The 70,276-nt window shown below is 48.1% G+C and overlaps 3 protein-coding genes across 4 annotated transcripts in view; 1 reads left to right on the top strand and 2 right to left on the bottom strand.

Annotated features, from left to right (window-relative positions):
* The window catches only part of SOX12 (SRY-box transcription factor 12), a 3,195-nt gene extending 2,006 nt beyond the window's left edge, over positions 1-1,189 (bottom strand). The window contains exon 1 of the mRNA XM_047069371.1: positions 1-1,189. This exon is cut by the window's left edge and continues 2,006 nt beyond it. Within this exon, the coding sequence (XP_046925327.1) occupies positions 1-846 (846 nt within the window). The 5' untranslated portion in view covers positions 847-1,189.
* A 20,974-nt stretch (positions 1,190-22,163) lies between these two features.
* On the bottom strand, positions 22,164-25,023 carry ZCCHC3 (zinc finger CCHC-type containing 3). The gene has a single exon (XM_047069249.1). The coding sequence runs from the start codon at positions 24,892-24,894 to the stop codon at positions 23,671-23,673; it is 1,224 nt and encodes a 407-aa protein (XP_046925205.1). The 5' UTR covers positions 24,895-25,023; the 3' UTR covers positions 22,164-23,670.
* Positions 25,024-29,168: 4,145 nt separating this feature from the next.
* CUNH20orf96 (chromosome unknown C20orf96 homolog) lies at positions 29,169-52,947 on the top strand. Of its 2 annotated transcripts, XM_047069786.1 has the most exons (11): positions 29,169-30,115; positions 30,373-30,421; positions 30,999-31,116; positions 40,003-40,115; positions 45,360-45,518; positions 48,290-48,389; positions 49,089-49,246; positions 49,327-49,428; positions 49,588-49,674; positions 50,342-50,460; positions 51,812-52,947. In XM_047069786.1, the coding sequence occupies exons 1-11, from the start codon at positions 30,096-30,098 to the stop codon at positions 51,870-51,872; spliced, it is 1,086 nt and encodes a 361-aa protein (XP_046925742.1). In that variant the 5' UTR covers positions 29,169-30,095; the 3' UTR covers positions 51,873-52,947. The 2 variants fall into 2 exon arrangements, with proteins under 2 accessions (XP_046925742.1, XP_046925743.1); XM_047069787.1 differs by lacking the exons at positions 29,169-30,115; positions 30,999-31,116 and having other exon boundaries at positions 30,282-30,421.
* Positions 52,948-70,276: the final 17,329 nt, after the last annotated feature.

Raw genomic sequence — 70,276 nt, 5'->3', positions numbered from 1 at the left:
CGACGTGCCCGAGGGGGGCGGCAGGTCCGGGTCGCGGTCCAGGGCGCTGCAGTCCAGGCCGGCGGGGCCGGGGGGCAGTCTGGACAGAAAGCCCAGCGGCTCCTCCCCCGACGCCACCGTCTCCTCTTCGCCTTCCTCCACCGCCGCCGCCTCCTCCTCCTCTTCCTCTGGCTCCTCGTCCTCCGACGGAGTGGGGGAGGCGGCGGTGACAGCCGCCCCCTCGCCCGACGGCCCTTGGGCGCGCTCCGCGGGTCCCCGGGCAGCCCGCCCCGCTGGGACCATCCTCCACAGCTCCCTCCCTGGGGTCTCGACCAGGCGCACTTCCAGCAGCTCCTCGTCGTCGTCCTCGTCGTCGTCCTCGGGCGCCGCCGCGCTGCCCCCCAAAGGCCCGCCCGCTGCTCGGCGGCCCCCGCGGCCAGGCAGCTGCGGCCCGGGCTTGAGCCGGCTGCCGCCACCACCGCCGCCGGGGGGGCGGGGCCGCGCCTTGGCGGGCGCCCCCTTGCTCTTTTTGCGCGGCCGGTACTTGTAGTCCGGGTAATCCGCCATGTGCTTGAGGCGCAGCCGCTCCGCCTCCCGCACAAACGGGATCTTCTCCGAGTCCTGCAGCAGCTGCCAGCGGCGGCCCAGGCGCTTGGAGATCTCGGCGTTGTGCATGTCGGGCCACTGGTCCATGATCTTCCGCCGCTCGTGCTGCGACCACACCATGAACGCGTTCATCGGTCTCTTAATGTGGCCGCTCGGCGTCTTGCACCAGCCGGGCTCACGCGCCCCCTCCTCGGCCGGCCCGGGCCCCGGGGGCGGCGGCCCGCCGTCCCGCTTGGCCCTCGCGCCCCGCTGCTGCACCATCGCGCCTGGGCCCGGGGCCGCTAGACGCCGCCGGGGGCCGTCCGCATCCTCCGCGGCTGGGGGTGGGGGAGGAGGCAGCAGCGACGGAGGGGCGGCCCCGCCCCGCAGCTCGGCCCGGCCCCCGCGAGCTGGGGAGCGAGGAGCTGGGCGCTCGGGCCCAACGGACGGCGGGGGGAGAAGGTCAGCGGCGCGGTCTCAGGCGGGCTCGGCGCGCCCCCGCCGCCTCCGGCAAGTTGAGCCCAGCCGCACGCTGCACATTGTTTTGCGGGGGCGGAGGAATCGCACCCTCCGGCCCCCGCGGGCTCTCCTCTCAGTCTCCTGCTCCGCCGCGGCCCGCGCGCGCCGCTCCCCGCCCCGCCGCCTTCCAGTGTCTTTCTCCCCGCGCGGCCCCGCCGGCGCGCGCGCCACCCCTCCCCCTCGCCGTCTGCGGGCCGCTGCGGCGCGCGCGGGGCCGCCCCGTGTAAACACCGAGGTGCCCGCTTGGGCTGCGGCCGGGCCACGCCTCGCGCTCAGGCGGCGCGTCACCCGTTGCTGGGCAGAGAAGCTGGTATTTGCATCTCCCAATCGCTGGCTGCCGGGGCGGGGCGGAGCTCGGGCTGCGGGGCTGGGCGGTCTCGCTGGGTTGGAGGGTGTCGGATGAGGTTGGTTTCTTTTCTTAGGCTGGGGACTGGGAGGAGGGTGGGGGAACGCGGAGCGTGCTTCCCATCTGCCTCCGAAAGCTCCCGCCCCACGTTGCCTTTGAAATTTTAGCTTATTCTGTGACACCTGCCGCCAGGTGGGACATCCGCCCCCTCCTCTTTCAGGAGCGTCTTTCTGCACAGTCCCAGGACAGAATGTGGGGGCACTCAGGCTCGGGAAAGCTCAAGAGTACAGTCTCATCGTTTCAGAGATGCAGCCCCTGCCTACTACACGTAGGGTCCAGCCACACAGAGCCTCGACAAATGCTTTGAACTCAATGAACGAAGCGCTTTCATATTATATTAAACCTCGTTTGAAGCCCCACAAGAGTCCTGAGAAAGAAAGGAATAGGACGCCTATTTTCCGGATGCAGAACAAGAAAGACACGCAGACTAGTAAGGCTCGAATCCTAGGCTCGAAGTCCCTCCCTCTCTTCCCAGCTCAGCGCATCTCGCTGGGGCGAGTCGCTGGATCATCTCGCCTACCAGCCAAGGGTCCTGAGCAGGGCTGACTAACTGATTTTTCACAGTCCTCAGGCGAGGTTCGAGGATGCGTGAGTGTCCCATCCCCAGGTCCCAACCTACACAGTCACCCGCCGGGTGCGGACAAGGGCGCGACGCCCCTCCTGGGTCTGGAGAAGCGTGCGCGGGCACGGGGGCGGAGCCAGCGCGAGGGGCGTGTCCGCGACGCATGCTCTAGGCGCGTGGCGGGGAGGGGCTGCGCGCTCCCAGTTCACCACGTGTGAGCCGGCTCGGGAACCGCGGGCCCTGTGCTGCCCCCGGGGGAGGTCACCTTCACGGCGCCATGGGCCTGGGCGATGGGAGGGGGCGCGTAGGCCTCGCCCCTCAGGACTAGGAGCTGGGAGGGGTCGGGACGAGGTCCTCTAAAGTGTCTTTCTGCTGGGGCGTAGTGGGCACTGTCCGGGGCGGAGAGTGGAGAGCCTGGCGACAGACCTCACCCACCACTGGGCGGGTTGGGGCAGAGAGCCCAGTTGGAGGGTGTAGAGCAGGGAGGAAGGGCTGAGGTGCGGCTCCGCAGACGCGGGGGGCGGGGTGATGCTCTGGGTGCCCGGGAGGGAAATGGGAGCGTGTGGCCGGGCGGGAGGGGGCGATTCTTAAAGGCACAGGGCGCTCGGAAGGAGAAGGCCGCGCTCCCGACCAAATGGTCCTTCCTCGGATTTACTGGACGCTGAGATTCGGAGCTTCCCTGAGTTTGAACCTTCAGAACTGGAGCCTGGCCTGTTCCATCCTCCATGGAGTCAGAATTACAGTATTCGTATCCCGATTCCTCCTCCTTGTCCTTGAAATGGGGGAAAAAACCATTTCTCCCTCATATGGTTGTCTTACAAGTTAAATGGGGATACTGGCTGTGAACAAATCTGACACCTAGTAAATGCTCAATAAATATTAGTTATCTGGGACTCTAGGCACCAACAACGTAGAGACACCAACATAATTTTTTAAAATTGGCGAGGTGGGGATGGGTTTATTTCAAAAAGGGCATCCGGGCACTTGGTGGGGGGGCACAGTTAGTTAAGCTACTGACTTGATTTTGGCTCAGGTCCTGACCTCCGGGTTCCTGAGGTCCAGCCCTGGGTAGGACGCTGCACTGACAGCACGGAGTCCGCTTCTCTCTCTCTCTCTCTGCCCACCCCGTGCTCATGCTGTCTCTCAAAGAAACATTAAAAAAAAAAAAAAGTGTGTGAGTGCATTGCAATCAATTTTAGAATATTTTCATCAACACCCAAGGAAATTCTGTGCTTGTTTTCCATATCTCCACCTCTGTCTCAATGGATTTGCTGCACCATTTTATATTCCTACCAGCATGTGTGAGGGATGCAATGTCTCCTTGCTCTTACTTTTGAAAATACGGCTCTTGGGGCGCCTGGGTGGCTCAGTCGGTTAAGCGTCCGACTTCGGCTCAGGTCACGATCTCTCGGTCTGTGGGTTCGAGCCCCGCGTCAGGCTCTGGGCTGATGGCTCAGAGCCTGGAGCCTGCTTCGGATTCTGTGTCTCCCTCTCTCTCTGTCCCTCCCCCATTCATGCTCTGTCTCTGTCTCAAAAATAAATAAACGTTAAAAAAATTAAAAAAAAAAAAAGAAAATACGGCTCTTAAAAATGTATTCTCTTGCCTCTAGCTTTGTCAAAAAGGTATCATGCTGTTATATATCCTGGTATTTACTTTCTCATTCAGTATTATAGTGCTAAGGTTCACCTAAAGTATTGCACCCATATGGGGTTGGTTCATTTTCCACTGTGGGGATATGCTACAATTTTCCTATCTGTTGTCCTGTCCATGGACAGTTGGATTATTGCCAGGTTTTTGCTCTTATAAAGGAGTGTTACTGTTAACAATCCTAGATGTGTCCCTGGAGTTCAAGTGCAGGGTCTCCAGAGTATATATCATGGAAAGTGTGATGGCTACATCTGAGGACGTGTGAATGCTAACTTTTACAAGGTAATGTCGTAAAACTGCCAACTTGCACCAATTTACTTTTTCACTAGGAGCAGAGAAGAGATTCTTTTCATCCACATCTTGTCCAGAGTTTGGTATTATCAAGCATCTTAATGTTTGCTTGCATTATTCTCTCTCATCATGATTTCCGTTTGCTCTATGGCACTTACCACCTTCTGGAATTATTTTATTTGTTCACTCGGTTTTTGCCCATCTTCCCTCCACTAAAATGTAAGATCCACGAGGGCAGAGATTTTTGTCTGTTTTGTTTTATGGCTCTATCCCTAGGAGGGTGCCTAGCACATCATAAGTACTGATTAAATATTTATTGAGTGAATCAAAGTCAGTGTTCTATCAAGAGTACACTCAAATTCCTACGGGAGCCCAGAGAAGAAAGTAAAATTTTGAAAAAGAAAACCTAAAACTCAGATCCGCTGCTGAGATGCAGCGGTTATCAGTGCATACAGACTACCTTGAGTCCTTTCTAATGGGTGCCCCAGAGTCTAAATCTTGTAGGCCACGGGTGTTCAAGGCTGGGCTCACCACTGAGCTGTTCAGTGTAGACTGCAGTAGGAAGACAGTGAGTTTCTTGGAGAGATGCTGACCACCACTACCCAATGGTCCAGGCCACCATCACCTCTCATCGGGCACCTGTCCAGCCTCCTTTCTGGTCCCTGAACCCACCAGGTCTCCTTCCATTTCATTCTCTTTCCTGAAGCCAGAGCAATGGTATGTTTTACTCACAAATCTGATTGTGTATCTTCCCTTTTTAAAAACCTTCATTGGTTTCTTCATTACTCTCAAGATGAACACCAGGCTTTTATTGACCCAGCAGGCTTGGTCTGACCCCTCCTCACCAATTTGACCTCCTCTCTTACTTTCTTTGTCCTGAGCCAATTTCCAGCCACACTGGCCCTCCTCCCTTTGTGGAACAAGCTGGGCTGCCTCCCCACACAGGGTGTTGAGAAGTCCGTTCCCTCACCCTTCCAGCACTCCTACCTCTGTCTCCCTCCTTGTAGCCCTCCTAGCCCCATGTCCCTTGCCTTCAGTGCACCAGTGGCCTACCTGGCCCATGTGGCACTTGGGATAGAGAACTTTTTAACACCTATATCCTCTAAATGGCAGTATTTTCAACAACAGTTATAATATATAATAAATAATATTAATGATAATGGCCAGAAAAGAAATGTAGATGGTGAAAATATTCTTTGAACTTTTTATATGTAAGCATGTCAGCAAAAATAAACATGACAATACAAAAAAGGGAAGAGTATTGAATCAATAGTTTTCAGTTACATTAATATATTTCTTTGAAAAATAAAAGAAAATAAAGAACACACCTACATAGTCGTCTATTGCAATAATGATTACGTTACGTTACAGTTTAAAAACACGAAAATGCTTTAAAAATAACACTCAGGGGCACCTGGGTGGCTCAGTCAGTTAGGCATCCGACTCTTGATCTCAGCTCTGGTCTTGATCTCAGGGTCGTGAGTTCAAGCCCTGTGTTGGGCTCCATATTGGGCATGGAGCCTACTTAAAAAAAAAAATTTTTTTTTAAAGATTCAATTTTTTTTTTATTATTTTTTTTTTCAACGTTTATTTATTTTTTGGGACAGAGAGAGACAGAGCATGAACGGGGGAGGGGCAGAGAGAGAGGGAGACACAGAATCGGAAACATGCTCCAGGCTCTGAGCCATCAGCCCAGAGCCTGACGCGGGGCTCGAACTCACAGACCGCGAGATCGTGACCTGGCTGAAGTCGGACGCTTAACCGACTGCGCCACCCAGGCGCCCCTAAAGATTCAATTTTAAGATTAAATATATTATTCAAGTTTGGTAAAACATAATTTTACCAGGGGCACCTGGCTGGCTCAGTCAGCAGAGCGTGAGACTCTTGATCTCACGGTTGTGAGTTTAAGCCCCACGTTGGGCAAGGAGCCTACTCAAAAAACGCCACCAAAAAAACCCCACATAATTTTACCAAATGAAAATTATAATGTAATGTAATATAATATAGCATAATAATATAATTTTACTAAATAATAAAATCTGCAGTTACCACACAGCGATTCACTCTCTGTTTCCCTGTTTCAGCTTAAATACAAAAGCTTCAAGTGGTCACATAGGATGACAGAATTGAAGCAACTCAAGCTTCATAATCACTATGCTATCATTGTTTATTTTGAATCTATTGTTTAAACAGAGACATATGTTGTACCAAAGGGGCTGCAGACACAAGTGCTCAGGAAGCTAGCTGGAATAATTCTGTACTGTTACGAGCTTATTTTCAAAACTAACATGTGTAGCTGCATCTGACTCGGCATGTGTTAGGGGCTGACTGAACGGATAGTGCTCTGAATTAACTTCCTTGTAGAATATAATGTTTATTAGTGCACAAGTAATTAAAGTAGGCTGATTTGAAGCTTACAAATATATTATTAAGACTCAAGTTAGACCAACAAATTGATCTTCGGGGAGGAGTATTTTACCACTGACAAGGTTTAGAAGGGTGGGCCCATGGAGGAGATAATAAAAGGCAGGCTGACTTTCAATCCGTTTTATTATTGTTTTTAAATTCTCTGCAGACGACACACCCTCTCGTTGCCTTCACAGCCCCACTTGGAACACTACGGCAGAGCAGAAGCTCCATGAGATCAGAAGACCCGCCGAATTTCCACTCGCACCATTGTGTCCCCAGCACCTAGCAGATCTTGACAGAACAGAGACTCTGAATATCTGTTCAAATAAGGGAGGAAGGAGCCAACCCAGACACCATCATGCAACTCCACGCACCCCAACTCTATCTTGCTCCAAAACATCAGTGTGTGAACTGGCATGATCATCAAGGATGTTCCTAACGAAGAGAGAGGACAGTAAGAACAAGGTAATTCGCTTTTTGATTTACCTGACTGTCTTCTTTAAAAATTCAGAGATTAAAGGCATGCCTGGGTGGCTCCGTCGGTTAAGCGTCCGACTTCGACTCAGGTCATGATCTCACGGCTTGTGGGTTTGTAAGTTCAAGCCCCACATCGGGCTCTGTGCTGACAGCTGAGAGCCTGGAGCCTGCTTCGGATTCTGTGTCTCCTTCTCTCTCTCTCTGCCCCTCCCCCACTCGTGCTCTGTCTCTCAAAAATAAATAAATGTAAAACAAAATTTTTTTTTTAATTCAGAGATTATGATGGTGAGTGTGAGCGTGTGTGTGTGTTTGTGTGTGTGCCATGTCTCTTTCTTTTACCAAATAATAGTATAGAACTGCACATGGGGCTCTTGATCACTTAAAAATGGCTGGTACAGGGGCACCTGGGTGGCTCAGTCAGTTAAGTGTCCGGCTTCGGCTCAGGTCATGATCTCACGGTTTGTGAGTTTGAGCCCCGTGTCGGGCTCTTTGCTGACAGCTCAGAGCCTGGAGCCTGCTTCGCATTCTGTGTCTCCTTCTCTCTCTGCTCCTTCCCTGCTCATGCTCTGTCTCTCTCTGTCTCAAGAATAAGTAAAACATTAAAAAAAAACGGCTAGTGCAAATCAAAATGTGCTATAGTGCAAAATTTTCACTGGTTTTCAAAGACCGCATAAAAAATGTAAAATATTGCATTAACATTTTGCTCTTGATTTTGTGTTGAGATTATAATATTTTGTATGTATTAGTTAAATAAAATACGTTAAGATTAATTTCACCTTTTTTTACCATTTTATTTATTTATGTATTCATTTATTTTTAATTAATTAAGTTTTTAATTTTTTTTTTTTGAGAGAATGCAAGTAGGGGAGAGGGGAAAAGGAATAGGAAGAGAGAGAATCTTAAGCAGGTTCCACACCCAGTATCACGACTGTGAGATCATAACCAGAGTCAAAATCAAGAGTCTGACGCTCAACCCACTGAGCCACCCAGGCACCCGCTTTTTTTAACCTTTTTAAATGTGGCTTCTGGAAAATTAAAAAAATAATAATGTTTATTTATTTTTGAGAGAGATAGACAGAGCACAAGCAGGGGAGGGGCAGAGAGAGACAGAGACACAGAATCTAAGGCAGGCTCCAGGCTGTGAGCTGTCAGCACAAAGTCTGATGTGGGGCTCGAACCCACAAACTGTGAGATCATGACCTGAGCTAAAGTTGGTTGCTTAGCCAACTGAGCCACCCAGGCGCCCTTGGAAAATTTTAAATTACACTTAAGGCTTGCATTATATTTCCAATAGATAAGACTAATATAGAAGGTGGAGGTTTTTCTCATTTTATTTTATTTATTTTATTATTTATTTTAAATGTTTATTTTTGAGCGAGAGCGTGAGCGGGGGAGGGGCTGAGAGAGAGGGAGACCGAGGGTCCAAAGCCAGCTCCGCGCTGACAGCGGAGAGCCCGATGCGGGGTTTGATCTCAGGAACGGTGACCTCATGACTTGAGCTGAAATCAAGAGTTGGACACTTAACCAACTGAGCCACCCAGGGGACCCAGTTTTTCCCATTTTAGCAAAATTAAAAGTGGGCCATCTTTTGCCTATCCCCCAATTTTAAAATGTGTGTTTTGAGTTTTGTTTTGTTTTGTTTAGGTTTTGTTTTGTTTTTGTTTTTTTTAAACTTCTCTGTGAAATTCCCAAGTTTTAAAAATCCTGCTGGAATACTGGATGGTCAATCCATGAGATGTAGTGTGAGATTCAGAAAAACACAAGGCAGAAAGGAGAGACCAGAATTGGGGACAGGTTTACGGAGAGAAGAGGACAGCGGGAGAGTCATTTTAACAGCACCAGCATGACTGATGGAATGGGGAATAATCATATTGGAGAAGGAAGGGAAGGTGACTGAATGGGGAGGGGATTTTATCTGGGTAGTGGGTCCCACCTGGTGACTCTGAAATCACACACCACTGGTAAATCCCCACATCTCCTGGAGTATAATCTTTACCCCCACAACCTGACTCTGAAATTCATCAGACTTTTTCTTTTGGGGATGACCATATTATTTATGATGAAAGGGACACTGTTAATAATTATGCTGGAACAAGAGAAATAAACTGGGTAAACTGGGAAGCAGGTTATCCTCATCTCATTGGCTAAATGTCGGGGACTCCCCTTCGATGAGTTAGAAGTCAAGCAGGCAGATACTGGGGTTTTAAACAATCAAAGTGTCCAGGGTTTGAAATGAAAATTTGTTCAATATTATTAATCTTTGGGATGTTATTTCAACTCCTTTGTTTCGATTTTCTCATCTGCAAAATGGGAGAGTATAATAGGTTAGGACATGGGATGTGATAAAAGGCTCAGTAAATGGTAGCTATAACAAAAGCAACAAAAAGATACAAAAGGCAAAACTATAAAGATAGTAAAAAGATCTATGGTTGTCGGGGTTTGAGGGAGAGAAGGTTGACTAGGTGAAGCACAGAAGACTTAAATCCTAATGCATGAGAATATTAAAAAATCATTTTAAACATCTGGAGAATCTCAAGATGGAATGAAGAATTCGACAAAATAGTTGAATTGTATTAGAAATGTATGAAGCGGGCGCCTGGGTGGCTCAGTCGGTTAAGCGTCCGACTTCAGCTCAGGTCACGATCTCGCGGTCCGTGAGTTCGAGCCCCACGTCGGGCTCTGGGCTGATGGCTCAGAGCCTGGAGCCTGCTTCCGATTCTGTGTCTCCCTCTCCCTCTGCCCCTGCCCTGTTCGTGCTCTGTCTCTCTCTGTCTCAAAAATAAATAAACGTTAAAAAAAATTAAACAAACAAAAAAAAGAAATGTATGAAGCAACCCCACTGAAGAGGGTGGGGAAAGGGTGCTGACGTAAGTAACTTTAGAAATGAGTGGCTCCTGTAAAACTAAACAGTAACGAAGTACTGTCCTCTAGTTGTTTCCCACAGGGCCATGGGTTAACAATGCTGATACTGCTGTATATGAATACTGGAAATGAACAATTAGGTAAATGGATGGTGGAGAGTGGGAGCCAGGTCTCTCATTGTTGGAGTGGGAATGTACAGGTAGACAAGGAGAGAAGGCTATAATGACTAGTGGTAACGGATTAGAATTGGAAATAGAAATAGGAACTCATGTTTAGCTTACTACAGATACAGATGGTTACATGCAGAAATATTTATACATGTGTGTATACACACAAGTTAGCATATACACATATACTTCTTTGTTCTGTTAGTTGAAAAGGCTTCAAAGAAATGACACTTCAGTAGCAATGAGCACCCTTAGCGTCCCAGTCTTGGTTTCTAATATCATTCTCCAATGGGAGGAATCGGGCCTTTTGAGAAACAGCTGATCCTAGGACTGGGGCAGGAAATATGCAAGATAAGCCTGGGGCGAAGATAAGTGCCCCAAAACAACAACAGTATGAAGGAAAGACACATGAAGACGCGGGATATGTCAAAGGGACGCAGGAGTTAACTAAAAGAGCCCCCAAAGGCCAAAGCTGGAACAATTTGAGCAACAAAATTAAGTAGTATTGGATCATAACCTAATGTATGAAATAAATATCTATGAGTCCATACTGGTATAAATAAATAACTGAATAAATCAATAGAAAGGATAAATCTTGAGTGCAGAAAAACTCCAAATAACTATGTATATACCCTACTCTTTTTTTTTTGTTTGTTTGTTTATGTTTGACAGAGAGAGCCCCAGCAGGGGAGATGCAGAGGGAGGGACAGAAGAAGCAAGCTATGCACCCACAGCAGAGAGCTCAATGGGTGACTCAAACTCATGAATGGTGAGATCATGACCTGAGCCCAAGTCAGTCACTTAAACCACTGAGCCACCCAGGCGCCACTAAATACTCCACTCTTAAAGGGGTGGAACAAAAATCCCACCCTTACGTGTGGCCTGAGCATAGTCACTTCATTCCAAAGAGGACAGTATGAAAAAGGGTGAAAGTAACTTTCCAGTGGAGAAATCTGACAAATTCCTCTTCATCCAGGTGTTCGAGGTCAACACCAACAATGATAAGTCATGTTGATGTCTGAGAAACTGCCACAGCCCAGAGGAACCTAAGGGGTCGTGAGATAAATGCTAAGTGGCATCCTGGATGGGATCCTGGCATAGAAAAAAGACATCAGGTAAAAACTAAGGAAATTTGAATAAACTATGAACTTTAGCTACTAACAGTGTATCATTATTTAACAAATCTATCATGTTAATATAATATGTTAATAGTAGAGGAGAGAGGGTGGGTGGGGGATAAAGAATTTTGTATTATCTTCACAATTTGTCTATAAATGTAAAAGTGTTCTAAAACATAAGGTTTATTTTTAAAAACACGGCACAGGGCTTTATTTAGTTTATTTACACTTTAGAGTGTCAAAGCCATTACACTGCCTACCTTGGAAATGGAATTTCCTCAATGGATTAAAATAAATATTCATTTATCCTACAGTTTTAATATGTTTTGAATCCAGGAGTTAAATTGATCAATAAAAGTTGGCTACCAATTACTTAGGTCAATGTCTTATGAAGTCAGCATCAAAAACGCAGCGTCGTTAATTTGTATGTAGTTGTAATACAAACAAGGAAAGACGACTGGTTCCTTGATCATTTTAACTTCGATGAAAATACCTGTAATGAAAGAAATCCACATAGAGCAGATATCAACCCCAATGCTTGCATTTTGCTTGCCTAAAATTGTTTAGTACAGAACGACTTATATTGTTGTGTAATTGGAACAATTTTGTTCTCCTTAAATAAAATACCAGCCAAAGATCATTCAGGCTGCAACTGACAAAAGGCGTTACTACTAGTTTCTTCTAATTTAGAGAATTCCCTTTTTTTTTTTTTTTTTTTTTTAAATCGAGAGTCTTGTTGCTACATTGAAGCTAAAAGGAGAGCGGGGTCGAAGCCCATTGGTGGTGTCCCTGGGCCGAGGGCAGGACTCTAAGCCAAGGGGCCTGCCCATTGGTGGGCTGCCCGGCAGCTGTGGGGCAGGGGCGCCTGGGATGGAGCTCGGAACCCATTGGCTGCGTCGCTGGAGGATGGTGTAATGGACCGCCAAGGCCTGTGCAGCCGGTTTCTACAGCAACGGAGGCTTGAAAGAGCCACTCAGATTTCGGCATTCACCCCCAACTCCCCCTTCCGGAGGGGGCAGGGCGGCCTGGATTCGAGGGCCGGAGAGGAAGGCGTGGGGGATGGGAGTTAAGGGGACAGAGCCTTCCTCCGACCAAAGCTACCTTGCAAAGCAACATTTGAACTGGGTTCGAGGAACCTGGCCTGCGTGTTCACTGGGGGGGGGGGGGGGGGGGGGGGGGGAGAAATCTGCCAAACAGCCATAAAGAAGAAAGCGAATGATATATAATACCGTCCCTCCCTGATTTTTCCATTGGTAATATCTTGCATGTGAACGAGCACAAAGCCCGGCACAGAGTAGGGCCTCAATACTTACTGGGAGGGAGAAAGAAAAGGAAGGGAGGAAGGAAGAGAAAGGGGAGACGGAGGGAGGAGGATCCATGATGTGGGCAACGTGGCGTGAGACAAAGTGCCCGCCCTCCTGGGCTGAAATTCCACAGTCAGACCCCGAGAACTGAGGGGGAATGATGGCTTAGGAATGGGGGCTTGAAGGAGAGTGGGGTCGCCGGGGCGCTGGCGGAGGGAGGGGGCGGCTTACAGGCTCCTGGCTCTGGATATTTGGAAGACCTGACTGTGCAGTAAGACGCCCTGGGTTCCCATTCCCGCGAGCTCTGTCACTTGCCAGCTGCCAGTGCTTCAAACTCTCCGGATCCCGGTGTCTTTGTGTTTGGGGAGTAATAATACTTCATTGAGTTGGTGTCAGAACTGAGTTAAGATAATGCCTGTCAAGTTCTTAAAACAATGCCTGAAACATAATAAACGTGCAATCACCAGTAGCTGTTTTCCCAATTGAAGAGGGGTGGGATCTAAGTGGAGAGAATAGGGCGGTCGTCATTGTTGGGTAAGGAGGGAGGCGGGAGGAGCAGTGTGGACATCCTACAAAAGAGACCAGTTTGGATGTCATATAGAAAAATCACCGGAGATGATAGCCAGCGGGCAAAAAAGGAAGAAAAATGAAAACAAACAAACAACAACAACAACAACAAAAAAACAAGGTTGGTAGCTACTGTTTGCTGAGGGTCTGGCATTCTGCCAGATCCTTTGCATGAATTGTTTCATTTCATTTTCCCACCAGCCCTGATGAGACAGTTATCATTAAACCCATTTTTCTGGTAGGGAAACAGGCCCAGAGAGGTTATGTGGCTTGTCTGAGCTAAGAAATGACAAAACCAAACAGGGGCAGTTGTGAGGCCCGGGACAAGAGTGCAATTGGAGGTCTATATGTCTCTAGTTAGAAGTTACACATCAGTATAATGTGCTGAATGAAATATGTTTAACTCTGCTTCTTGATGAATATACTTTCAGAAAAACCTGGAAGGCCAGGTTCGAATTAGAATTACAGGACTGAAGGGGCGCCTGGGTGGCGCAGTCGGTTAAGCGTCCGACTTCAGCCAGGTCACGATCTTGCGATCTGTGAGTTCGAGCCCCGCGTCGGGCTCTGGGCTGATGGCTCAGAGCCTGGAGCCTGTTTCCGATTCTGTGTCTCCCTCTCTCTCTGCCCCTCCCCCGTTCATGCTCTGTCTCTCTCTGTCCCAAAAAAATAAATAAACGTTGAAAAAAAAAAAAAAGAATTACAGGACTGAAGGCACCTGGGTGGCTCAGTCGGCTAAGCACCAGACTCTCGGTTTCTGCTAAGGTCATGATCTCAGGGTTTTGTGAGTTCGAGCCCCGAGTTGGGCTCTGACCTGATGGTGCGGAGCCTGCTTGAGATTCTCTCTCTGTCTCTCTCTCTCTCTCTGTCTCTCTCTCTTTCCCTCTATCCCTCCCTCTCTCTCTCTCCCTCTCTCTCTGCCCCTCCCCTGCTCATGCTGTCTCTGTCTCTCTCAAATATATAAACTTAAAAAAAAAAAAACAACAGGGGTGCCTAGGTGGCTCAGTCCGTTAAGCATCTGACTTTAGCTCAGGTCATGATCTCATGGCTCGTGGGTTCAAGCCCCACGTCGGGCTGTGCGCTGACAGCTCAGAGCCTAGAGCCCGCTTTGGATTCTGTGTCTCCCTCTCCCTCTCTGCCCCTCCCCCACTCACAGTCTGTCTCTCTCTCCTCCAAAACTAAACATTAAAAAATGTTTTTTAACCTTAAAAAAAAAAAAAAAGAATTCCAGGACCTTTGGAATTCTGTGCCAGGATGTGTTGGCCCAAGGAGCAACTGAATCCTGCCCTTGTCCAGCTACCTCCCCTCCCACCCATCCCACCAGGGAGGGACCCAGCATGCATGAGTGGACAACCCAGCCCCCACGTCCGAGCTGCCTCTTACAAACAGCTACTTTAAGAACTAAGCCTCCGGTCTATAAGGTGTGCATTAGGCAGTGTAGTTTGCCCTCAGCTGAGCAGGACCCAGGGATGAGACCCCCACGGGTGAGACCCGTGAAGGCTCTGTAAATGAGCTCAGGGATATTTTGGAAGGGAATTCTGGGGTCTTGGGAAATGTTCTAGAAAGGGAGGGCACAGACTCTGGTGGGCAGGTCCTCTTGTGCCTAGGAATCCTCACCCCCACCTCCTGGGGAGGAGCAATCAGGCCTCAGGGCAATGGCTATTCTTGCCGGTGGTAAGGGAGTGTTGAAGCCGGGCACTTGGAATCCAGGAACTAACTGCGTGCTCTCCCGGGTCCTCACTGTGCCAGGGGACTGGCAGGCGGTGTCAGTGATATGCCCTCAGAGAAATAAGGGAGGAGGGGCCAGACCTCTCAGGCTGAAGGAAACCCTTATCCAAGGTGAAGACTGAAGGAGTGAATTAGCTTTTTAAAGATGAAAGAATAAGCCCTGGGGTCCCTGGGTAGCTCAGTCGTGTGGCGCAACCAGCTCTTGATTTCAACTCTGGTCGTGATCTCAGGATTTGATTTGTGAGTTCGAGTCCCGCCTCGGGCTCTATGCTGATCGTACAGAGCCTGCTTGGGATTCTCTCTCTCTATACCTCTCCCCCTCTCCCGTTTGCTCGCTCTCTCTCTCTCAAAAATAAATAAATAAACATTAAAAAATAGATAAGTGTACTCTTAATCCCCTTCACTTATTTCACCCATTCCCCCAACCACCTCCGTAATTCTAAAAAAAAAAAAAAAAGAAAGAAAGAAAAGAAAAGAAAAAGATGAAAGAATAATCCCTTTTTCAGGAGACAGTCCGTGCAGGTGTGCTAAGGGATACTTCGAGTACCATTAAAGGACAAGTAGACACAATGTCTTGATCTGTAACCTTAGCCAAGTAATTTCTAGATCATTCATGCAATAAATATTTATTGAGCTTTTCCAGTGTGCCAGACCCAGTGTTAAATGCTGGGCTACAACCAAGAGCAAAAAAGTCATGATTCCTGCCCTCTGGGAGCTCAAAATTGAGAGATAGAGGCAGATAGTAATCAAACCATGGCATAAATAAACATATCATTGTACTTGCGGGAGCTGCTGGGAGGAGGAAGTGTTAGAGGGTCTGGTCTAGAAGGTTAGGGAAGGCTGCGGTTAGAAAGTGGCATTAGAGCTGAACACTAGGAAAGGTAAGGGTTAACCATGGGTCGAGTCTGGGAGGGTGAATTCCTGGAATGACTAGCAGGAGCCTAGCCGGGGTGGGGGGTGGGGGGTGAGGCCCAGAAGAGGCAGGACTCTAGCAGGGCCTGGTGGGCCCCAGGGAGAGGACACAAAGTCTTTGAAGGTCTTTAAACTGGGGAGTAATGTGATCAGATTTCATTCTGGGGACTGTTGTCCAGGATCGAAGGAGAGCGTGCTAGGAAGCAGAGAGACTAGTGAGTTGGCTGCTTGAGAGTCTTAAACTTTCCCATCAAAATTTCTTATTTTTAAAGATAAAGGAGGTGAACTTCAGGCTCTGTAGAATCTACAGGAATTTCTTTGAAGTCTTGTGTTGTATTTTGCATTTATTTTTGCTGTTGTTGTTGTTTTTGCCGCAGACAACACGTGAAATCATTAAAACAAACAAAACAGGGGCGCCTGGGTGGCGCAGTCGGTGAAGCGTCCGACTTCAGCCAGGTCACGATCTCGTGGTCCGTGAGTTCGAGCCCCGCGTCAGGCTCTGGGCTGATGGCTCAGAGCCTGGAGCCTGTTTCCGATTCTGTGTCTCCCTCTCTCTCTGCCCCTCCCCCGTTCATGCTCTGTCTGTCTCTGTCCCAAAAATAAATAAACGTTGAAAAAAAAATTAAAAAACAAAAACAAAACAAAACAAAGCCTCCAGGGACATACTGCATAAAATTAGTTTTCCTTTCACCTCACACTCCCAATATCCCGTTCTTCTCAGAAAGCACAACAGTTACCAATTTCGCTAATATCCTTCCAGAGTTGTTCTACACATAAATAAGCATTTGATAGGTCTATCAGATCATTACCATCCTGCACTTAAATCTTACAGTTTGATGGTCAGCTATAACTCAATAAAGCTGACAAAAATCAGAAATGTGAAATAGTAGCATACTGTATCTTGCTTTGTTCACTTTAAAATATGTCTCAGAGAGCATATTCTGTATTAATGCACAAAGAACTATTCTGTTAAACAGCTGCATAGTGGTCCACTATTTAAATGTGCCATAGTTGGGGCGCCTGGGTGGCGCAGTCGGTTAAGCGTCCGACTTCAGCCAGGTCACGATCTCGCGGTCCGTGAGTTCGAGCCCCGCGTCGGGCTCTGGGCTGATGGCTCAGAGCCTGGAGCCTGTTTCCGATTCTGTGTCTCCCTCTCTCTCTGCCCCTCCCCCGTTCATGCTCTGTCTCTCTCTGTCCCCAAAATAAATAAAAAATGTTGAAAAAAAAATAATAAATGTGCCATAGTCTATCTGACTAGTTCCCTATTGATAGGCAATCAGTTTCGTTCCAGTCTTTAGTACCCCAAGTAATTCTTCAGTGAACATCCTGGTACACGGGTATTGTTTACATACGTCCATGTTTAGCTATAGATTCATTTCCTATAAATGAATGCTGTGTTACAGATTATGTAAATTAAAATTTTTTTCCCCAATGTTTGTTTATTTCTGAGAGAGAGAGAGACAGAGCATGAGCAGGGGAGGGGCAGAGAGAGAGGGAGACGCAGAATCCGAAGCAGGCTCTGAGCTGTCAGCACAGAGTCCGAAGCACAGACCGAGAATCATGACCTGAGCCAAGATTGGACGCTTAACCGACTGAGCCACCCCCCCCCATCCTCCTCCATATTGTATCTGTGTTTACTTTCATGAAACATGTCCTCCCCCAAATATTCCCGGTCATGTTGATAAGCCAGTAAGGGGCACTGTATGGATACACTGGCATTGCACATGTCTGGTACACTCTCATGAAACTCCACCTTAAACTCGGGATGATCTGAGCCGTGCTCACCCGTAGCTTCCTCTTGTATCCCCCCCCCCCCCCCACCATACTGAACTCCTTCTGCTTACTCTTTCTTGGCCATACCTGGAGCTGACATGAACAGATATGATGGGCACCCTGGCTGTGAATGAGGTCCCAACAGAGCCCAGGAGCCTCTTGCAAAAGGAGGTAGATGGTAGGCTGAGTTCCTGGAGCAATAGGGAGCCGCAGAGGGCGTGCCAGAGCACTGGATTGGCATTTAGGAAGATGATTTGTTCCTTGGTCTGCTCCTCCCATCACTCTGCCTCTATAAGGCCCTTATCAATGACCTTGACATTACTCAGGCCAGTGGGCACTCTTCAGACCTGACTTTGCTTGACATTTCTCAAAGCCAATTTTACTTGATCTCTTGCGGCACTCAATTCGGGTGTTAACCCCTCTCACTGTAACTTTCCTCCTTTGGTTTTTATGTCTCTACACCCTGGTTTCTCTTCTCCTTTTCTGGCTGTCCTTCATTAGCGTGTCACGATTTCCTTTCCCATCAGGTAAAACTCGCATGTCAGAGCTGCTTAAGGTATGCTCCAAGTTGCTGTAATCTTTCTTCCTTATGCTTTTTCTCATGACCCGTTAGGAGACTGTAAAATCAGTTTAACGGGTCATGTAAGCATTTATAAAAGAATGAAGAAAATGTCAGGGCACCCCATCCACAGGGTTAATATTATTTCCTTATATACATATAAACTGGTTTCTTTATAGGTAAGTACATATATGCATATGTCTTGTGGCCACGATATAAAATGCATATCTTATTATGGGATGTGGTTAAAGAGTTTGAAGACCATTGCTATGGGACTCCCGTTTATTTCTCCAGCCCAGAACTCTCCTTAGAATTTAAGACCTTGTATATTGAGCCACCTGTTCCACACCTTCTCTCAGACATCCTCTATGTCCCACAGCTGGAAACCTGGGAGTCCTCTTTGGTACTGACACCTCCCCCAGCCCATGTCTAAGTCTTGCTGCTTTAAACTCCTAAATATGTTTACCCTGCCTACTTCTCTTAAAAAAAATTTTTTTTTCATGTTTATTTATTTTTGAGAGAGAGAGAGGCAGAGAACGAGCTGGGGAGGGGCAGAGCCAGAGAGGGAGACACAGAATCCAAAACAGGCTCCAGGCTCTGACCTGTCAGCACAGAGGCCAACGCGGGGCTTGAACTCACGGACCACGAGATCATGACCTGAGCGGAAGTCGGACACTTAACCAACTGAGCCGCCCAGGCGCCCCTCCCTGCCTACTTTTCTTATTCTGTCTTCATCATCCAGGTCCAAGGTACCCTCATCGCTCACCTGAGGAAACTGGCCTTTTTTCTACTTGCGCTCCCCACTGACTCATTCTCTACAAAGTATCCACAATGATCTTTTATTTAAAATTTTTTTTCCTTTTATTTATTTTAGAGAGAGAACTAGTGAAAGCATGAGTGGAGTTGGGGCACACACAGAGAGAGAGAGAGACAGACAGAGAGAGAGAGAGAGAGAGAGAGAGAGAGAGAGAGAATCTCAAGCAAGCTCCATGCTCAGCACGGAGGCTGACGAAGGGTTCTATCCCACGACCCTGGGACCATGACCTGAGCCGAAATCAAGAGTTGGACACTCAGCCGACTGAGCCACCCAGGCGACCCATGAATGATCTTTTAAAAATACAACCATGAGGCACCTGGGTGGCTCAGTCGGTTAAGCATCCAACTTAGGCTCAGGTCATGATCTCACAGTTTGTGGGTTCGAGCCCTGCGTCGGGCTCTGTGCTGACAGCTGGGAGCCTGGAGCCTGCTTTGGATTCTGTGTCTCCCTCTCTCTCTCTGCCTTTCTCCCTCTCCCACTCTGTCTCTAAGATAAATAATAAACATTAAAAAAAATAAAAAAGATACAACCCTGATCATGTCACTTCCTTGCTCAAAGATCTTTCAGTGGCTCCTCATTATATTCTTACACTCAAATTCTAAACATGGCTGACCAGACCCCAGGGTCTGTAGCCTTATTTTGTACCATCATCTCCCTCCTACCTCTGCACTGGCCACACTGGCTGTTCTGGATAGGGTTAGATATCAGACAGTATCTGTTCCCACTGTTTGTTTTTGTTTTTTATTAAGTAAACTCTATCCCCCACGTGGGGCTTGAACTCACGACCCTAAGATCAAGAAGAGTCCTATGCCCTACCGACTGAGCCAGTTAAGTGCCCTCATTCCCACTGTTTATGTGCCTTACTGTGCTATGCATGCTGTAAAGCTAAAACTTTCTGACTCCCTTGCAGCTAGAGCTGCAGCAATTAGATATACTTGCATGAGGTTTGAAGGTGGAAGGAAGTAAGGCAGAAGTCAAATAGTTTTGGCTGTTTCTGCTGATAAGTAAGGTTGTGGAGACACTGGTGTCATGTCTCTGACTTCAAAACCTCATTTCACTGTCCTGGCAGTAGAATTGGCAGTAGTTTTCCGATCCCAGCAGCCTGTCCTTGGACGGTAGCTTCAGTAGTATGTCCTCAAACTCAGCCCTTCCAGTGATGGCTCCTGGCTCTTTTCTGTGAGAGGTAGCGGCTCCCCTGGTAAGTCAGTTCAGTAGTGTTCTAGGAGTCATTCCTAATACCCACTCTAGGTCCCATTACCTTCTTCGATACCTAGAGTGGTTTCTGTTTCTTTCTCTCTTTCTTTTTTTAATATTTATTTTTGAGAGGCAGGGGAGGGGCAGAGAAGAGGGAGAGAGAGGATCTGAAGCAGGCTCTGCCTTAACAATGGGAGCAGGCGCAGTTCATGCAGGGCTTCAACTCACAAACCGTGAGATCATGACCTGAGCCAAAGTTGGAGGCTTAACAGACTGAGCCACCCAGGTGCCCCAAAGTGGTTTTCTAAACCTGGACTGATACACTGGGCTTCATTTGGTTTTAGTCATGCCTCCTCTCACCATAGGGTTATTAAACTTGTTATCTCTGCTGCCTAGGCTGCCCTTGTCACTGGTTAACCCCCACGCCATCTCTCAACTCCTTATGTATTTTTTTGATCTCAATTAAACGTTTTTTGGGGGACGTTATCCCTGACCCTGACCCCTAAGATCAGATCCATCTCTGTATGTTTCTTGCAGTGTTTATCACACTTTGTAATTATGTCTTATGTTCTAGAATTTGAGCCCCAGGGAACTTGACTATGTTGCTGTATTCCATTTCCTAGAAAGAGTTGGTGCTTAATATATATGCTAAATAAGTGAATGGAATGGAGGCGGCCAGACTGGAGGGGGTCAGGACAAAATAAAGCCTCTTAAGTAACACTGACAAACCGTGGGTCACCTCCTCTTGGCCTTTTCCCAACCACATCTTTCCGTGACTCTGTAGCCAGCCTGAACAGCCTGTGTACTCTGGCCTCCGGGCCTTTGCACAGGCTGTTCCTGTTGCTTGGATCTCTCTTCCCTCTCCACCTGACTTATTCATCTTGTGGGTGTCAGTCATGACATCATCATCTCTTCCAGGAGACCTGTACTGCAGACAATTTTATATGCTTTGTATATACTTTTTTCAGAGTATTAAAAAAATTATTTAAAAAACTGCTCATCACTTATCTGCATCTCCTTCTGCAAGTAACCCTCTCATTCCCGGGTGTGTGCAAACTACCCTACAGAAGGGCTTGGCTCTAATGGCCCTCAGTATCTGTTGAAAGCGGAATGAAAGAAATGTCAGCTAATCAGCCAGCCTCAGCTTGGGGATCTCTGCACGCTCTCTACGAGCCCACGAACAGTGAGGGATTGTAATTCGGAGGTAGCTAGATCAGGAGGAAGCTGGGGGAGGTTTGTTCCGCTCCAGCCCATGGCTGAGTCCCCAGACCGCCAGGCAGGAGGCCCTGGAGTGGATCCTGTGGGGGATGGGCAGGGAAATAGTTTCTTCCTCTGCTCCCTCCAGGAGAGTTGGAGGGGGAGGGAAGGCAGAGAGAGGGAAGATTCCTTCCAAGGAGGCTCCTTGGCACGGTGCCTGCTTGGAGGGAGGGCGGATATGATGAATGCAGGCTTTCTCTCCGCCTTCAGCCCTGTGAAGGAGGGAAACCCAAGGCAGAGAAGGGAGAGCTGATGGGGGAGGGACAGGACTGGAGGGAGGGATGGAGGAGGGAAGAGTCTGTTTGCTTTGGGAGACAGGAAGGAGGGGCTATGCTGGCTTGGCAAGGCGGGGCTCTCAAGAGCCACCCAGGCCTCAACCACACCTGATCCGCTCTGGAAATATCCTGAAATCACTGAGTTAGAGAATCAGTACACTGAGAATTTTAATTCTTAGGATTGGATCATTTCAACACCTCTGAGCTGAAAATCCTTCAGTCAGTTGTGTCTGGGGTCTTCAGGGCTGGCTTGGAGGAGTGAGTCAGCTCTCTGGGAAGTTTCCCAGACTCTTTCTTACTCCCTAATACCTGGAAGAGATGGCGTTTTTTTAAAAACCTATGAATACTTTGCATCCTATTTGTGGCACTTCCCCATTGTAATCTGAGGGCAGAATCCCTCTCTCTCACTGTAACACCATTCAGAACTATAGTCTCAAGCCTGGCTGCCAATCAGAGTTGTTGGGGGCGGGGGTGCTTGCTAAAAATGTTTTCATTCACACCAGTGATTTTGATTCCTTGGAGCAAAGTTAGGACTTAGAACTTGAGTTTTTGCCATGTGCCAAGTGAGTGTAACGCATACGTACGGTTTCAGAAACAACGCCAAAGGGTCTGGCACAACATAGTAGGTGCTACGTGTTGCCTACAGGGGTTGGAAATGTATTTGCAGGGTAAACAAATGATGGGTAAGAAGCATGGATTAAACTAGAGTCTGTGTACCCTAGCATCTTCCACTCTGAAAGGAAATAGGGCAACAGTGTTAGCAATACAAAAGATAAATATTTATTCAGAACAAAACTTTTAACAATCGATTTTACATTCTAAGCCACAAGGAAATAGCAAAACATAAAGCGAAGGAAAAACAAAAACTAAAAGAAAAGCAGTGTACTGTCTTTTCTACTTTAACTTGATAACACTTAGTTGACCCAATGCCCTCTTGCAAGTGGTCTGTTTTGCAAGTACATTTTAGCGTTAACAGCTCACTTACGATTACAGGTTAAAATCACCTTTCTCTTGTGAGTGAGGAAGCTATAGATGAGCTCCAGTCAGATGCTTCTCTGGGGTTTCTAGCTATTGAGGCTAAGGTGCAAATGTAAACCTCTGGTACGTTTCCTTACTGAGGAGCACCCCCATTTCTAAGCAGTGGCAATGAGTGGCGGAGGGTGAGGTCCCAAAGGACTTGGCACTTCAATCCAGATACAGTACCCCATGGGGCAGTAAGCACACCCTGGATTATGTTCCTTTGTCCCTTCCTGATCTCCCAAGTATTCAGAAGCCCCTGCTAAATGTGTTTCTCCCCCAGATGATTTCTTAGCATTCCTCTGGGCTCACCATTCTGGAGAGATCAGACTTTCTGGGCCCTCAAGTGTTGAGGAAAATGTTGTGAAGTGTGAGAGGTAGTGGAATGAGCACTGGGCTTGGGGTCAGGGAACTCTACTCTAGGCTAGCTCTGGAACCAGACAGCTACGTGATTTTGACCCAGTCATTGACCCTCTCTGGGCCTGTTGCACCTGTTGGAAATCCAGGGGATTGGTCTAAACCAATTTTTAGGTCCTTTCCAGCAAGAAAATTCTAAATTCCATGATTCTGTGAAAAATGGCTTCTGAGCCACTGAACAGCTGTCCCAAAGTCCATGCATTTTAATGCCATAAGAGAGGCCCTTGGCCACCATTCAGAGCTTATTGACTCAGATTACGTACACTTCTAACAACACTGGTTTCACAAATTCTCAGACCACATAGATTAGAAGCAGCAAATTAAAAGGGGGAGGGGAAGAGCTGCAAAAAGTAGACACCCTGACAGAAGCCACAGTCAACAATGTTCTGGATTCAACAAACACTGACGGAGTGCCTACCACGTGGTGGGCCCTGTACCTAGGGCCGGGGCATAAAGATGAGCAAGGCAGCCCAATGGGTGAAAATCCTGGGAGAGGACAAGGCGTGGGGAGTAAAAAGTACAAAAAAACCCACACAAAAACCACAAAAAACCCCCCAAAACAACCCAGGTACAAAACCGAAAAACAAAATCTTAAAAAGAGGCGACACATCTGCACACGACGGTTCTCGGTAGTCACTGATGACAGAGTCACCAATTCAGAAAAGGCTGAAATGGAGTAAACTCGGTTTAAGAAGGCAGAGAGAGAGAGATGTCTCTTGTACGTTTAAAAAGATCTCCTTCAAAAACGATAAAAAATGGTTTAAAAAAAAGTTTTGGCACTTAAGAGGGGGTAAGCTGGCTCTGGGTTCCCCTGGCAGGCAGGCGGGTATTCAGTGCCCAGCCACCCCGGTTAGCTGAGCTGCCACGGAATTGTGAACTGCTTTGGGACACTGGGCAAAGGCGTGTCCTCGCTTGCCGCAGAGGTTGCAAACGATGCCCTTCCGGCAGTAAGGGCTCAGATGCCCCTCCTCCCCGCACCTGAAGCACCTGTCCTGCGTGCAGCTGCCGCTCATGTGGGTCCGGGAACCACATTTAAAGCACGTCTTGGGCTGCCCCTTGTACCAGCTGTAGCCCCTCTCGGCCCCCAGGAAGAAGGCCCCAGGCAGGTGCCTGACCCCGCCCTCCCCCTGGCGCAGCTCGATCTCACACTTGTACTCCCCGGTCCAGATCCCAAACCTGTCGGTCACTTTCACGGGCACGGCCAGGACATCGCAGTGGCGCTTGAGCCAGGTCACGATGTCCTCCACGTCCACCGTCTCGTTCCGGAAGAGGATGAAGAGCGTCTTCAAGCTGGACTTGCTCCGCCCCAGCACCACAAAGTTCTCCCAGCAGTCCTCCTGCTCGCGCTTCTCCTCGTAGACGCGTAGGAACAGGGCCAGCTTCTCCGCCGAGCGGAAGCTCACGTCGAACTCGCGACTGCCCGGGATCTGGATGACCGCGTAGATGTCGCTCGGGTCCATGCCGATGGAGCGCAGGATGAGCGCGCCCACCACGAAGTCCCGAGTCGGGCAGGCACCCTCGTCTCCCTGGAAACAGATGCGCACCAGGAAGCGGCCTTTGCCCGGGCCCGCCGCGGGGCCCGTCGCCACTGCCTGCTCGTCCTGAGCGGGCCGCTCGGCTGCGTCCTCGGCCGCGCCAGGCCTGGCCGGGCCCGCCATGGCCGCCGCCTCGGCCTTCTTTCTCCGGGCCGCCTCGGCCGCGCCTTTCTTCTTGCGCGGGTCCGCCGCCTCGCCGGCCGGGTCTCTCCGCCGGCCCTTCGGGTCCCCGCGGCCGGCCGGGGGGAAGTCGCCGAGGCCCGGCGCCGCCAGGCCCGCGGGGGCGCCTAGCCCGCCGCCCACGCCGCCCACGCCGCTGCCGCCTTCCTCCTCCCGCCGCGGCGGCCGCGACTCGCGGAACTCGCCCTTCTTCTCGGCCAGGTTCTTCACCACCTGGGCCCAGCCCATCTTCTCGCGGCCGCCCTCGGCCTCCTCGCCGCGGGCCGCGGGCCGCGCGGGGGGCAGGAGCTGCGGCCGCCCCCGCTTCCTCTCCTCCTCCGCGCCGCCGCCGGTGGCCATTTTACCTCCTTCCCAGCATCCTCCACTCGCTCCCGCAGCCAAAGGGCGCCCATCCGCGCGCCCGCCCGCCCGGGGCTGTGGGGGTTTGGTGTGCGTGTGTGTGTGTGTGTGTGTGTGTGTGTGTGTGTGTATGTATGTATGTGTGTGTGTGTGTTTTTGAAATTCGACGCTTCTCTCCCCCGCCCCGCCGAAGGTATTTACCCGCGGCGCGCAGCGGCCAGCGCCGGCCCCGAGCCCTCGGGTAACGGCCGAGCCGCGTCTCCGCCAGCGCGCGCTCCGGCCCCACCTCCTGGGCGCCCGGGCGGGATGCGCCGCTTGGAGCGCGTCCCTGTCCCTTGCGAAGGCTTGGCAGCCCCGGGCCACGCTCTCGAGGATTCGCTCTTTCGCAAGCGGTCCTCGATGATTTCATTCAGGCAGCATCGCGAACGGCCCACGGCCCCAAGACGAGCCTATTTTGTTTTCTTTTCTATACCTCTTCTGTTTAACCAGAAACAAACGAAACTTAGCTCTCCCTCCTTTCAGAGCCTACGACAGTGCATTGTTTTAACAACGTTGGGTTATGGACATTTTCAAACACAAAGTTGAAAGAATTTTACGGTGAACATCTTACCTTTACCTTTGGAGTATTTTAACATCATTAGAATTTTTACTGTGCCTTATCACAGTACACCTCTATTCATCAGTCCTTTTGATACATTCCTAAATGATGCTGCATTTTTTAAAAAGACCCATTATACTCATGATGACAATTATAATATATTGAGCTCTTCAGTGCCCGGTACTGTACTAAGCTCATTAGCACACTTTAAGCTCTATCACATGGAATCTTCCAAAACCACGCTGTAATGACACCCCTATCACAGGAGGCAGGGGCCTGGAGACCGGGTTAAAACACTTGGCCGAGTGTCAGAGTAATAGGCGACCGCATGTGTAGGTGGCTTATATTTCGAAACTGCTTTGCTTCTGACATTGTGGATCAAGGACTATTTGCATCAGACTCTCCGGAAAATCTGGTTGACACGAAGATTCTCAGCTGAAGTTAGCACTGGACAGAATTTGTATTCCTCCATCTGTCTCAAATGGTGCTTTGGAAGCATTAATAAAATCTGGGTGTTTGAGGGGATGGGTTAACAATACGCTTTGTCAGCTTTGTTTTCTTTATGCAAATCTGTGTGCATCTCAGGGTGTTTCAGTGACCATTGTGACTTTAGTGAAAGAAGAGGTGGATTGTGGAGTCAGGGAGACCCTAGTGTGAATCTGACTGATTTGAATCTCAGCCTTGTCACATGGGGCCAATGACCTCAGTTTTCATAGGCTCAGTTTGCTCATCCATAACAAAGGGATATTAATGTCTACTCTCAGAAGACTAATGTTGGGGTTCAAGGAGATTGTGTGTCAAAGAGCTTGGTCCACAGGGGGTTTCCAAGAAAGGCTATTCTTCATTCTGTTGGTGTTTATTCTTTCTGCTTGACGGCTCAAGTCTTTCCACTGGGAGGAGGTTTACAAAACCAAATAGAACCTATATAATTTTAATAATCTCTCCCATTCCTCTTACCCTAACTGCTCACCCCAGGCAACTATCATACAGATATTTACAAGGATCACGCAGGTAACTTAAATAAGGACAGTGTGCTGGGTGAACTGGAGAGCAGGTATTCTATCTGAAGGGGCAGCCGCTAGTCAACTTCCAGCTGATTATTGCTAGGGCTCACTGTAGCCAGGTATGCCAAATTCTAAAGAGAAAACTGAACTATTTTATTTGTAGGAAACATTCTTCCTTCTCCTTCTACAAGGCTGTCTCTGCTATATTTGGATCCTGTCTACAAAATTTAGAACCAGCTCACTAAATTCCAAGAAACCACTTTTTGGGGTTTCAATTGGAATTGCATTGCGTTTGTACAGAACTGCCATTTGATAATACTAAATCACCTCATCTATGACCTCACTGGATTTCTCGTTTATTTAAGTCTTATTTTGATAAACTTCAATAACATTTTATAGTTTTCTTCATACACGTCTTGCATAATTAAAAAATTCATTTTGGGACACCTGGGTGGCTCTGACAGTTAAGTATCTGACTCTTGATCTCGGCTCAGGTCCTGATCTCACAGTTTTGTGAGTTTGAGCCCTGCACTGGGCTCTGTGCTGACAGCTCAGAGCCTGCCTGGAATTCTGTCTCCCTCTCTCTCTGACCCTACCCCACTCATTCTCGTTCTCTCTAGAAATAAATAAATAAACTTAAAAAAATCAATTAAAAAAGGGAATACAAATTGAATTTTGTGTATTAACAACAACGCTGACATCTTTTAAAATTTCCAATGGTTTTTAAAATCACTTAAAAAAATTTTTTTTTAAGTTTATTTATTTTGAGAGAGACAGAAACAGCGTGAGTGGGGTGGGCAGAGGGAGAGGGAGGGAGAGAATCCCAGGCAGGCTCCAGTGCAGAGCCCGATGGGGGGCTCAAACTCACAAACCGTTGGATCATGACCTGAGTTGAAACCAAGAGTCACACAAGACGCTTAACCGACTGAGCCACCCAGGTGCCCCTCACCTTGCTTTTCTATGTTGATACGTTCAGCCATATTGTCTGAATAACAAAGGTTTTGGTCTTTCTGTTCAGATCTAACAGTTCTTCTTGAGGGTTCCTGGGTGGCTCAGTCGGTTGAGCTTTTGGCTCGGGTCATGATTTCGAGGTCCGTGAGTTCGAGCCCCGCGTCAGGCTCTGGGCTGATGTCTCAGAGCCTGGAGCCTGCTTCCGATTCTGTGTCTCCCTCTCTCTCTTCCCCTCCCCCGTTCATGCTCTGTCTCTCTCTGTCTCAAAAATAAGTAAATGTTAAAAGAAATTTTTTTTTTTTTTAATTTTTTTTTCAACGTTTATTTATTTTTGGGACAGAGAGAGACAGAGCATGAACGGGGGAGGGGCAGAGAGAGAGGGAGACACAGAATCGGAAACAGGCTCCAGGCTCTGAGCCATCAGCCCAGGGCCCGACGCGGGGCTCGAACTCACTGACCCCGCGAGATCGTGACCTGGCTGAAGTCGGATGCTTAACCGACTGCGCCACCCAGGCGCCCCCAAAAAATTTTTTTTTAAAACAGTTCTTGGCTTACTGCACTATCCAGGACCTCTCATCTAACCAAACATATATTAAGCATATTTGTTTTATTTCTGACTACAAAGAAATGTTTGTATTTTGAAAAGATTTGACCTGTGGATTGGGTTCTGGCTCCATCTGAAATTTTACTAACCACATCTTATATTGTAAGATTTTGTCGGTATGTGTATGGCCATTCCTTCCATCAATTCCCTTTTTCTCAGGTCAAATTTTGCAGATCCAAGATTTCTGTAGTCTCTTTTGGCCATTTTTAGCTTTCTTTCTTGTTGATTATCACTGTCAGCAATCTTCCCTAAGAGTTGGGTAAAAGACTGAAAATTTATATTTATTTCTCGGTGAATTTCTTTAGAAATTGTCAGCCATTCTCCTTAGCAGTCAGATTGGCCTATTGCAGAGATCATTGAACCAGGAGCTACAGGGGCCAGGCAGGTACTCTGAAAAACTCCGTCCAGATGGGCACTGAGGCCATCTACAGAGGGGAGACTTTACTCATTTCTGGCAAATTATTGCCATGGAAGGATATCAGAATTGGTCAGTTTGGCGCCTCAGTCTGGGTTCTTATTGACAGACTTCTGGCATTGCACTTTTTTTTTAAAGGTTAGTTAGGAGACTGTGACAGAGGCATGATTTGAGATGGACCTTGAAATAAGAAGCAGGTTTTGGAGAGGAAGACAGAGAAAAAAAAAAAAAAGTCCGTGGGCCAGGCAGGTCTCTCTGTGCTGCAAGGTTGTAGATCGGGTGTGAGAGGAAAGCAAAGTATGTGTATGTGTGGGTGGTGGTAGTAAGCGGTATAATTCCAGATATACTTTGAAGGTATTGCTGACAGACTTGGATGTGGGGTGAGAGGTAAATCAAAAGATGAGTCAAGGGGGAGGGGTGCGCATGGGTGGCTCAGCCAGTTAAACATCCAACACTTGATTTCAGCTCGGGTCATGATCTCAAGGTTCGTAAGCTCAAGCCCTGCGTTGGGCTCTGTGTGGACAGTGCAGAGCCTGCTTAGCCCCTTCCCCTGCTCGCACTCTTTCTCTCAAAATAAATATATATATATATTTAAAAGGATGGGTCAAGGATGACTCCAGGAAGAGAGTTGCCATTTTGAGTTGGGGGAAAGAGTTGCATGTCAGAGTTGCCTATTAGGCACCCAAGTGGAGATGCTGAGTAGGCAGTTGGATGTATGCGGCTGGAACTCAGCGTAGAGGCTGGAGATACGAGTCTGGGAGGCATCTAGGTAGAGATGACATCTGAGGTCACAAGACTGGAAGGGAACGTGAATGGAGTGTGAATGGATAAAGAAGAGAGGGCTGGGTTCTAGCCCTGAGACACTCTAAAGGGAAAAGAGGAAGAACCAGCAAAGGAGAAGAGAAGGGGTCAGGAAGCCACTCAACAGAGTGGTTTCCTGGGCACCAAGTTTAGAAAGTGTTTCAAGGGAGGAGTGATCCGCTGTGTCAAATGCTACAGATAGGTCAAGAAAGATGAGTAGAAGTGACTGTGGTGTTAGTACAGTGGAGGACACTGGTCCTTGACAGGGGCAGGTTCAGTGGAAAGGTGGAAGTTCCTGGGGCAGTATCTCAGAGAACAACGAGGGAGGGTAGAATTCTGTGCACAGTTGTAGGAATCGGTCTTAACAGGCAGTTCATACAGTCATAGGAGGGAGGCAATTAGGTGGGTCCATGAGATGCTACGAACCTGTGAATTTACTGATCCCCAGGATTTTTCTTAGTGAAATAGGAAGCAAAATCATTAGCCAAGAATAAGGATGAAGAAGAAAGTGATGGAGGTTTGATGAGAAGAGAAACATGACATAATTCTTTAGGATGATGGCTGGGGCCAGCTGAAGGATGGTATTTAAAACCCAGTTGAGCAGAATGTGGCGAGCTACGTTTCTCCTTGAGAGGTTAGTCCCTCAAGGCGCTCGGTAGTCCGCGTCCGTTTCCTTGGAGACGGACAGCCCGGTCTGGCTGGAAAGTTTGAGCCGCCTAGGTTACCACGTGGTCCACGCTCAGACAAAAGAGTTGCAGAAGCCGAAGAAATAGGCATCGCAAGAGATCGGAGCCCCGCGGACTCACGACTCTTCTTCCATTTTCCCCAATGGCCCATGTCTTTCCAAAGTAAGTAAAAGGAGCATCGATGGGTGGTGAAGTGCGCATGCGTCCCGCCCCCGGCTTCTTTTGGTCTGGGCCTGGTTGTCTTTTGACCCCGCCCCCTCCCCCGCCCTTATCTCCCTAGCCCCGCCTCTCCCTCGGGCTCTCCCAGCTCCCTCGCGTTCCAGTGGTAGTTAGTTAACTGGGAGACCCTGTTCGCGTTTGCTGTTACAGTCCATGGGTTGGGAGTGATGGACGTTCTTTCCCGCCCCAACTCTTTCCAGACCCAACCGCTCTGGGATTCGCTCCACAGTCCACAACTTCCAGATTCTGGTGAGTCCGGGAGCGCTAAGGAGCAGATGGGGGCTTGCTGACCCTGGGCCTGCAGTCCTCCTGCCCTGAACCCCCAGGCTGTGACTGTCCCGGGTGATAGAGTCTGGAGACCTGAATTCCAGGCCTGCCTGTGTCACACAGTTGCTGTAGGATCCGGGGGCAATTCTCGGAGCCTGTTTTTTTCTCATCACCTTATCGGAACGTGAGGGTATTTTATACTGCTCTCTTATTTATCTCTGATCGCTACTATGGTTTTCTATTGGGTCTTTTCCATGCCTTCTGTTTCTCACAGTTCTTAGCACCTCACAGCCTGGATGTGCTTAGTAAATTCTGGCTGGCTGATAAAAAAGTGATAGCTAGCATTTCTGAAGCTCTTACCACATGCTTCACAAATATCCCTTGGACTGCTCGCATCAACCTGCGGAGGTGGGTTTTATAATTAGACCTAGTTTACAGATGAGAAAAATTGAGGCTCAGAGAAGTAAAGTCACTTGCTCAGGGTCACAGGTATCTGTAAGGGGTGAAGCTGGGATTTGAACCCATCAGGCTGTGTGACTGATTGTGTTGTATCTGGTAGGATTATGTTCCATGGCAGCCGTCCAAGCAGAAAACCAAGCCATCTACTCTGCCTCCAGTCCTACAATCCAGAGGCCACAAGAAGACCAGAGTGAAGGCTTTGACTAGTGTCCCGCCAGGTGGGCAGAAACCCTTGAGGGCTGGTATGTGGATGGGAGACGGGACAGTGTGTATGCCCTCGGCCTTTGGTGACATCAACTGTATTAGAGTAGGCTAATTGCGGTAACAAACAATCCCCAAGTTTCAAGGGTTAATATTCAAGCCTATTTCTCATTTCCGTCAAAGAACAATTGTGGATCTGCAGGGGAGGAGGTAATCTTGTCCACATGGTCATTCAGCGATCCAGGCTTCTTCAGCCTTGTGGCTCTGACAGTTTGTGAGGCCTTGGAGTCCTCTGCTAGATAATTCTGCACTCAGAGAGAGAGAGAGAGAGAGAGAGAGAGCAAGGATATGGGTAATTGTGTGGACATTTTTTTTTTTTTTAGACCTGAAGTGATACATATCACTCCCACTCATGTTCCGGTGGCTGTAGCTCAGTCGTATGACTACCCATAACCACAAGAGGAGAAATGTCCTGCTGTGTGTCCAGGAGGCCAAGAAAACAGGGTTTGGTCAACTCAGGATAATCTCCACCACATTGTTGTTATGCCTTCTGAGGGAGTTCTCAGGCCCTTGGCTCAGGCAGACCTGGGTTCACTTCTTGGCTCTGCCCTTTACCATCTTGGAAAAGCCATTCATTTCTCTGAGCTTTAGTTTTCTCATTTTTTTAAAAATGTTTTTTATTTATTTTTGAAAGAGAGGGGGAGGCAGAGCATGAGCGGGGGGAGGAGCAGAGAGAGAGGGAGACACAGAATCTGAAGCAGGCTCCTGGCTCTGAGCCATCAGCACAGAGCCCGATGCGGGGCAGGAACTCATGACCCGCGAGATCATAACCTGAGCCGAAGTCGGACGCTCAACCGACTGAGCCACCCAGGCACCCCATAGTTTTCTCATTTGTAATATGAGGACCTGATAGGATGGCCTCAAGAATTAAATGAGATCTGTGTCAAGCATTGTTGCTCAACCTTCTCAGACCCAACATTCCTTTTAATAACAAATATTTTGTAATATTCCTTTAGTATCTGAGATAAACTTCATAGATAATATAATTGACCTATGTATGTAATTTTAAAAATTAATATAATGCCCTCAGTGTAAAGTAAAGGAAAAGGAAAAGGAAAGCTGGTTATAGTTAAATAACTTCTATTTTAGTATGTAAATACTCAGGGTGAACTCTATTAGAAGATATGTATGACAAAGTAGTCAGAAGCTTATTCACAGATGTGGAGTCACAGTGAATGTAAGAGTTGCAAATGCAGACTGACACGTGGTGGGATGTTAGGGACTCAAATGTCCAGAGGGATTTTTCATTGCAGTCACGATTTCCAAAGTGATGCCCCTCTCTTGGTAAAGTGCTTAACAAAACAGAGCACAATCTTCCCTTGATTGTAGCTGCTTTCTTGGAAAATTCAGCATTACCATAAACCCCTACAAAATACTCTTTGTGTTTAAATTTTTTTCTTTAACGTTTATTTATTTTTTGGGAGACAGAGAGAGAGACAGAACATGAGCAGGGGAGGGACGGAGAGAGGGAGTCACAGAATCCGAAGCAGGCTCCAGGCTCTGAGCTGTCAGCACAGAGCCCGATGCGGGGCTTGAACCCACGATCTGTGAGATCAGACCTGAGCTGAAGTCAGACGCTTAACCAACTGAGCCACCCAGGTGCCCCCTCTTTATGTTTATATGTGAAAGAGAGGTTCTGGGATCAGATCATTATAAATATGGTTTTTACCTACATCAGTGTCTGATAGGGCTTTGGAAAGTCATGCAGGAAGTAGGAGAATTCTGTGTTCTGTGGGGCTGTCCTATTCTGGGGCTATCTATCGAGCATCCCTGGCCCCCACCCACAGATGCCCATTGGGTCCCCCAGTATTAGTGAGAACCACAAATCCTCCTTTCCAATGTATCTAAAACACCCCTGTCAAGAGATTTGGATGTTAAGTGCTGAGCACAAGGCCTGGTGGTAGTGACAGAATTTGTGTCTTTGGCGTTAGATCTATTCATACAGCATCCACAGGGAAACTCCTTTCCTTCTGTCACTGGGGAGACAGTGAGATGTGTAACATACAACCACAGTAAGAACCAGAGTAATTAACACAGGCCAAGCACTTACTATGTGCCAGATACTGTTCTCAGCACTTTGCCCACATCACTTCATTCAGTCTTCTCAACAACCCCATGAGGTGGGTGCTGTGACGATCACCTCTTCTTCTAGATAAGGCATGGACAGGTGTAACTTCCAAGGTCCCACAGGTAGGAGGGGGCAGGGCCAGGCTGTGACAGTCGGCAGTTTGTCTCCAGGGTCACAGTCTTAACCACAGGTCGATGGAGAGTCTGTGGGCAGCGGAGAAACATGGACCTGAGTTGGTGTTCCTGTCTCCCTTCTTGCAATTCCATCTAGGTTACCTCTCGCAGCCCCCGCTACAGAGATTCCTGCTTTACGCCCGGTGAAATCCTCTGTGTAAATTACAATGATGAAAATAGTTACCACTTGCTGAGGACTTATTTTATGTTAGGCTCTGTTGCAGAGGCGTCATTCATTCATTCATTCATTCATTCATGTATTCATTCAGCAACATCCATTTGCTGAATACCCACGTGCCCAAAATTGGGCTGAGTGTTGTTGACTTACGGTGACGGAGACAGATTGGGTTTCCAGCTGCATAGAGTTCACAGTCCCAACCTCAAACATGTAACTACACAAAACTTAAAAAAAAAAAAAAAATTTTTTTTTACGTTTATTTTTATTTATTTTGAGAGAGATACAGAGAAAGCAGGGGAGGGACAGAGAGGGAGACAGAATCCCAAGCAGGCTCTGCACTGGCAGCACAGAGTCCGATATGGGATTCGAACTCCCAAACCGTGAGATCATGACCTGAGCCGAAGTCACGACTCAGAAGGTATACCAACTGAGCCCCCCAGGAGCCCCTTTTTTAATTTTTTTTTATGAAAAAATGTTTTTTATGCAAAACTTTCAATACACTTGAGATAGACGGGTACAAGGAAGTCACCACTTCATTCATTCCTTACGACCTGGGAGATAAAAATCACTATTTTACAGATGAAAGAACTGAGGCTTCGGTTGGTAAAATGTCTTAAGCGAAGTCATGTCCTTGAGGGCAGCTTTTGTGTCTTCAACAAGATGCATCAGCTGATTCCCCCAAGACGGGATGACCCCATTCCTTCTTGTTCCCCCCTTTTGCAACTAAAAAAGCCCTAGATGTAACACAACAAACATAAGAAGACTTTGAAAACTGGAAAGAATAACGTGGGTTGGTTGCTAAAGGGGTGAGCAGTCATCTGGCCTGTATGCTACGTCTCAACAGGGGACGGACTGTCTGCTAAAATGAAGATTAAGTAGGATCCAGAGTATTATTTAAAACTTGGGGGTGCTTGGGTGGCTCGGTTGGTTAAGTATTGGACTCTTTTTTTTAAATGTTTTTATTTTATTTATTTTTTAACTTTTAATGCTTATTTATTTTTGAGAGAGAGAGAGAGCGAGCATGAGTGGGGAAGGGGCAGAGAGACAAGAGGGAGACACAGAATCTGAAGTAGGCTCCAGGCTCTGAGCTGTCAGCACAGAGCCTGACCCAGGGCTCAGACTTGTGAACCGCAATATCATGACCTGAGCCGAAGTCAGACGCTCAACCATCTGAGCCACCCAGGCACCTCAAACATCAGGCTCTTAATTTCAGCTCAAGTCATGATCTCATGGTTCGTGAGTTCGAGCCCCATGTCGGGCTCTATGCTGACAGCGCAGAGCCTGTTTGGGATTTTCTGTCTCCCTCTCTCTGTGCTCCTTCCCTGCTCACTCTCTATCTCTCTCTCTCAAAAATAAATAAATAAGCATTAAAAATAAACATCAAGGATACGACAAAAGCACTTGTCATACCAAGAATAAGGAAAATCACAACATGAAGGAGAAAAGACAGACATCAACACCAAGATGAGTCAGATAGAATGATTTGACTGTTTTTATTTACAGATGGCATGCCTGTCTATGTAGAGAATCTTAAGGAATCTACTAAATCTAAAAGAAACTAGAATTAATAAGTTTGGCAAGGTTGCAGAATACAAGTACACAGAAAAATCAACCACATTTCTATGTTCTTACAATGAGTATGGGGAAACCAAAATTAAAAATACATTTATAATCCGGGGCGCCTGGGTGGCGCAGTCGGTTAAGCGTCCGACTTCAGCCAGGTCACGATCTCACGGTCCGTGAGTTCGAGCCCCGCGTCGGGCTCTGGGCTGATGGCTCAGAGCCTGGAGCCTGTTTCCGATTCTGTGTCTCCCTCTCTCTCTGCCCCTCCCCCGTTCATTCTCTGTCTCTCTCTGTCCCAAAAATAAATAAACGTGGAAAAAAAAAATAAAAAAAAAATACATTTATAATCCAAAGAAATTGAAATATTTAGGCATAAACTTAACAAAGAATGTATAGGACTTGTATGCTGAAAATTACATAATGCTAATGAAAGAGGTCAAAGAACACCTAAATAAATGGACAGACATACTATGTTCACAATTATAATACTCAGCATAGTGGGGGCCCCTGGGTGGTTCAGTCGGTTGAGTGTCTGACTTCAGCTCAGGTCATGATCTCACAGTTTGTGGGTTCGAGCCCCACGTCGGGCTCTGTGCTGACAGCTCGGAGCCTGGAGCCCGTTTCAGATTCTGTGTCTCCCTCTCTCTCTCCTCCTCCCCCGCTCACGCTCTGTATCTCAAAAATAAAGAAACATTAAAAAAAATTTAATAAAATTTAAAAAAAGATTCTCTCTCCCTCTCTCTCTTAAAAATAAATAAAAACATTAAAAAAAAAAGAACACTCAGCATAGTAAAGATGCCAATTCTCCCCAATTTGATTTCTATGTATAATGTAATTCCTATCAAAATCCCAGGAAGGTGTTTTATAGACATAGGTTTATTCTAAAATTTATATTGAAAAGCAAGGCCCTAGAATAAACTATTTTGAGAAAGGAGGATAATGTGGGAAGAATCACTTTACCTGATACTAAGGCATACTATACAGCTACAGTAATCAAGACAGCATAGAATGGGCAGAGATAAACACCTACACCAGTGGAATAGGACAGAGAAACCAGAAATAGAGCCACATAAATATGCCTGGCTGATTTTTGACAAGGGTGCAAAAACAGCTCAGTGGAGGAGAAAGAAAAACAAAAAGAACCTTGACTTGAGTTTCAGAAGTTAGATAAAACTTAACTCCAAATTAATTGTAAAATGAAATAAAAATTAAATGTTTTCATGTAAAAGTGTACACCTTTTAGGAAAGAAAATACAGGAGAGAAAAATCTTTGGGACCCATGGCCACGTGAAAAGCTCTCAGACTTTATACCAACAGCTTGATCCATAAAAGAAAAATGAAATAAATGGGGAAGTTCGATATCATCAAAAGTAAAAACCTGTTCTGTGAAAGACTCTGTTAAGGGGATGAAAAGACGAGCTACAGACTTGGAGAAAATATTTGCAAACTGCATCTGACAAAGGACTGCTACGTAGAATATATTGAGAACTCTCAACAGAAGAACAATGCAGTTAGCAAATGGGCAAAAGACACGAAGAGACATTTCACTGATGAGGATATCCAGATGGTAAATAATCACATGAAAAGATGTTTGACATCATTATCCATTAGGGCCGTGCAAGTTACACCACAGTGACTTGTCACCACACGCCTATCAGAATGGCTAAAATGAAAAATAGTGATAACACCGAATGCCGGCAAAGAGGAGAAGCTGGACGATGCATGTGTTGCTGGTGGGCATGTAAAATGCTACAGCCGCTCTGGAAAAGACTTCGGCAGTTTCTAATGAAACCAACATGCAGTTCTCATCACGGTTCAACAATTGCACTCTTGGGCATTTATTCCCGTGACGTGACAACTTAGGGTCACACAAAAACCAGTGCATGAATGTTCCATAGCAGCCTTATTCATAATACTCTCAAACTGGAAGCAATCCAGATGTCCTTTAATGGTTAATGGTTAAATAAGCTATGGTACATCCATACCACGGAATACTATCCATTGATAAAAAGGAAAGGATTGTTCAGATTCTGTGTCTCCCTCCGTCTCTCTGCCCTTCCTCTGCTCGTGCTCTGTCTGTCTCTCGCAAAAATAAAAGGAAAGGGTTGTTGATACAGTCAATAACTTGGATGAATCCACAGAATTTTGCTGAGTGAAAAAAAGCCAATTCCAGAAGTTATATATTCTACAATTCCATTTATGTAGCATTCTGGGAATGACAAAATTGTAGAAATGGAGAACGGATGAGTGATCACCAGGGGTTAGGGACACAGGCTGGGGGAGGGTGGTAAGGGGAGGGGAAGAGACTATGGCTATAAAAGGCAACATGAGGGGCGCCTGCTCAGTCGGTTAAGCGGCCGACTTCGGCTCAGGTCATGATCTCGCGGTCCGTGAGTTCGAGCCCCGCATCAGGCTCTGTGCTGACAGCTCAGAGCCTGGAGCCTGTTTCAGATTCTGTGTCTCCCTCTCTCTGACCCTCCCCTGTTCATGCTCTGTCTCTCCCTGTCTCAAAAATAAATAAAACATTAAAAAAAAAACATTTAAAAAAGGCAACATGAGCTATGCTTGCGGTGATGGAAACGTTCTATATCTTGCCTGTCTTAACATCAATTTCATGGTTCTGAAATTGTAGGTGATTTTGCAAAATGCTACCATTGGGAGAGACTGTGTTAAGGATACAGAAGATCTCTGTGTGTGTGTGTGTGTGTGTGTGTGTGTTTTAATGTTTTATTTAATTTTGAGAGCAAGAGAGTGTGAGCAGGGGAGGGGCAGAGAGAGAGGGGAACGGGGGATCCGAAGTGGGCTCAGTACTGACAACAGCAAGTCCGATATGGGGCTCAAACTCATGAACCTTGGGATCATGACCTGAGCCGAAGTCAGATGCTTAACTGACTGAGCCACCCAGGTGCCCCAGTAATAAATTTAATTAAAAATAAAAAAGATATATCAGGGCTACTGCCATTAATGAAAATAAATTGTCATTATTAAAGCTACAAATCTCCCTAACTATTTGAGTTCAACTTACTAATCTTATTATTTTTACAAACACTTCTAAGGGGGATTTGGGAAGTTGGTTAATTAATTTCCCCTAATTCTTTTAAGCCACATCTTAAAATTTCATATATTGAATTTTCATTTTCAAAGGGTTCGCTTGTCTGATTCACAAAGACCATCAAGCATTTAAATAATGCTTGTACATCTAATAAATAAACTTCGAGATATGGGTAATCTTATGTCCTCTCATGTTTCGGTAATTTATACACATTTAATAAGAACGTCTTAAACTTTTAATTTGAAACAAATCTAAATCAAAATCTCATTTACACATTTTAAATTAGAACCACAATATTAATCTATTAATCATTCCATCTTTTAAACACTACAATTAAATACCCGGCGTATACAGATAACTCATAACTTTAACACAACATTATTGTAGTTTACTTCATCACTTCAGCAGTTAATGCTAACATCTTCCAGGGTTAGCTGTGTCGATGCATTGAAGAAATAATATTTTTCTGAATTGTACTGGGTTGCACCTGGAGTAGGGATTTGGGGGGGGGGGGCGGGGACGAGAATGTGGCCACAACATTCATGATGATTTGGGTGATTTTTTTTTTTAAATTTTTTTGTTCAACGTTTATTTATTTTTGGGACAGAGAGAGGCAGAGCATGAACGGGGGAGGGGCAGAGAGAGAGGGAGACACAGAATCGGAAACAGGCTCCAGGCTCTGAGCCATCAGCCCAGAGCCCGACGCGGGGCTCGAACTCACGGACCGCGAGATCGTGACCTGGCTGAAGTCGGACGCTTAACCGACTGCGCCACCCAGGCGCCCCAGTGATTTTTTTTTTAAATTTATTTTTGAGAGAGAGAGAGAGAGAGAGCACAAGCAGGGGAGGGGCAGAGAGAGTGGAGGACAGAGGATCTAAAGCAGGCTCTGTGCTGACTGTAGAGAGTCCGATGCAGGGCTCGAACCCATGAACCATGAGATCGTGACCTGAGCCGAAGTCAGTCCCTCAACCGGCTGAGCCACCCAGGTGCCTTGATTTGGGTGATTTGTCCCGGGCTGGCACATGACACGCTGTGAGGAAGCAGGGGTTCTGAGAACATGTCCTCCAAATGCCTTATTCTGATCGGAACTATTTTCGTATACTCCTTATCTGGCAGGGCCACAGCTTTTAGAGGTATTTCAGACAGCCAGTCGGGAGTTTTGCACAGCTCCTGTGCCTTCGTGTGGTGCTGTGGTTCTGATGCCAATCCTCAGGTCATCAGTAACGGCAGTGACAACGAGAAATGCATATTCAGCACTGAGTATGGATCAGGCACTTCTCGACACACTTTAAAGCAGAATAACATTTAATCTTCACGACAACCCGATGAAGTAGGCATGATGATCACTCCTATCTTATAGGTGGGAAAACTGAGGGACAGAGAGGTCATGTGACCCGCCCAAATTCACGGGCTAGTGGAAAGCAGTGTCTGGATTCGAACCCAGGCTGTCTGGCTGATTAGTTCCTGCCCTTAACCCCCGCCCTGTCTGACTCTGCTACCGGCCAGGTTGGTGGGAGAGATTGCGGGCACCTGGCCGTCTCCTGTGCTACTCTTCTCGCTCCTCCCCTCTGTCCGTGCCCAGGGTCACGGGGAAGCCTCCTGCACTTCTCTGTCCCTTATATCAAGGCCCAAAGTGAGGCCTGGGAGCTTACTGATAGATGTGAGTTTCATGCTCTGCCTCACTGTCACATATTATAAGGTCGAGAGCGGGTGGGGCTGGGGCCTGGGCCGCCTCAATGGATGGTCCTGGGACCCGATCCTAGGCCTGCCTATATCCTTACTCCCTCTCTGCCTTTTCCCATGCCCTAGCGTTGCATTCCAAGTCCGCCACGTCGATGACAAGCGAGCTGAGGCAGCCACAGGAAATGCACAGAGAGAAGCTGGACTCTGGGAAGGCACAGGCCAAAATCCGGCTAATGAAGGTAGGAGCATCCTCCCACAGGCACCGGGGCCCAGGATGGGGGCAGAGGGGTGGGGGGACAGCGATAGCAAACACGCACTGAACATTTGGTGGATGCTGGGCTCATTTCCTCGTTAGCAATGCCATGGGCATGCTTATCGTCACCCCCATTTTACAGATGGGGAAACTGAGGTGCAAGGCGATGAAGGACTTGTACCAGGTCACATAGCCAGAAAATGGTAGTACCAGAGCCACTTAAGCAAAGTGTTTGCCTTTGTGTTTAAGACTAGGAAAATGAGGGGCGCCTGGGTGGCGCAGTCGGTTAAGCGGCCGACTTCAGCCAGGTCACGATCTCGCTGTCCGTGAGTTCGAGCCCCGCGTCAGGCTCTGGGCTGATGGCTCGGAGCCTGGAGCCTGTTTCCGATTCTGTGTCTCCCTCTCTCTCTGCCCCTCCCCCGTTCATGCTCTGTCTCTCTCTGTCCCAAAAAATAAATAAACGTTGAAAAAAAAAATTTAAAAAAAAAAAAAAAAGACTAGGAAAATGATCAGAATCGCTTTTTATTTCACTGCATGAGGAACACAATCTGGTGGCTTGTCCATTAAGACATTTCTAGTAAATGAACCTCTCGTGGAATACGATGCACCTTGAAGCAGGGCTTAGACGCTTACTAGTACATTTTTCACACCTCTGATACAATTTTAGATAAGTAATTTTCTCACCGTCCATTGTTTTCTATGGCTTCAGAACAACGTTTCAAAGTATTTGAAATGACGAAAAGAAGAGTCTTTGTGTCCATAGAAGAAAGTAGAATACTGAATACTATAAATACTACAAAATACCGTAGAAGAATTATTAACTTCTTCGAGAAAGTTTTTTTTTTTCCAAAAGTTTTTTTTTCCCCCATGAAATTTCATGGATTTGGCTATCAATAAATGTCTGGTAATACATTTCAGATGTTTGTTCATCTTCTGCTTTATTTTTTTATTTTATTTTATTTTTTATTTTTTTCAATATATGAAATTTATTATCAAATTGGTTTCCATACAACACCCAATGCTCATCCCAAAAGGTGCCCTCCTCACTACCCATCACCCACCCTCCCCTCCCTCCCACCCCCCATCAACCCTCAGTTTGTTTTGAGAAAGTTTTTAAGAGCTCAGTGAACAATTACTAAATAAAGAAATAAGGAAGAATGCTATGAAACCTTTTCTTCCCTTTAACCTTCAATTTTGCAAAAAGGTTCAGAGGTGGCCCAGCGTTCTTAAAGGAGGAACTCATATTTCTGGTGTTTATTGTTATTGTTTTATTATTTTCTTTCTTTCTTTTTTTTTAACGTTTATTTATTTTTGAGACAGAGAGAGACAGAGCATGAACAGGGGAGGAGCAGAGAGAGGGAGACACAGAATCTGAAACAGGCTCCAGGCTCTGAGCTGTCAGCACAGAGCCCGACACGGGGCTCGAACTCACAGACCGTGAGATCATGACCTGAGCCAAAGTCGGACGCTTAACCGACCGAGCCACCCAGGCACCCCTATTATTTTCTTTCTTAAAAATTTTTTAAAAATATTTTTATTTATTTATTTATTTATTTATTTATTTATTTTTTAAGTTTATTTATTTTGAGAGAGAGGGAAAGCATGTGCTTGGGGAAGGGGCAAGGAGAGAGAGAGAGAGCTAGAGAGAGAGAGAGAGAGAGGGAGAGAGAGAATCCCAAGCAGGCTCTATGCCGTCAGTGCGGAGCCCAATGTGGGGCTCGAACCCACCAACTGTGAGATCATTACCTGAGTGAAATCAAAAACCCAATGCTTGGGGCACCTGGGTGGCTCAGTCGGTTAAGCGTCCGACTTTGGCTCAGGTCATGATCTCGCAGTTTGTGGGTTCGAGCCCCGCATCGGGCTCTGTGCTGACAGCTCTGAGCCTGGAGCCTGTTTCAGATTCTGTGTCTCCCTCTGTCTCTCTGACCCACCCCTGTTCATGCTCTGTCTCTCTCTGCTTAACTGACTGAGCCACCCAGGCACCCTGTTTTTGTTTATTTCTGAGGGGGGGAGGGGCTGAGAGAGAGGGGGACAGAAGATCTGAAGCCAGATCTGTGCTGCAGAGAGCCCAATTTGGGGCTCAACCTCATGAACCATGAGATCATGACCTGAGCAGAAGTCCAATGGTTAACCCACCGAACCATCCAGGCGCCCCTCTAGTGTTATTTTTATCCTGACTTTAGAACTTGGACAATTTGGCTCTGAAACCTGGTCTCCTAAACAGTTCCTAGTGTTGTCTCTTGTAACCATTCATTCATTTAGTCAATAAATATTTATTGAATGCCTCCTATGTGCCAGGCTCTGTTCTAAGGATTCACCAGTGATGTGGCTGGCCTCTGATCTTAGGGAGATTACATTCTACTTTGGGAGACAGACAACAAACAAGACAGATAAATATATTATATGTGCCATGATGATAAGAGTAATGAAGAAGTGTAAAGATAAGGTTAGGGGCTAGAGAGGCACAGAGGAAGAGTGGCTGTGACTGTTTCAGACAGGGCAGTCAGAGAAGGCTGCTAAAGTGATATCTGAGGGAGAAATGTTCTAGATAGACGAACTGCAAGTGCAAAGGTCCTGAGGTTGGTATAGCTGGAGATGAGGAGAGATAGTGGGAGTAGGGGTATGGGTGGTGATTTGTTTGCAGCTCTGTTTTCCCTGCTCTGGATTTTTTTTTTTGTTTTAATGTTTTTATTTTATTTTTGAGAGAGAGAGTGCGTGCATGAGTGGGGCAGGGCAGAGAGAGAGAGGGAGACACAGAATCTGAAGCAGGCTCCCGGCTCCTAGCTGTCAGCACCGAGCCCGACGTGGGGCTCGAACCCACAAACCGTGAGATCGTGACCTGAAGTCGGACGCTCAACTGACTGAGGCACCCAGGCACCCCTGGGCTTTGTGTTTCTATGCTGAGTGAGACAGGAAGACCCTGGAGGGTTCTGATTAGAACCGGGAGATGATCTGACCTACGTTTTCACAGGAGTCCTTGGGCTGCTGCTGCTGTGTGGAGAATGGACATGGAGACAAGGTGGGGGGGAACAGGAAGGGAGTGGAAACTACCCAGTCGATTTGCTCTCGGAGACAGAAGAGGATCCTGACTCTGCCCCTCAGTCTCAGGACAATATGCCTCTACATTTGAGAGAGGGAAAACTATGTGCCAGGCGCCATCCCCGGTGTTGGGGACACAGCTGTGAACACAGCACTCAGAACCTGTTCTATTATGGAGCTGACGCTATGGTGGGGGGGGGGACCTGTAATAAATGGACCAAAAAACCCCAAAGAATAGTTACTCCTCAGTTCATTCAACCCATACTTGTGGAGCCCCAGGCACTGTCCTATGTGCTGTGCCCTACAGCTGTGACGACACATGGCTGCCCCCGCCCTCCTGGCTGCGACATTCTAGTGGGGGAGGCAGGCAAGAAGTAAGAAAAATAAGATAATAAGAAAAAGATATAATTACAGGTTGGGGGTGAGGATCAGGAAGGAAACAAAGCAGGGGGTTCTGCACTAGATCTGGTGGCCAGGGAAGATCCATTTCTAGAGCAGAGGTCATGAATTCTAGTCGATTCGAATCCCCTGGGAGTTGGGTATGTGCGGGGAGCACAGCTTCCTGAGGCCAGCCCCGGCGACGTTGGCTCGGTGGGCTTCTGGGAGACGAGGCTGATCGTCGTACCAAGTGAAACTGAGCATGTGAAGTGCTTAGCACGGTTTTGGGCACGTGATAAATACTCTGTACGTTTGCGCCGTGACTCATTCTATGAGGAGTATGGGAGCCGAGGGCCAGGAGAGGGTGATTTCTAGTAAAGGACAGAGAAACGAGGAACAACAGAGGAAGAGAGCACGTAGGTATGGCAGAGGTGGAGGGCTAGAGCCCGTGGCGATAGTTTCAGCTCCTGTTCCTGAGTCACACTGGGTGCCAGCCAGGCACTGCCGCCAAGGGCCTTGATTGTGAACGTTACCGCCTGTGTTTTCTACAGCAGCTCTCTGAAGCAAGTATGTTTCCTGACCTTGAGAAATATTAGCAGGGCTCTCGGAGGCTAATGCCTCTGGCCAGGTTCCCTGCGGCCGTAAGTGGCCGACTTGGTATTTGAACTAAGTGTGTCCAGACCTTACATCTAGCTTTTAATCACTGTGGGGCTTGGCCACATCTCGCAGCTTTAAGCCCACTCACTTCCTGGTCTTGGTGTCGTGAGAAGACAGACATCGGGAATCACAAGTCTGGCTTTCCAGTGCCGGTGCCATTACCTTCTGGCTGCGTGACTTTAGGCAAGTCCCTTAACCTGGCTGAGTCTCCATTTATTAATAAAATAAGAGTTAGTGGGGGCACCTGGGGGGGCTTAGCGGTTGAGCATCTGACTTCGGCTCAGGTCATGACTGGGCTCGCAGATGACAGCACAGGGCCGGCTTCGGATCCTCTGTCCCCCCTCCCCCCACCCCCGCCCCACCCCCGTTTGTGTGTGTGTGTGTGTGTGTGCGCGCGCGCGCACGCGCGCGCACGCGCTCTCTCTCTCTCTCTCTCTCAAAAATAAACATTAACAAAATAGCATGTGTTTAAACAAATGAAATAAGAGTGAGTCAACATAGGGGATGAACTGATAACCGTGTGCCATGTTTGGAGTGAGGCACAGAGTAGGCCCCAACAATTCTTACTGTTCTTATTGTAGATTTTGTGTACCTGCTGGTGGCAACCCTAGGCAAGTCCCTTAACCTCTCAGACCCTCATTGTTTCCACGGGGGGCGGGGGGGGGCGATGTACGAAATGAGACGCTACTCATTCAGCTCAGCTGCCTGCAGAGAAACGGCCGCGATTTTTCTTGCTTCCCCTGCTTCTCCATACATGGCCCGTCACCTCTGCCACCTTCTTACCTACCTGGGGTGTTTTCTATTTTTATGACAATTGGTATTACTGTATCTTCTTGACTCAAAGAAGCCAGCGATCATAAGGTGCAGCTTTATCTTATTTACCCACGAACAGAATTTTGTCAGATTGTGGCATGCCGCCGGTTGGAAGAGGCACCCCCCCCCCACCTCCGAGGTGTAGAATTAGGGGAAAATGGGCGTTTGAGGATGGACGAAGTAGTTCAGCGGCTCTGACCCTCAGACAATGGGGTCGCATTTACCAGTCGCGACCACGAGGGGGCGGGCGTGCGGCGGGAGGGAAGCGGTTCCTCGGCTCCGGGAGGCTCCAGCCTTCCCGCGCAGCCCCGCCTCCCATCGCTGCCCTCCCCTCCGCCCGCAGACGTTGCTCAGGAACGAGCGAAACTCACTCCAGGAGCTGTGCAGCCATGAGGTCTTCCTCACCACGCTCAACTGGGAGCTGGTCAAGGCCATCCAGGACATGGAGGACAGCTCGGCCCTGAACGCGCGCGCGATGCTGCAGCAGCAGGACATCCTTGCGGTGAGGCCTAACTGCACCCCCCTCGCCTCCGCCCTGTGCACCTCCGTCCAGCTCTCGGCGCCGCCCCGCTGAGCGCTCGGGTGCCCTCTCCCGGCCTCTCCCGGCCGGTTGCACCAGCGGCTTCCTCCTGGCAGATGCATCTCTCACACTTGGCCCCACCTCCCTGGGTTTTGGAATCAGACCCAGATGGGGGCTCATCCCAACGCCGGCACTAATTGGAGTTAACCTCTGAGCTCTGTAAAGTAGAGCACAAAGCACCCACCCCAAACGCGGGGTTGTACTCGGCACACAGTAGGTGTGCAAGAGAAAGCGGCTGCAGTCCCCACCCCAATCAGCAAATACACAGTGTAATACTGAGTGCTCTGTATATACTCATATAATCCTTACAACAACCCCCTGGGGTGGGCACTATTATCTTTATTTTACGTCGGAAAAAAATGGGAACAGAGAGGCTGGGTAACTTGCCCAAGGTCACCCTCAAGCACCCCCACCTAAGCAACTGGGATTTGAACCCAGGCGGCCCGGCGCCAGGGTCTGGCTTCCTCCCAGCATGCTGTGATCCGCGCTCTCAGCCCGTGGTGGCACTTATGGTCTGTTGGTGGCGCTTATGGTCTATGGGTGGAGCAGCTTTTCAGAGAACCCAGGGGGCATCCTCCGCCTCCTCTGGGAGAGGCTTGGAGAAGCTGCCGGAAGAGAGCTGAAAGTTCACAGGGACCCAGGAGTTTGGGCTGGAGAAGAGTCAGAGAAAATGCCTTCATGGAGCCGTTCTGGAGTTCCCTCTGGTCGCGCGGTCTGCCCCGGGAGAAGAGAGACGGAGCTCACTGGAACCTGTGAGATGAAGAGAAAATGAAGTCTTGGGAACTGGATCTGCTCAGGCTGCCATAACAAAATGTGATAGACCAGGGGGCTTAGACATAGACATTTTTTCTCAGGGTTTTGGAGGCCGGAAGTCCAAGATCAGGAGGCCAGGAGGGTTGAGGTGCGGTGAGGCCTTTCTCCTCGGGGTGCAAATGGCCACTTTCTCTCTGTGTTCCCAGATGGCTTTTCCTCTTTGCTCCCATGGAGAGAGAGATCTCTCGCGTCTCTTCCTCTTTTTTTTTTTTTTTTAGTAAAATTTATTTTTAAACTTTTTAAAATATAATCTATTGTCAAATTGGTTTCCATACAACACCCAGTGCTCATCCCAACAGGTGCCCTCCTCGATACCCCTCACCCGCCCTCCCCTCCCTCCCACCCCCCCATCAACCCTCAGTTTGTTCTCAGTGTTTAAGAGTCTCTTATGGTTTGCCTCCTTCGTCTCTAACTTTTTTTTTTTCTCTTCCCCTCCCCCATGGTCTTCTGTTAAGTTTCTCAAGATCCACATAATGAGTGAAAACATATGGTGTCTGTCTTTCTCTGCCTGACTTATTTCACTTAGCATCACACTCTCCAGTTCCATCCACGTTGCTGCAAATGGCCAGATTTCATTCTTTCTCATTGCCAAGTAGTATTCCATTGTATATATAAACCACATCTTCTTTATCCATTTGTCAGTTGATGGACATTTAGGCTCTGTCTTTCTCTTCTTATAAGCTCACTAGTCTTATCGGATTAAAGCCCCACCCTTTTGACCTCATTTAACCTTCATTACCTGCTTAAAGCCCCTATCTCCAAATACAGTCATATTGGGGGGCAGGGCTTCAACATGTGAATTTGGTGGGGGAGAGGGGAAACAATTCAGTCTATAAGAGAAGCCAAGGACCTGCAGAGTTATTCATTCCAAACTTAGAATATTCTCTAAACTTAGACAAAGTCATTGTTGATTTTCTGGCATTGATCCATTAATACATTTTTCCGTTCATCCTGAGTGCTTCCTGTGGGCCCTTGGGAAACAGTGATTAGTGGGGCACTTTGTCTACATTAAGCTCTCCTTGTGGGGTCACGGGCAATTAGAAAGCCATTTATGTGTACTGCCGTGGGGACAGGGGATATGGGGAGCCCTCTCACCCAGACATGGGAAGGTCAGGAAGGCTTCCTGGAGAAAGGGATGCTTGGGTTGAAACCTGCAGAAGTAGGTGTTCATTGGTAGAGGGCTGTTCCGGGCAGAACGAATGGGCATACAAGGCCTGTGGAGAGAGGGAACATAGCTCAAGGAGCCACATGTTGGCCCAAGGTCAGGCCAGGGCCTTGTCAGCTTAGCTAAGGAGTTTGGGCCTTATTTAAGGGCAGAGGGGAGCCACTGGAGGGTTTTAAATAGCAGAGGGATGAGGTCAGCTTTTATTAAAAAAAATTTTTTTTAAATGTTTATTTTTGAGAGAGAGAGAGACAGCACGAGCAGGGGGGGGGGAGCAGAGAGAGAGGGAGACACAGAATCTGAAACAGGCTCCAGGCTCTGAGCTGTCAGCACAGAGCCCGATGCAGGGCTTGAATTCACAGACCGCAAGATCATGACCTGAGCCGAAGTCGGACGCTTAACTGACTGAGCCACCCAGGCACCCCAAGGCTGTTGGGGTTTAAATCTGTAGCACTTGGTGACATTTCAAAGGAAGGGGGCGTGGGGACCGCAGCCTGGGTTTGGCCCGGTGCCTGGGCGCGCGGCCGTGCCATCGGCGGAGGTGGGTGGTAGAGGGGACCGTGTGGAGCGGGTCGGCCAGCCTCTGGGCAGGTTGCTGGGGCTGGGGCTGGGTTTGGATCTGGGGACTCCTCCGAGGAAGTGCCGGGTCCCCCGAGAGCCCATGCTTCGGCAGCGCCAGGAGACGGTGGGGGGCGAGCTGACCCCACCCCTCCCACAGACCATCGTGGACATCTTGGAGTGCTCCAACAAGAAGAAGCTGCGGCAGCTGACGTGTGAACTGAAGGAGTGGGAGGAGAAGGAGGAATCCAAGATGAAGCGTGAGGATCCCTGGGGCGAGCTCCCCGGTCCCCTCTCTGGCTTCTGGGAGGTCAGCAGGGCGCCCGCCTTGCACCTGCCTTTTGGAAACCAGCAGCCCCGTCATCCCCCTGGTTCGGCAGGTGGAACTGCTAAGATGCAGAGCTTAGGGGCTTACTTCTGGAGCACTTGGCGCTTCGAGGCCCCGCGAGGCTTCCCCTTTACGGGCACTCTCGGTCACTGTGGCTCCCTGTGAGGCAGGGACCGTTCACCCATTTTACAGATGGGAAAGCCGAAGCGAAAGGAAGTGAAAGTAGCCCGCCGAAGGTCACATAGCTGGGCGCCAGAATCCAGCCCCAGCTTGCCTCTTTCCTGCCAAGGTCCCTCTGGGAGCCGGTGGCTGGGTCCCTCTGGTCCCGGGGTCTTCGATCGTGTTGAGCCCGTGGTTTCTTTCCCCGGAGCAGACTGGAAGCCTTCTGAGGGAAGGGGCGGTGTGTCGGCGAGCCTCAGACCCTGGGACACCACCCCCATGGAGGGCGGCAGGACAGACTTTGTCTTAATGGTCGTTTCATGGGCCCGTTGCCCTGGGAGCAGGTGCATGAGGAGACAGGTCGAGGGAGGGACAGTCTTGGCGAGGGTCACACAGTAAGTGGGCCTCCCGCATCTCCTGGGAGGGGTCCTTGAGGGAGGATCCTGCCTCCTGTCCCTCCTGACCTCTCCAGACCTGGAGCAGCAGGTGGAACAGCTGAACGCCACGATCGAGAAGACCCAGAAGGAAGTGAACTTCCTGAGCACGTACATGGACCGCGAGTACCCTGTCAAGTCGGTCCAGATTGCCAACCTTGTGCGCCAGCTGCAGCAGATAAAGGACAGCCAGCAGGTAGGTGCGCCCTTGGCCCCGCTCCGCTGGACCATACTGGAGACAGGGCTGGTGGCCAACACCCTCCTGCTGGCCCCTAGGATGAGCTGGATGACCTTAATGAGATGCGCAGAAAGGTCCTGGAGTCTTTGTCTGAGCAGATTCAGAGGAAGAAGAAAAAACTTCTGAGATCTCTGGTGGTGGTGAGTAGCCAGCTGCTGGGGTAGGTATCCAGGTCCTGCCCCAGCCCTGCTTTCTTCCCCGTCCTCTGCCTCCAGGCCCCCTGCACCCCCTCTGGTCTCTACCATGCACTGCTGCCCAATAAGAGGCACTGGGGGGCCAGACCTCTCCTCCCTCCACAGAAAAACCAGCAGCGCCATCAGGAGGCTCTTCTGCAGAAGATCCGGGATGGCCAGGACATGCTGAGATGCACGGGCAAGTTCAGAGAAGTGAGTGGGCACGGAAGGTGACGGTCCCTCCGGGAGGGAGCAGAAGGGTGGGCGGTCCCCAGGACCTGTGGGAGTCAGGCTTGTCTTGATCTGGCGCTCGGGTCTCCAGCCCTGGTATTGGCCTCTCTCCTAGCCAGTGCCTTACTGTCAGCTGCCATTCGTCGTAGGAGGAGGTTAGTGCCCGCCTCAGCCTTGCCTCGTTGACCAGCATCCCCGGTGATGACCCATTAGCAACATCGCCAGACATTGTCTGCGCGGCCATCATTTTACTGTCGTTCCCACCCCCTCTGTTCATCCTCTCATTTTTATCACTCACCATCACCTGTTAGCCGTGTTAATGAACCTCACCGTCACCCCCCCCTCTCGCGTTAACTTTCATTATCGTCTTCCTTCATCCACTGTCGGCGAGAGCGGCCTTCGCTGCCGGCCCCCGTTAAGTCTCATTACCAGGTACCGCCCCCCTTTGCCACCTGTCGCCATTCTCCGTGATCTCCTGGCCGCTTTCAGCGCCATCAGAGGTTGGCACTGACTCGCGAGCCCAGGAAGCCCTGTGACGAAGCCGCCCCGATTCCCTGGATGTCCTCGCTGCACCTGCATTCTGCCCCGGTCTCCCTGTTGTTGGGGGATGTTGGCTTCTCACTCTCCCCTGCTGTACCTCTGTCCTCAGTTTATCAGCCAGTTTGAGGAGGAAATACCCATCCTAAAGGCCGAGGTGGGGCGGCTCAAGGTCCAAGTCCAGGAGCCCCGAGAGACCGTGTTTGCGGATGTTCTGCTTCGGAGACCCAAGTATGTGATCTTTTTGGCAGCTGCCTCTTAAACGCGCCATGCCGTGTGCTTGAAGAGGCTCTCCGTTCCTGGGGAAGGCAGAGCCCTGCACAGGGGGCCGGGGAGACTTGGGTCTCGCCTCGCCTCGCCTCTGCAGCTGACCACGTGGCAGATGTGACGTTGCCCGTCTGGGCCTGCTTGTCCCACCAGTGCACGGGCAGCTGACTTACATCATCTCTCTGGAACCCCCTTCTGGTTCCCAGATTCCGTGTTCCCACCAAGTGGGTGCACCCCTAAGCTTCTTGGTTGTTCAGGAAGGTGCAGTTGAGTGGGGTGGTTGACGCCAGGGAATAGCCTGGAAGACACTCTGAGGAGAGAAGGATGTCCTCTCTGCTTGGTACACCGCTGGGCTCCAGAGGAAGAAGTTCCTTCCTTCCAAAGCCAGTTCTCTGCCTCCTTTCTTGTGTCAGGCCCTTTGTGGCAGAGCTTGGGGGTCCTACTAGGTCTGGCCTCTCCGTGATGGCGCGCAAGACCTGGGGCACCTCCATGTGGAGGCCTCAGGTAGGCAGTTGACCTCAGAAGATGGATACTGGCTAGCGATGGAAATTTAGGTATTGCCAGTATAGAGATATGTTTCCTTTTTCTTCTTTTTTAATGTTTACTCATTTTTGAGAGAGAGAGAGAGAGAGACAGACAGACAGACAGAACACGAGGAGGGGAGGGGCAGAGACAGAGGGAGACACAGAATCCGAAGCGGGCTCCAGGCTCTGAGCTGTCAGCACAGAGCCCGACCTGGGGCTCGAACTCACGAACCGCGAGATCGTGACCTGAGCCGAAGTCAGAAGCTTAACCGACTTGAGCCGCCTGGGTGCCCCTAGAGATGCTTTTCCTTTTTACCATTATTATGAAACATTTCAAATATACAGACAGTAGAGAGAATATTAGGATGAATACCCGGTTGCCCGTGTAGTTTTAGGAGCGGTTATATTGTTGCCATATTGGCCTCATCGTCATTCCTTCTTCTTGTGAAGTGTTGTGAATTGCAGACAGCCTGACATGTCACGTCTAAAGACGTCCGTGGGCACCAGGAGATTAGGGAAAGCGTGAGCGTGGATGGGAGAATTGGGACGGGGTGGAGACAGAGTGTCATGTGTGGCCTCGTGGGTGTGCTGATCACTGGGGGGCGGGGGGGGATGTATTGCGGATGCAAACCCATGGCGCTGGCTACTTGTGTGGAAAGAATGATGCCTGTCAGTTACCGAGTGCTCTTTACGAGCCGGCATGGTCTCACTCAGTCCGCCTACCAACCACGGAGGCTGTGAGTCTGGCGCCCTGCTTGGCTTCTCACACCTTCTTTGCTCTTCCCTACCAGGTGCCCCCCAGACATGGACGTCATCCTCAACATCCCTGTGGAGGAACTGCTCCCCTTCTAGATGGCGGGCCATGGGCCACCCTTCCCTCCCTGCTCTTTCCCCCATACCTGGAGCCTTGACTTGTCTCCTTCCACGGCCACGTGTCCACTCAGACCCTGGTCTGCCCTCTCCCCCTTCCTCCCTCTCTTCCTTCCTTTCTTTCTTTCTCCCTCTCTCCCCCCACCCTTCCTCTCCTTTCCTCCCTCCCTCTCCCTCCCCCTCCCCCCTCCCTCTTTTCTTTCTGGCTGGTGCAGCTGCTTGGGCCAGGTGTGCATTCCCAGTGAAGCGTGCCATTTCTTTTTACCAATAAAGCTGGCTTTGCATTTGCTCCCTTGCTTGGAGATTTCCGGCTAGGCCTAGAGAAGATGTGGTAGGCACGGACTGTCTTAAGATAAGGGGTGGGTAACTGTGCTGACCGTATCTGGGGGCACAGAACATCTCAAGAAGGGCTCCTGACCCCCTGCCTGAGTCTCGATGGCTCTGTGGCTCCGGGCTGCCCCGCCCCTGGCATCCCTGGTGCAGTGGGAGCCCAGCTTCCCTCTGGATTTGTACCCAGACCTTTTGAGGCCAGGTCCAGGGCGGAGGGGAGACCCCCCGAGTCCGATGCACCTGGGATGTTGCTGGGCTTTCATAGCCGATGGCCATCTCTATTCTCGTGCAGCTGTCTGTCTGTCCACTGCCTGTGCCCCAGCTGTGCGCGGACGTGACACCCACCCAGGTGCGTAGTTGGGCACAGCCCCCAGCGCGTGCTCCTGGACCCCCTGCATGCAAGGACTGTCCCTCCAGTTACTGGGAGTGCTGTTAGCACACATCCCTCGGCCGTCGGACCCTCAGGGGCTGCCTCGGCTGCAGAGGCCACTTCACCCAAGGTCAGCTGTCCTCCCACATCCGATGACTGCTCCGGGTGCAAATACCGAAGTCCCGGCCGTCTTGGCCTCACTTGGGACAACTCCGAAGGTCTGTTCTGGCTCCAGAACTCCCTGTAGGGTCAACTGAAACAGTCCTCGGGCCTGCCTCGCAGCTTGACCTCTCCCTCTGCCGAGTCCTGCCTGCCTCTCCCTTCCTCAGTTGACTCCCGGGTGCCCATTAATAAACATCCTGCACTTTGTACTCCGCCTCAGACTTGGCGTCCCTCGGACCCAGACTCTGGCTGCTCACGGATCCACTCTATCGAGGGACTTTGGGCTACAGGTTACGGAACACCTGACCAAACTGGCCTAAACAACAAAGGGCTCAGGTAGATAAGTGTTCTAGGTGAGGCGAGGCTTTACCCGGAAATCAAGCGAGGACACCTTCCTCTACTTTGTTCTCCAGAGTGTTCTCCTCCCCCCGAGGCTGGCACTCCTGTGGTCACGGCGTGGCTCCCAGCATCTCCTGGCAGGGCGGGGGTTACGATCCGTTGTTCACGTCCTACTGGAAAGAGTGTCTCTCCCAGAATTTTCAGCCAAAGTCTGAAAATCTTCACTGTGACCGGACCGGCTTATACCGTGTGCCCACCTTGAAGCAGTCAAGGAGGTGGAGAATGCCTTCGGGTTTAGTCTAGGGCATGCACACCACCCTTGGAGCAGGGGAGGGGTGGTTGGGGTGGAGCACGTGACCTAGGCTAAGGCGGTAGGCACCTCCAGAACCACACGGGTCCCCAAATTGAAATGGAAAATGTTTTTTTTAATATTTTATTTTATTATTTTTTAAATTATTATTATTTTTTTTAACGTTTATTCGCTTTTGAGAGACAGCACAAGCGGAGGAGAGGCAGAGAGAGAGGAGACACAGAATCCGAAGCAGGCTCCAGGCTCTGAGCTGTCAGCACAGAGCCCGACCCGGGCCCCGGGCCCACGAACTGTGAGATTATGACCCGAACTGAAGTTGGACACTTAACTGACTGAGCCACCAGGTGCCCCTAAAGATTTTGTTTAAAAGTAATCTCTATACTTGGGGCGCCTGGGTGGCTCAGTCGGTTGAGCAGCCAACTCCGGCTCAGGTCATGATCTCACAGCTCGTGAGTTCGAGCCCCGCGTCGGGCTCTGTGCTGACAGCTCAGAGCCTGGAGCCCGCTTCGGATCCTGTGTCTCCCTCTCTCTCTGCCCCTCCCCTGCTTGCGCTCTTTCTTTCTCTCTCTCTCTCTCTCTCAAAAATAAACATTAAAATTTTTTTTAAAGTAATCTCTATACCTAATGTGGGGCTTGAACTCATAACCCTGAGATCAAGAGTTGCATACTCCACCGACTGAGCCAGCCCGGCGCCCCGGAAGTGGACAGTGTTGAACATAATCCAAACAAACACTTAGCTAGCACTTACTGTATCAACCCTATGAGGTACGTGGTGTTAGCATTTTCCATTGTACAGAGGAAGAACCCAATACGTGAAGGGGCAAAGGGATTTTTCCAAAGTCACCAGGCTAATCAGTGGTAGAGACCGGTCACTCTCACTTAACCACTGTACCGTCAGGAGCTCAGCTGAGCCGCAGAGCTGAGGTGTCCGAACAGCCGGTTAAGTCACAACGAATGTGACAGTCAAGCCTTTCGTTGCTTACCCAGTGCAAGGAAGAGGCTAAGCCAGAGAAAGTGCCCACATCCGCCCTGTTGCATTTTCCCCAAGGAATGGCCCACTTGGTCGGGTGGATCAGTGCCTGGGGGTGGTTTTGCTGCTGAGGGAGCCCTGAATGAAAGGCTCTTGGAGTTTTGTGAATCTCCCCCCCCCCCCCCCCCCCCCCCCCCCCCCCGCCAAGGGGTTGATATGGGGAAGGGAGAATGGGAGGGGCTACGAGAAGGAAAGTAAGTGCTGGGTCCTGAGGCAGACTGGAGACAAGTATCTTCAGGGGTTCCCCTCCCCCCTGATACGGAGGCCTTGGCAGAGGTACCCGAGGAGGGCCTTGGTGGCTGAGTCCTTGGCTGCTCCCTGTTCAGAGACTGCTGTGCACTGGCGGGGCAATGAGGCTGGTGGGGGGAGAACTTTCCCCGGGGAGGCCTACCAGGGAAAGCCTTCGTAATGGCCTATGGCCTAAAAAATCGCATGGGTTTTTTGGCTCGGATCACGATCCTAGGTTCATGGGATCAAGCCCTGCATGGGGTTCCGCACTGAGCGTGGAGGCTGCTTAAGATTCTCTCTCTCTCTCTCTCTCTCTCTCTCTCTCTCTCTCCCTCTCTCTCGGCACCTGGGTGGCTCAGTTGGTTGAGTGTCCCGACTTCGGTTCAGGTAATGATCTGGCAGTCTGTGAGTTCGAGCCCCGCGTGGGGCTCTGTGCCGGCAGCTGGGAGCCCGGAGCCTGTTTCCGATTCTGTGTCTCCCTCTCTCTCTGCCCCTCCCCTGCTCACACTCTGTCTCTCAAGAAATAAATAAACATTAGAAAAAATAAAAATAAAAAACATTCTCTCTCTCTCTCACTCTGCCCCTCTACCCTGCCCACGCCCTTTCTCTCAAAAAAAAAAAAAAAAAAAAAAAATAGGGGCGCCTGGGTGGCGCAGTCGGTTAAGCATCCGACTTCAGCCAGGTCACGATCTCGCTGTCCGTGAGTTCGAGCCCCGCGTCAGGCTCTGGGCTGATGGCTCGGAGCCTGGAGCCTGTTTCCGATTCTGTGTCTCCCTCTCTCTCTGCCCCTCCCCCGTTCATGCTCTGTCTCTCTCTGTCCCAAAAATAAATAAAAAACGTTGAAAAAAAAAAACTTAAAAAAAAAATATTCTAATGGGTGTAAAGTGATATCTCATTGTGATTTTGATTTGGGTTTGTCTGACCACTAATGCTGGTGAGCATCTTTCATGGGCTTATTTCAAAGAGCCTTTTGTGTGACTGAGTACTTTGAACTTTTGATCTTCTGAGGTATTTATTAGCAAAAGTTTGTACAACCATTGTACAGCCCCAAACCGTCTTTTTTTTTTTTTAAGTTTATTTATTTGAAAGAAAGAGAGACGGCATGAGTGGGGGAGAGGCAGAGAAAGGGGGAGACAAAGAATCCCAAGCAGGCTCTGCATTGTCAGCACTGGGACCCGAGGCGGGGCTGGAAGTCACGAACCTCAAGATCATGACCTGAGCAGAAATCAAGAGTCGGACGCTTAACTGAGCCACCCAGGCGCCCCTACAGACAAAAACGCTTAGCGTTTTCCCTAGAACATGTTTTCCTTACAGTGAATCTCCTTCGTCATTGCCTGGTGTATTTCCCAAAACAAGCAAGTCCTGGTTGCTTTTGGGTTGACAGCTTTTTCCCTCGCTTTATCTCTCTTCTCTCCCTTTTACTATCAACAGCAAGAAGAAACCAGGCTTCACCTTCAACAGGTTCTAGTTTAGGTGACCGGCAGGAATTAGGAGGGATTTGGTAAGGCCCTGAAGGGTAGGGTCCCACCCCGAGGACCGCTGGTTCGCAGTAAGCCAGTGAGGATCGACCGTGGCGTGGGCATACCGGATATCGCCAGCAGATGGCGGTAAAAGGCCAATAAAAATTAACCTTCATGGCCGGCTCCCTCTGAGTGGATGGCCGGTTTGTAACTCGCCAGTGGCGCGTGTTATCGTAGAGTTAGGAATTGCAGACGATCATTTGGACCGTGAGAGTGGCGAGGGGGAGACCTCGGTTATGTGCCTGTTGCCATTGCCTGCTCCATGCATCCAGCCTCACCCCTTCCTATTCTTCTCCGGTCCCGATTTCTAGTCCCACTTTCCTTGCCTCCGTCAAACAGGCTGATTTCCCCCTCAGCCTTTGCGCTGGCAGGGCCCCTGGTCTGAATGCTCTTCTCTCCGTCTTATCATGCGGTGGTAGTTCAAATTTCCTTTCTCAGAGAGGTCTTGCCTGACCGCAATTTCTAAGGTGGTTCTCCTTGCCCATCACATCGTTCTATTTTATTCTAATTAATTTATCTATCATTTTATTTTATTTATAGCACCGACTACTGCCGGACATTAACACATTCATTTACTTCTTTTTATATCTGTGGTCTGAGTCGCCCAGCTATAAGGTAAGCAGCAAGAGGATAAGCAATTTGTCATTCTGGTTTATGGCTACCCCTGGTGTGGGGCGCAGCGCCTGGCACATAGTTGATGCTCAACAAATACTTATCAAATTACTGAACGAGTGAACTGGCCCTGCTATTCGTAAAGCTAGGTTTCAGCAGTGACACTTGCATCGTCATGGAAACAGAGCCCCGACCCAGGGAAAAGGCTCCAATGAAGAGGCAAAAAGGAGTATAAGGCAAACCGCATTATAAAACTATCGCTCCTCTGTGAGCTTCCGATGGCAGGACCTGGGTGCTTGGCCACACCCTCCCATTGCGCTGAGGCGACAAACAGGACATCTGTAACCTCCACGTCACCTTTTATCTTCACGCAGGCGTGTCCCTGGGTTAAACATTGCACAATCTTTTTGTGCAGCTCTTTTTTACTGGTTGGCTTGAACCTGCAAATCGTCTCTTAAGAATGCAGCCGCGTTGGGGCGCCTGGGTGGTTTAGACGGTTGAGCGGCCGACTTCAGCTCGGGTCCTGATCTCACGGTTGTCGAGTTCCAGCCCCGCTTCGGGCTCTGTGCTGACAGCTGGGAGCCTGGAGCCTGCTTCGGATTCTGTGTCTCCCTCTCTCTCTGCCCCTAACCCACCCACTCGCATTCTGTGTCTCTCTCAAAAATAAATAAACATTAAAAAAAAAAAAAAAAAAGAATGCAGCCGCATAGGGGCGCCTGGGTGGCTCAGTTGGGTAAGCTCACAACTCTTGGTTTCGGCTCAGGTCATGATCTTGTGGTTTCATAAGTTTGAGCCCTGAGATGGGCTCTGCTCTGACAGTGCTGTGGAGCCTGCCTGGGCTTCTGTCTCTGACCCTCCCCCACTCGCGCTGTCTCTGTTTCTCTCAAAATAAATAAGTAAACTTAAAAAAATTAACAAACAAAAGAATTCAGTAGCATTCACAAAAAAAAAAAAAAAAAAAGAAAAGAAAAGAAAGAAAAAATGCAGCAGCAACTAGGGACGCCTGGCTGGCTCAGTGGTTGGTGCATGCAACTCTTGATCTCGGGGTCGTGAGTTCAAACCCCGTGTTGGGTGTAGAGAGGACTTAAAAGTAAAATCTTTAAAAAAATGCAACGGCAACTCGTGCCCACCCCACCTGAGCAGGGTTCAATTACCTCCATTTCCCATGAAAGTGCATCATTGTGACTAGCTCTGAACGGGCCCTTGTACTCATGGAATTTCTGCAAAGTTCTGTCTTAGGCAAATTAGAATTTGCGTAGAGGGTTAAGTAGGGGAGATGATGCAAGATGCAAAGGCAACAAGTACAAGCTCTCACGGCTTAAGACAGTGGTTTGGTTATTACTAGGTGATATCTTAGGGCTGTGTAGATTCTTTTTAGTAGAAGCACATGAAAAATATAGATTCAGTGTCTAAGTAGCTATTTACACAAGTTTAATGTAGATGTGCATAGTTATGGGCAGGGTCCTTTCGAACAACTGAGAGAATACTGGTATAACATTGACTGAACAATCTTCTCTTTTTAAATGTTGACAATAGGGGCGCCTGGGTGACTCAGTCGGTTAAGCATCAGCTCAGAGCCTGGAGCCTGCTTCAGATTCTGTGTCTCCCTCGCTCTCTGCCCTTCCCCTGTTTGCACTCTGTCTCTCTCTCTCAAAAATAAATAAACATTAAAAAAAAACCTTTAAAAATGTTTACAGTAAAAACAATTCTAAATTAAAAAAAAAAAATCTGAATACACTCACTGTCCTGAGCCAGTTTTGAGAACTGCAAGGGTGTATTTCATCATGGAGCATCTCAGTTTGACTCTAGATACATGTACCTAATGCTGGCTCTCAGCTTTAATTTCAGTTGTTTAATGGAGAAAAAAAGATGCTTTCAGAGACTCAAATGGACCTGTGGCCCAGAACACTGAAACACAGCCAGTGGGGCGCCTGGGTGGCTCGGTCAGTTAAAAGTCTGACTCTTTATTTTGGCTCAGATCATGATCTTGTGATTCATGAGATCGAGACCCGCACGTGGGGCTCCGTGCTGACAGTGCAGAGCATTCTTGGGATTCTCTCTCCTTCTCTCTCTGCCCCTCCCCTGCTTACACTCTCTCTTTTTCTTTCCCCCTCTTTCAAAATAAATAAATAAACTTAAAAAAAAAAAAAACCCACAGGGGTGCCTGGGTGGCTCAGTCGGTTGAGCGTCCGACTTCGGCTCAGGTCATGATCTTATGGTTTGTGGGTTCGAGCCCCATATTGGGCTCTGTGCTGACAGCTCGGAGCCTGGAGCCCGCTTCAGATTCTGTGTCCTCCTCTCTCTCTGCCCCTCCCCAGCTTGCGCTCTGTCTCTCTCTCTCAAAATAAATACATATTAAAAAAAAAACCCCACAGCCAGAAATTTCAGGCTGTTTCATGACTCCATATCTCTTCTCTAAGTTTCCGGGGACACAGTATCTTCGTGGTCGGGATAGCTTGCCTTCTGCTTGTGATGGACAAGCAGGAAGCTACTCTACTTTCTGTAATAACAACTCCAAAACTTCCTTTTGGGGAATCCACCCCAATCCCTGCAGAGGCTGGCTCTATTTCTGGATTTGGGGGTGAGATTTGTGACCAAGACAATCAGAGGGTCCCATCCCCCAGCCACTGATTGATTTAGAGATGGGCACAAGATCTAAGTAGGGTCAATCGGGTCTACTGAGGCTCGGGTCTTGGACTTCTATTTGTGCTGCTGGGGTAGTGAAATCTCTTTCCTCCTGGATTTCTTATTGGAGTTGATGTGTAATTGCAGTTGCTTGAGAGCAGTATGCATATACAGCTATCAATGAATCCACGACAGCAGGAGGTAGCATATTACCACTGGAGGTGAAAGAAGACAGGTTCTAATGACATCATGTGACCCCTCACAGACAGCTTTGATGATTGTCCCTGGTCTTTCGGTTGGGTGAGCCAATTAACTGCCTGAAGAGTGTTGACTGATATGTAACTAAATGGCTCCTTTTTGTATGGAAGCCTGGAATTGACTTTGAAATACATCAAGAAAGGAAGATGTCTCTTTAACAGCACTTTCTAATGTTCGCCCTCTTAGGAAAAGGAAGATGCAGAAGCTTAAAATAGAATTCTTACTTCTCAAAATACATGCATGAATTCTGGAAATGTGGCTTCAGGGCTGTTAAAATCTGTGATTAAGTCAATCAGTATTGCACACCTCGGGACCCCTGGCTGGCTCAGTCTCAATGGAGTGTGGGACTCTTGATCCGGGGTCTGGAGTTTGAGTGTGGAGCCTACTTAAAGAAATATTGTATGCCTACTCTGTCTGTGCCAGGTGCCCACTCCAGCAAGGTTGGGGCAGCTCGGTAGTGGGAAATAATGCAGACCTTAAATGTTTTTATTTGCTCAGTTGGCACGCCTCACTCAATGGGAATATCAGCACTGCCATGAAGAAATGAACAATTCTCATCCTCCATCAGCTTCGAGTTCAAATTATTCTGATGTTCTGTCGCATCAGTAAAAATAATCACCTGATTTACGATGGGAGGCAGGGGTGGCTTGATGGGTGTGTGATTTGTGCAGTCACACAGGTCCCTATACTCAGAAGAACTCTCTGCTTGGTTTAATATTCTATGGTAGCTGTCTTGAAATTCTTAATAATTTTAGGGGCGCCTGGGTGGCGCAGTCGGTTAAGCGTCCGACTTCAGCCAGGTCACGATCTCGCGGTCCGTGAGTTCGAGCCCCGCGTCGGGCTCTGGGCTGATGGCTCAGAGCCTGGAGCCTGTTTCCGATTCTGTGTCTCTCTCTCTCTCTGCCCCTCCCCCGTTCATGCTCTGTCTCTCTCTGTCCCAAAAATAATAAATAAACGTTGAAAAAAAAATTAAAAAAAAAAATTCTTAATAATTTTGGAACAAGTGACCTCATATTTTTATTTTGCACTGGGCCCCGCGAAGTATGTATCTTGTACTGACTGCGGTCCATTAAGTTGAATCTCAGATTCCTTAAATCCCACCACCACCACCCCCCCCGCCATTTTTTGATTTGCAGAAGCAGCTGAATGCATTCTTCATCAGATTTATGCCACCAGCCTGCATTTCTGCCATCTGATTCCATGAAAACGAATGCATTTCTGTACTATGTTTCATAGCCTCAGGACACACAGCGTGATGATTAAAGGCACGAACATGGAGAAATGTCACATCTTCTACTTCTTTCATCCTGTTATCTGACTGAGAAATGATGCTGTGGGAGAGGAGCATGAATAACTACTGGAACATTCTCTTCTGGTCTGCATTGCTCTAGTGAACCCAGCTTTTTCACATTCATGACAAATTTAAAAAATTATTTACTAGCGAAAGAGCCCAGATACAGGTGCTAAAATTAGGCCCAACGTTTTCTGCTAAAAATATCAAGACGGATGCACTTTGTTCACAGTTCATGAGTTGGATCCTTCTTAGAGGGGACCTTTGTCTAAGTAAAAATGGCTCCAAGGATGGGACCAGGGAGAGGTTGAATGCCAGGAGGGGGAAATTTCTTACTATATGTAAGATACATGGGAGGGACTCAGCAGACATCTTTTCCTCCTTCCCGGCAGCCATGACATCTTCAAATTAAAGAAGGTTTGGCGGGGCAGGGGGCGCCTGGGTGGCTCATTTGGTCCGACTGGCGTCCGACTTCACCTCAGGTCATGATCTCGCGGTTTGTGAGTTCGAGCCCTGAGTCGGGCTCTGTGCTGACAGCTCAGAGCCTGGAGCCTGCTTCGGATTCTGTGTCTCCCTCTCTCTCTGCCCCTCCCATGCTCCTGCTCTGTCTCTCTCTGTCTCTCAATAATAAATAAACATTAAAAAAATTTTTTTTAAAGAAGGTTTAGGGGATAGTGATCAAAGGCAGCTACCCAGGAGGCAGAGGGAAAGCATGCTAAGTGCTTCAAACTCCCTCTGACTTGAAAGGAAGAGATACTCTTGGACGAGAAAAAACGTAAGTGGTTAGCCCATTCCCAGTCTCCATTTCATAGCAGACTCATTTCCCCAAAGTTTTCTTATGAAACATTTCAAACATACAGCAAAGTGGAAAGAATACCCTTTCCCCACCACCTAGATTCTACTCTTAACAATGTGCCATACTTGCCTCATCACATGTCTGTCCATCTGTCCATCTTCCCATCCAGCCATCCACCCATCTTATTTTCATGATATATTTCTCTTTTTTTTTATTAGGAATTTGGTGTTTTTAAATTGTGGTAAAAAAAACCCATAAAATTTACCATCTTAACCATTTCTTTCTTTTAAATGCTTATTTATTTATTTATTAATTTTGAGAGAGAGAGAGAGAGAGAGAGAGAGAGAGGACTATTGGGGGGGGGGGCAGAGAGAGAGGGAGACACAGAATCCAAAGCAGGCTCCAGGCTCTGAGCTGTCAGCACAGAACCTGATGCGGGGCTTGAACCCATGAATGGTGAGATCATGACCTGAGCCCAAGTCGGATGCTCAACCGACTGACCCACCTAGGCAGCAACCCCCCTCCGCTGCCCCCAGTCTTAACCATTTCCAAATGTAGAATTTAGTGGTTTTAAGTATGCATACATTGTGGTACAACTAATCTTCAGCACCTTTTCAATTTATACAACTAAAATTATACCCATTAAATCTCAGCTCTCCATTTTCCTGTTCCCCCAGTCCCTGGCAAATGCCACTCGACTTATTGTTTTCCTGAATTGGGGTATTCTTGGTAGTTCAGTTCAGTGGAATCACACAGTATTTGTCTTTTCTGCAACTGATTTTTTTTCACTTAGCACAGCATCCTCCAGGTTCATCCATGTTGTAGCATCATTCAGAATTTCCTTCCTTTTTAGGGCTGAGTAATATTCCATCGGACAATTATGCCACATTTTGTTTTCCCATTCGTCCATTAGTGGACGTATGGGTTGGTTCCACCTTTTGGCTATCGTGAATAGTGCTGCTGTGAAAATTGGTGTGCAAATGTCTCTTCAAGATCTTGCTTTCAATTTTTTCCAACTTTATTGAGGAATAATTGGCAAATATAATTGTATATATTTAAAGTGTATTAAGGTACTATTTCTTTTTTTTTTTTAATTTTTTTTTTTTTCCAACGTTTATTTATTTTTAAGACAGAGAGAGACAGAGCATGAACGGGGGAGGGGCAGAGAGAGAGGGAGACACAGAATCGGAAACAGGCTCCAGGCTCCGAGCCATCAGCCCAGAGCCTGACGCGGGGCTCGAACTCCCGGACCGCGAGATCGTGACCTGGCTGAAGTCGGACGCTTAACCGACTGCGCCACCCAGGCGCCCCAAATTTTTTTTTTTTTTTCAACGTTTATTTATTTTTGGGACAGAGAGAGACAGAGCATGAACGGGGGAGGGGCAGAGAGAGAGGGAGACACAGAATCGGAAACAGGCTCCAGGCTCTGAGCCATCAGCCCAGAGCCCGACGCGGGGCTCGAACTCACGGACCGCGAGATCGTGACCTGGCTGAGGTCGGACGCTTAACCGACTGCGCCACCCAGGCGCCCCTTAAGGTACTATTTCTATTTCACCTATCCATCATTCTTTCCAGAAGTTTCTTTTTTACTAACAGAACCCCAAATTTTAAAGACTCATTGCCTCTGGGAATAAAGAACATTTTCTAGCTTCCCTTAAAGATGGTGTGGCCATGAGACTAAGTTCTGGCCACTGGTGTGTAAGCAGAAGTGTTGTGTGGGACTTTTGGGAAAGTTGCCTAAGGACGAGGATCCTTTTGTCCTCACCCATTCCTTCTGTTCTCTGAAACAAAAGCATGATGGCTGGAGGCCCAGCACCCACTTTGTGCCATGAGGTGACCTTGAGTATGGAGGCTATTCACTAGGGATGGTGAAGCAGCAAATTAGCAATCTGGGTTGATGATGACATAGTGGGCCTGTCAAACCAACTCCTGAACTACTTCAAAAAAATTTTTTTTTTATTTTTTAATGTTTATTTATTTTTGAGAGAGAGATAGACAGGCAGACTGTGAGTGCAGGAGGGGCAGAGACAGAAGTAGACACAGAATCCGAAGCAGGCTCCGGGCCCCTAGCTGTCAGCACAGAGCCCGACGCGGGGCTCGAACTCACAAACCCTGAGATCATGACCTGAGCCGGAGTCGGCCGCTTAACCGACTGAGCCACCCAGGCGCCCCACCATGGGACTAATTCTGACCAATGAACTGTAAGAAGTGGCTGCTGTCACTTGAGAACTGGAGCATATAGCTGCCAGTGTGAGGGCCTGCAGGGTTCCTTTTCCTTCCGGAACGGTGGCTGGGAATATTAGCAGCCAGCCTGGGTCTTGGGGACAACGAGGAGCAGAGCACCCATTGACATGTGATGGTCAGGTAGCATGAGCAAGAAAGAAGCTTTTTTTCTTTAAGACCATTGAGATTTCCTGCTTGCTCTTACCGCAGCAGTAAGCACCCTAGCCCAGCTGTCCTCAGATGTGGTCAGTGGACTCCCAGGGGCCTCCAGAACCGCTTAAGGTGGTCCTCAGGGGGTGGTCAAACTATTTTCCTATCGACACAAAGGCAATTGGTTTTTTTATTTTTTATTCTATTTTTTTTGTATTTTTATTTTTATTTTTTGTATTTGTATTTGTATTTTTATTTATTTTTATTTTTTTATTTTTATTTTTATTTATTTTTATTTTTATTTTATTTATTTGCCATGTTGGCATTTGCACGCCTGGTTCACAAGCAGTCGTGGGTAAAACTGTTGGCCCCGTAGCATGAACCAAGGTGGTGGCCCCCAAGCTGTTCTTCCTCACCTTTGATTCACAGTAAAATAAAACGAGCAAACAATACACCCAAAGGAACAGCAACCACCACCACCACAAAAACCTAGCTGTACTTAAGAATGTCCTTAATGACAATCAGAATTTTGATCAAATTTCATCCCATGAGGCCTAGAGGCACCAAGGGCAGGCTGCTCCCACACGTGCCATTTTGGCACCCTGATTGTTTGAAATTAAAGTTACGTGATAATGGGGCGCCTGGGTGGCTCAGTCGGTTGAGCGTCCGACTTCGGCTCAGGTCATGATCTCCCCGCTTGTGAGTTCGAGCCCCGTGTAGGGCTCTGTGCTGACGGCTCAGAGCCTGGAGCCTCTTCAGATTCTGGGTCTTTCTCTCTCTCTCTGCCCCTCCCCCGCTCACACTCTGTCTCTCAAAAATAAATAAACATTTAAAAAAAAAAGTTACGTGATAATAAAAGTTACGTAGCGCAGGGACGCTCAGGCTGTTCTCTGTCCCCTTGAAAGCAGGAAACCAGTCTTTCCCTGTGAAAGATACCATCCCTGTACTAGAAAGTTAAAAGACATCTTCATCCTCAGAGGCAGGGACTTCAAAGGAGAGAAAGCTTAGAAGCACATTTTATTTTTTCAAATTTACTACCCCAGCCTACACTCTGCTTAGAATTCTCTACGAATTAAAGCTCCCAAACACCTGTTTTCTATATCCTGTCAATTCGTCACCGATTTATTGCCCAAAATGTATAAAAAGTGCCTGCCTTGGTCATTTCTAATTTAGGGCTCACTCTTGGGCTTCTGTGCACATTTAACAGAATCTTGGTTTTTTTTCCTCCTGTTCACTTGTCTTCTGTAAATTTAATTCTGGGTTGGTTGGAAGACCTTGGAGGATAGAGGAAGAATTTTTTTCTTCCGTACAGAACACATTCTTTTTGATCTTCTGTATGATGAAGCGGGAAGTACATCTAAAGCAGTTTGGAAGTATAATGGCGTCTCAAGGAAAAAAAACACTTGTGTCGCTGAATTGTGAGCCACTCTTCGTGAAACACCATTTTAATTAGGATGAATGACTTATAGACAAATTATGGTTATCCAGACTTTGGTATGGTATTAACAAGAATGTGCGTCATTGTGATTTATAAGAACTACAGGGGCGCCTGGGTGGCTCAGTCGGTTAAACGTCCGACTTCAGCTCAGGTAGCGATCTCGCGGTCCGTGAGTTCGAGCCCCGCGTCGGGCTCTGGGCTGATGGCTCAGAGCCTGGAGCCTGTTTCCGATTCTGTGTCTCCCTCTCTCTCTGACCCTCCCTCATTCATGCTCTGTCTCTCTCTGTCTCAAAAATAAACATTAAAAAAAAAAAAGAAAAAAGAAAAAAAATGTTAAAAAAATTAAAAAAAAAAAAAAAAGAAGAACTATATATTTGGTCTTTGCCTGTAGATCCTGGCTCACAGCTTCCCAAACCCTTGGAATTTCCTAAGGGTGGAGAGTGATAAAGGTGTCTTTTCTTATGTTAATGAGGCGACTTTTGGATTCTACCTAAGGGTCGGGGCTGGTTGCCAAGGGAACCCACCCAGCAATTAAGGGGTTGGGATTTCCAAATCCCCCCACCTCCCATCCTGGGGTTAGAGGGAGGGGCTGGAGGTTAAATCAGCCATTGGTCAATGACTTAGTCAATCAGGACTATGTAATAAAGCCTCCATAAGATCCAAGGGGACAGCTTTTTGGTCTTTTTTTGGGGAAAGCTTCCACATGCCATTGAGTTGGACCCCGTACTCCAGGAGGACAGAAGCTCCCTTGTTTGGAACCTCGGCCTATGTATCCCTTCATGTGGCAGTTTCCACATTAAGTGAGTGTTCCCCTGAGTTCTGTGAGAGACTCTTGCAAACTAATCAGACCTAAGGAGGAGGTTGTTGGAAACTCCAACCTGTACCTTGTCAGTCAGAAGCAAGGGCAATAGCCTGGGGTTGGCGCCAGGCATTGAGGCGGGGGTGGGGGACAGGCTTGTAGGACGGAACCCTTAGCCTGTGGAATCTGCTATCTCCGGAGAGACAGTGTCAGAATGAAGTTGAATTTTTCGATTCTAGGCTGGTGTCTGAGAGTTGTTTGACGTTGTGTGTATGGGAAACACCCCTACCCCCCATATTGGAATTGGGTCCAGGAACCCTAAGAGAAAATGATGTTTTGCTATTGTATAATGAAATATGTAAAAATGTGAAAGATTTGGTAACTCAGTGAACCAGTATTTTCCGAATGACCGATGCATGAAGTGACCAAATCATGCATGGGTAACAGATCCATTTGAAGAAAACAATAGATCCGGGCGCCTGGGTGGCTCAGTTGGTTGAGCGTCCGACTTCAGCTCAGGTCACGATCTCACGGTTCGTGTGTTCCAGCCCCACGTCGGGCTCTGTGCTGACACCTCGGAGCCTGGAGCCTGTTTCAGATTCTGTGTCTCCCTCTCTCTCTGCCCCTCCCCTGTTCATGCTCTGTCTCTCTCTGTCTCAAAAATAAATAAACACTAAAAAAAAAGTTAAAAACAGAACTACCCTATGATCCAGTAATTACACTACTGGGTATTTATCCAAAAAATACAAAAACGCGAATTCAATAGACAAATTATGGAAACAGCTTAAGTGTCTCTCAATAGATGAATAAACAAGATGTGATATATATGCACACACATATATGTATATCGGTATCCTCTTCAGAATGTGACCTATAATGTCTATCTCCTGCTGTCTAATTATTATTCATATTTATATACATACACACAATGGAATACTATTCAGCTGCAAAAAAGAATGAAATCTTGCCATTTTCAATGACATGGATGGAACTAGAGAGTATAATTCTAAGTGAAAGAAGTCAGAGAGAGACAAATACCATATGATCTCAATATATGGAATTTAAGAAATAAAGCAAAACAAACGAACAAAGAAAAAAAAAAAAGAGAGGGAGAAAGACAAACCAAGAAACAGACTCTAACTATAGAGAACAATGTGATGGTTACCAGAGGGGAGAGGCGGGTGGGGAGGGATGGGTAAAATAGTTGATGGGGATTAGGGGGTCACTTGTGATGAGCGCTGGGTGATGATATATGGAATTGATGACTCATTATATTGTACACCTGAAACTATTATTACACTGTATGTTGGTGTATCTACTCAATTTTAGTAAATTTTAGTCCACATAATTTTATAGTATAACCTGGGTGTAGAGATATAGATATAGATATAGATATAGATATAGATATACAGATATAGATATACAGATATAGATATATAGATCTAGATATATAGATATAGATATAGATATAAATATAGATATAGACATATGTAGGCTCCACACTGGAGTGATCAAGACCTGAGCCGAGATCAAGAGTCCGAGGCTCTACAACTGAGCCACCCAGGTGCCCCAGTATTTTTATATTTGAACCAAGTAGTAATTCATTATTCATGCCAGCCAGGAAAACTGCTTCTGAAGGCCTTACCTGATTTGGTCAGACCTATATGGATAACCTCTGTATATTGAGGCCCACTTTGACTTGAGACTTTTATTATATCTGCACAATCCCTTCATAGCTGGACTTTGATCGGTGTTTGATTGAATTAGCAGGGGACAGGAATCTGGGGGTGGGAGTAATGTTAGAATTTTGCCTATCACGAAACCCCGGTTTATATGACATTATAGGTAATGGAAAGAGAGCTCATGCTTTATAGAAAGGCAAAGGAAATTAAAATGTTATCGGCAGTTTTGCTTTCGTGTAAAAAGCAAATTAAAAAAACAGAATAAAACGTGCCATCTCTATTTTCAAAAGTTTTGACATTCTCTAACCAATGCATCGTTATAAAAGAATCGAAGCACGTCTATATTCATTTTCTCAAAACAATGATAACTGTCAATTGTGCTTTTTGCTAATTGGTAAAATTAAGTACTGAAATTCCAGGGGCACCTGGGTAGCTCAGTCGTTGAACCTGGACTTGGGCTCAGGTCACGATCTGGCTTTTGGTCAGTTCCAGCCCCACATTGGGCTCGATGCTGTCAGCCTGTCAGCGCAGAGGCTGCTTCAGATCCTCTGTTCTCCTCTCTCTGCCTCTCCCCCACTTGCGCTCGCCCCCAAATAAATATTAAAAAAAAATTCCAAAACTGAGTGCTACAGACTGAATATTTGTGTCCCCCCAAGATTCACAGGTGTTAGTTTCCAAACTGGGGAATTTGAGGGGGGGGGGCGCAGATCTGGAACCGCCCGGAACCCAGAGGGCAGGGAGAGACCCAAGAAGGGGGCAGATCCCCCCCTCCCCAAGATGGGTGGCTGGTTCAATGAGCGAGGGAACTTACCTACGAGAGGCTTGTCTCGAGAGCCTTAATGGGTTCCGCAAAGGCTCCATTTCTGACGGTCTCATCAACAGCGCTCTCTCAAGGCTGTGTCCTTGAGAATGGCTCCGGCTGTGGAGGTGGTGGGCGGAACCAACATGCTAAGGACGGAGCAGGGGGTGAGGGACCTCCCAGTTCCCGGGTCAACCTGCTATCGCGTCCTCTGGATGACCTTCTCCAACCACAGGTCGCAGCCCCAGCCTCTCCTCCGTGACTGTACTTGAATGTGGGGCCTCTAAGGAAGTGCTTACGGATAAATGAGGCCATGAGGGCGGGGCTCGTATCCTTTAGGATTAGGTTCCTTGTAAGAAGAGACCCCAGAACCAAGTCCCCTGTCTGCCCTGTGAGGACACAGCCGGAAGATGGCCAGGAGGGCTCTTTCCAGAAACCCACCCTGCCAGCCCTGGATCGGTGCCTTCCAGCCTCCAAAACTGTGAGCAAATAGACCTCTGTCGTTTAAGCCACTCAGTCTATGGGATTTTGTTAGGGGAGCCTGAGCAGACTAATGCACTGAGAAATATCAACATTTCATACATTTTATTATTTGCCTTTACGTTTGGAAATAAGATAATAATTATTAAAATTTAAAAATCGGGGTGCCTGGCTGGCTCATTCAGTAAAGCTTGTGACTCTTGATCCCTGGGTTGGAAGTTAAGAGCCCTACGTTGGGTGTAGAGATTACTTAAAAGTAGTCTTTTTTATTTTTATTTTTAAAAATTTTAAATATTTATTTTTGAGAGAGAGAGAGAGAGAGAGAGACGACAGAATGTGAGCGGGGAAGGGGCAGAGAGAGACAGAGGCACAGAATCTGCAGCAGGCTCCAGGCTCTGAGCTGTCAGCACAGAGCCTGACATGGGGCTGGAATCCACGGGGCTGGATTGTGAGATCATGACCTGAGCCAGAGTCGGTCGCTTAACCCACTGAGCCACCCAGACGCCCCTAAAGTCTTAAAATAAATTTAAAAATCAACCCATATTAGAAGACTGGTGGCTTATTTTTTTTTCTCTGCAGCTTATAAACCAGGGCCATGGGATGTAGTTTTTTTTTTTTTTTTTTTTAAGGAAAATAAACATTTTATTTTCAAAAATCTCAGGACTTCAGCTTCAGAAAGGAATGTCTTGAAAATAGCTATTGTGCCATTTTTTTTCCTGGGTATAATGCCATGGTATGTACATTATTTTTATTGGTTTCCTGACTTTCTGCCAATTTGTAGTTTGATAACTCACAAGTTCAATTTCTTCTATGAATACGACTATTCTGAAAGATAGAATATTAAGGACTATTCAATGTCATAGCAGCATTTTGGTTTTGTTGGTTAACATTCATCTTGACGTGGGTTACTAGGACGACCTCTTAACGAAGTTTCCCTCCTCCTA

This window comes from Lynx rufus, unplaced genomic scaffold (genome assembly GCF_022079265.1).
Source record: "Lynx rufus isolate CCGP_SWC_20201006 ecotype Redwood Valley unplaced genomic scaffold, mLynRuf1.p SCAF_8, whole genome shotgun sequence".
NCBI lineage: Eukaryota > Metazoa > Chordata > Mammalia > Carnivora > Felidae > Lynx > Lynx rufus.
This window is presented reverse-complemented; position numbering and strand designations above follow the sequence as displayed.

Bases quoted from the DNA above. Each gene is read 5' to 3' on its own strand.
- ZCCHC3 (XM_047069249.1), bottom strand. From the start codon at position 24,894: ATGGCCACCGGCGGCGGCGCGGAGGAGGAGAGGAAGCGGGGGCGGCCG.
- CUNH20orf96 (XM_047069786.1), top strand. From the start codon at position 30,096: ATGGCCCATGTCTTTCCAAA. The intron at 45,519-48,289 runs GTGAGGCCTAAC...CCCCTCCCACAG, and splicing joins AGCAGCAGGACATCCTTGCG to ACCATCGTGGACATCTTGGA. The intron at 49,429-49,587 runs GTGAGTAGCCAG...CTCCCTCCACAG, and splicing joins TTCTGAGATCTCTGGTGGTG to AAAAACCAGCAGCGCCATCA.